Genomic DNA, 72,089 nt, shown 5'->3' with positions numbered 1-72,089 from the left:
TACCGGAATCCGTTTGCAATTTTTTAGGGACACCGCTGTCTTTCAAAACTGAAGCAAAAGCTTCTGTAACATCTTTCCCCGATTTGTTTTTCAGGGCTCGTACATAGGCTTTCTTTGAAAATACATCTATGACGGTTAATAGGTAATTGAAGCTGTCGTTTGATTTTGACAAGGCCTGCATGTCGCATAAGTCAGCTTGAAACTGTTTTAGCGGCCCTGAGACAAAAACCTTATTTCTCGGAAAATGAACTCTTGCAGGTTTGTGAAGTGTATAGGCGTCTTGTTCTGAGAGAAAATCGCGAGCCTTATCCGATGAAACTTTCTCCCCAATATCTTGTTGTAAACCGGTTCTAAACCTTTCCACACCACCGTAACTACCCTGATGTTCTGGTGTAAAATAAACCTTTTTCATTACCTCCTCCATCTCTGATGAATGGTTGGCAAAAATGATGCATATTTGTTTTCATTAGTTCTTTTTATTTCATAAATTGTACACACAATCTAATCATACTGTAAAAACAGCAGTCATCAAATATAATCACACAGTCTAATCATACTGTAAAAAACAGCAGTCGTCAAATATAATGAATAAAATCATACCGTAAAAACAACCGTCAAATATAATGAATAAAATCACACAGTCTAATCAGAACTAAAATCTAATGACGCTACCGTCAGAACTAAAATCTAATCATACTGTCGTCAAATATAATAATAAAGTTGTAGAAGAGACCCTCCGCAGCTCGCTCACTCCATCACCACCCCGGACAGCGCGTCCAGGTCAGCTTTGGACAGGCGATCGTACACCGGAAAAATGTTTTTGTGAATGGGCATCACAGCCCTGAATCCATGCAGCTGCGTCACAGCCATGGTGAACAGAATCTCAGTGTCCAGAGGCTGGAAGCCGTGCAGACTGAGAAAACTTTGAAGAGCCGGAATCAGTTTAGGTGTTAAAACCCTGCGAATAATGTCCGTAAAGTGAAAATCGTAAAATAATTCATTTTCAGCTACGTAAAGACATTCGTGTTGCCGTTGACTGGGGTGATCGATCTTGCATCCGTGGCAGATGGTTGGTAAGTGAGCTTTGATCGCCATGTTGACCAAGTGAAGAAGACCCATTTTCACACGGTCTACTTTGTCTTCTGAAAACACCCAGTCAGGCAGACGGTGAGGCTCCTCATCGGTGCTCTGGATGTCGAGGGGTTGCACATCCTCCTCCTCCTCCTCATGACCTGGCGGCGGCTCAGAGTTTGATGTCACCAAAGGTGGATCAGCCCCATCGACCCAGGGCCTGAATGGTACGTTCTCCGGAACCTCCATGATGGTGGGGAGTCGTGGTAGGTTATCCTCTGGAAAACACGATGGGGCCGATGCGGGCCTCGGACTGCCGTTGTATCTCGGCGGTGGTGGTGATGGTAGCGATCTGGACCTCGGACTGGTGTTGTATCTCGGTGGTGATGAATCCGTTAGTACCCAGCTCGGTGGTGGGCTCCAAAGGTCTTTAAGGGTCGTCTGATTGTAGAACCCCGTCATGCTGATGCTTAGATCGTCTGGATGAAATGGTTTCTAACTGTAAGGTCTTTATAACTAGTGCTGGGTGGGGGGCGTGGTATGATGATGCAACCTCCTCCTCCTCCTAAGGCAGGTCTTAGAACTCCAGCTTTTTTCGCACTGTCAGAATGTCGTTCCAACAGCGGCTGGTACGAAAAAGTGAAGTAATACGATCCTCCACTTCATTTATTTTTTCACACCAGGCTTCGAAAGGTACAACCTGTAGAAGGCAGTAAATTCCACATACAGAATGCACATTCTCCAGCACAAAAAAGAGCTCAAATCCTCTCACACGGACCGAGGCCTTGAACATCCACTCTCCATCAGCATCCTCTTCCCCCTCCCATGAAGCGCTGAATGCTGTCACAGAGTTCTGGATTTCATCCAACGTTGGAAGAGCTTGCGGCCCGCTGCGATTGACAGGCGGACGAGGTCTCTCTTCATCATCTCTGTGCACCTTGCGTGGAACAGCCAGCCTGAGCACAGCCCAGTCGTTGTAGGAGAGAACCGCTGGTGAGTTTGATAAATAGGATTTAAGAGGTTCGCCCTCAGCCACATCTTGGATTAAACACAGTTCCTTAGTGTCGTAGCTGAACCGGTACCCAAAACTACCGCTATAGCCGTAAGGTTCCAACTGCCATATTTGCTCCAAGATCTCTTTACCGCCGAAAGGAGGAACCTGCACTCTGCAAATGTAAAATGTAGATTTGCGGGGCGCTCCAATTCCAGCCGGCATCTGATGTATAGCGATGGATTTTTCACAAAGCATGGTTTTTGACAGCGGCGTATCCACGCTCTCTTCTTTCACTTTTTGAGTTGAAGTTGAAGCGTCGGATGTAGTAGACACTTCTTCAGCGTGGCTTGGTGCTTCATTCAGCTCCTCGTGGTTCATCATTTTTTCTTAGAGCTCGGCTTTTCACCATTCGGACAGATCTGAGCTTTTAAAGAGTTATACACAATAGGATTACACTCAGAAGGGAGGGGGCTGTGAGAACCGATGGGCTAACACAATAAAAAACTTCACATGCCATTACACACATTAGCCTATGACGTGGGGGATCATGGACATCTGGACGCTCAACAATACGCCATTGATGATGCGGCGTGGGGGGTCTAAGCCATCTGGACGATCAACAATACACATGTCCATTTGATTAATGATACGGAAGGGGGGGCAAAGATTGAACAATACACCTGTCCATTTGATTAATGATAGGAAAGGGGGGCAAGGTCAAGGGTCAAATGAACAATAGGACTGAAAGGTCAAAGAACAATAGACCTGTCAAAATGTTTGACGAAAGGTATCTTATAATTCTCTCTCTTGGTGCATATTGTAGGGCTATATCTTTTAGACCGTCTGTCATTTTCCTTTAATTAAATTAAAATCTAGTTTGGTATGATTTTTCTTCTTTTATTGGTAATTAATATAATAGTTGATGAGCTTTTCAGTTTGGTTGTACATGTAATGGAATTTAGTATGTCCTATCCTTATGTGAATTTTCTAATCTTCATTTTGTTACTCTATTTCTAAAAAAGATACATAAATTGAGCTAATTATTCCTGCCTAATAATCCAATAGAAATGTGAAAAGTAAAATATTTGAATATGTAGAGAATGTTAATATGTGTAAATTAGATATATTTCATCACATATCCCATAAAAATAAACATTGTTTCATTTCAAGTATTCACACCAAGAAAAGCAATTTTAGTATATTTAATGTAATGTTCAAATTCAAGATACTATGATCCTGAGGAAGCTTCTTAATGCTTTATTTGTCCATAAAGTTCAATACACCATTCATCTTCAGTAGAATTGGCTGACAATACAATGAAATACAAACATTAACCAGCAGATGTCCTCCCAGAGTTTTGAAGCGTTGAACCTTGAACCTTTTTTCAATACAATTGGATTGTAAAGCTTTGTTGGTTCAAAAGGCTTCACATCATCATCACTAGATTCAACAATAGAGGGCACTATAAATAAGAAATTATACTGCTGAACTGGCTAAATGGATCTGCACGAAACTTAGTGGTTGTCATTATTATAGAGTCGTAAGACTACAATATCAATATGGTAATGATTGATCAAAGTGGGCGTGGTTTATCATTTAAAATTTCAAATTTGAAAAATTTCCTAAAATTCATTGTTTGCATGTAAGAGGCTAAGATTTTCAGGTTGTGTTAACTGGGTAGGCTGGAGCTTATGTCACATTCTGGACAGAGTTGGGATCGATCCTTCAACCTTTTAGAGCCATTCCCCAGCTTGGCCCAGTGGATTCCACACATCCTTGCTTAGGTATGCAAGGAATTGTCATGGTCGGTGGTATATGCCTAACCCACGACATACAGAATCAATCCACAAGTCAGAATTGGAGTCAAATGATTTATTATAAAGGAGAAATTGCAGGAACAAAATGTCAGGCTGGACTGCTGGGATCCGGTGGGGTGGGGGGGGGGGGGGGGGGGGGGGGGGTCTGAAGGACAAAAAAATGTCAGGACTGGTTGCAGAAAAATGGGAATAACGGATCAGTTAAGACTTACGGTCTGAAGGTTCAGTTAGAATGTTCGGGAGAGGTTGGTTGTCTGGTCTGGGGGTGAAGCAGATGGCTTACTGAGTTAGAGGAAGCTGAGAGTCCAGGCGAGGAGGGAGCTGAGCAATTACTGAGCAGGAGATCCAGGAGGAAGGTGGGGAGCCGGCGTGGGGGAGACCATGGGAGGACGCTGAGAGGCGAATGGCAGGTTGACCAGGTAGTTATTGTAACAGGATGTCTGGGTGAAAAGGTAGGAAGACAAGTGGTCAAAAATCATGAAGAGCTCAAAATCCAGATAAAAGTCAAATCACTAGGAGATACAAGTTGTTCAGCTGTTAGTTGAGTACCCAAGTAGAGTTAATAATCCAGCAAAGTAGAGCAGCCTCTCAGGTGCTTAAATATCCCCTGGCAGGTGATGAGTGGATTGCTTGCAGCTGCTAGCAACTTCCCCACAACCGGACACGCCCACCTGCAGAGGAAAGGAAGCTCAAAAGTAAATCAGAGAAAGATGACACCCCCAGACCGTGACAGAAATGGAGTTATCCTAGTGGCTCCAATAAGAGAAAGAAGCAGCATGCTTCACAAAAGCTTTTATTTTCACTTCTGAAAGTGACGTTGTTTTTCGATGTAAACATCAAAAGGAAGCAGAAAGGAAAGACAATGGAAAATGGTTAAGGGGAGGAAAACATAGACCAAAATGGAAAATTGAAAAAAAAACTAAGGCTAAAGCACAGGAGCCCTGACAGGAAAAAGAAAGCAGAGCAAATATTAAAAGCGCTCAAAGGGCGGGAAATACAGGAAAAAAGAGGAGGACTAATAAAAAGAGAAAAAAAACTCATGTCAGAAGAGGGGAGAGTTTCGCAAATCCAGTTAAAGATAAGATTGTCAAAAATTTCGTGTAAGGGGCCCCATGTCTGTGTTCGCCTTGGACCCCAAATTGCTAAATCTGCCACTGATAATCAGATCCATAATCTGTTTTTAGTAATTTCCTCGGTTTTGGGGTTTACTTGGGGGCATCCTGAACACCCACTCAGTCCCTTCTCCTTCTTGTCACAGTCGAAGCGAGGGAGAATAATAACGTCACTTCTGGCAGTGTCAATCGTTGATTTCTCCTCCTCTGCAGCTATGATGGTCTTCACCAAACACGTGATGGCATCAACGTTTGCGTCATCCTGGAGAAAAAGGTTTGTGAAGATGACAACAGAGGATCATTAGGGTTGTAACAAACAACTTTCAGCTACTTCTGAGGATAAAGATGTTAATTAAAGACACAATAAAAAAGTTTATTTCCTGATCAGAAGGATCTTTGTAGATTGTTTAATTTTCCCACAAATTATTACAGTCTAATAAGAGCATTATATATATATATATATATATATATATATATGTGTATATATATATATATATATATATATACCGTATATATATATATTATATATATATATATATTATATATATATATATATATTAGTATATATATATATATATATATATTAGTATATTACAGCAGCTCAAGATTTATTGGGATGTCTATTATGATTTAAATAAACTTATGAAAATCATTTTTCTGGAGAAGTAAAAAAAGAAGGATGTGGAGGACACCCTCCTCTTCATGACAATAAAAGCAAAATTATTTAATTTTGATGGAAAAAATAAAATCAACAGAACTGTTTACATTTGCAAAGACAGCATCCAGTTCTTATTTATGGCAACTTGGGGGCAGGGTTTGACTCCAGGGTGTCACCTAAAAGGGTATCCAGAAGTGCAAAAGATCTTATCTGATCCTATATTCTTTTATTTCATTTGAAAATAGAAAAAGTTAACCCTTTATTGAAAATAATATAAAAAATCCCAAAAACAAAGATGAATGCTATTATTCGTGCTATTTAAGTGGACTTAGAGAAGTTGTCTCCAAGCTTTACTTCCTGGTTGCTCTGTGTCCTGACTCCTCTGGGTTCTGCAGAGGTTGAGCCATGACTGATGGTGTTTCTGTGTGCCTTTTCTATCATGATAAGCCTCTACTGCTCTGATAATAAAGCAGATGTGCTCCAGATGGTTCTGTATGATAAGGTTGGGTGGTACTTCTCTTTGTTCAGAACTGCCTTTTAGATGGGATGCCTGAATCATCACAGAGCCTTCTGTGTGTTGTATAGATGGATGCAGATATTTGCTACTGCACGTACTGGAGAGGTTCGCCGACACGTTTTAGTTTTTTGAGGGTTGGTTCTTTTTTCCCCTGATTTGAATCAAACCTGATCATTAAGTTGAACACTTTTAACCCTCCCACTGTCTTTATGGGTGACCCCGCGAGGAAAGTTGACCATTGAGCAGGATTGGTGGTTTATCCCTTGAGGTCCACGTGGCAGGGGTGAGGTGGTGCTCACTCTTCACCCCTGCCACATGGACCCAAGGGATAAACCATCAACCCTGCTCAATGGTCAACTTTCCTCACGGGGTCACAGTGGGAGGGTTAAGCACAAACAAATGCCCAATTTGCTGTCTGAAAATAAAAGCTGCGTCATACCTTGGCAGAGGTTTCGAAGCAGCCAACAAACCCGTGCTCCTGGTAGAAGCTGTCCAATTTGGGAAGTTTGGGACACAAACCGTGACTACGCTGGTCACATTTGTTGGTCAACAGAACCGCTGGAACTGGCCTTCCATTGCTCAGGGTGACCTGGTGGAACAGCAGACATGCTTGGAGCTGCCACAGGTTGAGTCTAGTCGGCCCCCAAGTGGACACAACAGTCTACTGCAGCAAATTCACTTACCTTTGAATCCAGATCTCCTTTCCACTTGAGGACAGCCTGGAACGTGGACAGCCTCGTCATGTCGAAGACCACCAGAGCTCCCACAGCTTCTCTGTAATACACCCGGGTCATGTTGCCATAACGTTCCTGTCCTGTTGGACAAAAACAAGAAGTGTTTGTGTTTCTGTCGTCCATCCGTCCGACTGTCAGAAAACTGCAGTATTAGTCAGAAATGTGATCAATGCCAACAGAAATTTGGTGCTTTATGAAAAAACAATTTAAACATTTTATAGCTCAAACACAACCCTGAAAAACCACTTGTTTGTTATGCTGAATGGTCTTTAAACACACCTTACACAAGAATTCCATCTGATCACACTTAGCTCGTGGTATACACAAGTGAGAAATGCAGCTGTAACTAAAGTTCAGAGGTTATTGTTTAAAATGTCAAAACTTCTGTCTTTTGTGTTAAGGGCGCTGCAAAGGGGACAATATGATTAAATTAAATCCAATTCAAGTGTATTTATATAGCGCCAAATCATGACAAGAGTCGTCTCAAGGCATTTCACATAATAAACATTCCAATTCAGGTAAGTTCATTAAGCCAATCAGAAATAATGTTTCCTATAAAAGGAACCCAGCAAATTGCATCAAGTCACTGACTAGTGTCAGTGACTTTACAGCAATCCTCATACTAAGCAAGCATAAAGCGACAGTGGAGAGGAAAACTCCCTTTTAACAGGAAGAAACCTCCAGAGAATCCTGGCTCAGTATAAGCAGCCATCCTCCACGACTCACTGGGGATCAAGAAAACAGAGCAGGCGCGCACACACACACACACCCACACACACACACACACACACACACACACACACACACACACACACACACAAAGTAATGTGTCTATAGTTATAATGTAGAGAAGCTAAGACAGGAGAGATATGATCTCTCTTTTTAATTCTCATCAGAACTCTAGCTGCAGCATTTTGGACAAGCTGAAGACTTTTAACGACATTCTGTGGACTTCCTGAGAGTAATGAATTACAGTAATCCAGTCTTGATGTAATAAATGCATGAACTAGTTTTTCAGCATCACTCCTGGAAAGGATGCTTCTAATCTTAGCAATATTCCGACGGTGGAAAAAGGAAATCCTACAAACCTGTTTAACCTGGGATTTGAATGACATGTCCTGGTCAAAGATAACACCAAGGTTCCTTACTTTGTTCTCGGAGATTAATGTAATGCCATTCAGGTCAGGTGATTGGCTACGCAATTTCCTTTTCGGGATTTCTGGTCCAAAGATGAGAACTTCCGTCTTGTCTTGATTTAAAAGCAAAAAGTTTAGAGTCATCCAATTTTTTATGTCCTCAAGACAAGCCTGTAATCTACCCAACCGATTAGGTTCATCAGGGTTAATGGATAAATATAACTGAGTATCTTCAGCATAACAGTGGAAGTTTATCCCATGCTGTCAAAAGCTTGGTTTATGCTTGACACATTCACTTTCCGCTTGGTGATGCGACTGGCGGCTGGAACGCGCTTCACAACTCGCAGCGTTTATGGTTCATGCGGCTTGTCTCTGCGGTGAGCCAATATTCTCCCAAACTGAACGGGGCAGCATGGAGCTCTACGGCATGCATCCAACACTACACCATAGTAGAAGTAGAAATTACTGTTTACAACATGGCATTCCAGCATTTTTAACAGCATCCTTGTCTTTTCCGACAGTGCGAGCTATTTCTCTCCAAGAATTATTAACAACATGTTGATCACGGCGATCTTTGAGAGCTGAATCATACAAATGTCTGTATTTACGACCCTCTGCCATACTAGTTCTTGCCGGTCCGCCATGTTTTTCCACGTCCGACCGTCCACGTGGTTAGAAAATTTCCTAGGTGCGCGTTGCGGAAATTTTGGGCCGTGCAGAGGCGCGTGGAGGGGCGTGGTTGTTAAAATGACGCAAAATGACGCAACTTTTCCACGCGGAGCCGTGCGGACCTCGCGGACGCGTCAAGCATAAACCAACCATAATGATTTTACCAAGTGGGAGCATATATATAGTAAAAAGAATTGGTCCAAGCACTGAACCCTGTGGTGCTCCACAAGTAACCCTGGAGTATGAAGACGATTTGTCATGTACATTTACAAATTGAAATCTGTCAGACAGGTAGGATTTGAATCAGCCTAACACTGTTCCTTTGATCCCTACAACATGTTCAAGTCTTTCTAAAAGAACATTGTGATCAACTGTGTCAAAGGCATCACTGAGATCTAACAAGACTAGAACAGACACAAGATTCTTATCTGAGGCCATGAGAATCTCATTTGTAACTCTCACTAACGCAGTTTCAGTGCTGTGATACTTTCTAAAACCAGACTGAAATTCCTCAAACAGAGCATTAGTGTTTAAATGCTCACATACTTGGATGGCCACTATTTTCTCCAGGACTTTGGATAAAAATGGAAGGTTAGATATTGGTCTATAATTCACTGGGTCATCTGGATCCAGAGAAGGCTTCTTAAGTGAAGGTTTGATTACAGAAACCTTAAAATCCTATGGTACATATCCATTTACTAAGGATAGATTGATTATATCTAGAGTGGGGGCAGTAACCAAAGGAAATGCTTCTTTAAATAATTTGGTTGGGATTGGATCCAAAATGCAAGTTGATGGTTTAGATGAAGCTAATATTTTTGATAAATCTGAAAGCTCAACTGGATCAAAACGGTTCAAGCACAGATGAGGTTCTACAGTCACCTCTGATGCTGCCTCACTTACTGAGGAGGAATAAATCGCATTAGGGAGGATGCTAAAGATTTTGTATCTAATAGAATTCATTTTACTTGTAAAAAATCCCATGAAGTCATTGTTGCTGAGGGCTAAGGGAATAGATGGCTCAGAGCTATGATTCTGTGTAAGTTTAGCAACTGTACTGAAAAGAAATTTAGGATTATGCTTATTCTCCTCAATTAATGCTGAGAAATTAGCAGTTCTAGTTTGTCGAAGCTTATTTTTATAAAGCACAAGACTATTTTTCCAGGATAGGTAGGCCTCCTCATGGTGCGTAGAGCGCCATGTTCTCTCCAATTTCCTAGAGTTTTGTATTAAGGCTCGTAAATGAGAATTAAACCAGGGAGCCAACTTCCTGTCCCTGATTACCTTCTTTTTTAAAGGGGCAACATCATCTAATGCCACACGTAAAGAGGAATTAACATGATAAACTAATGCATCAATTTGTGAGGGGCTAGAACTGAAAATATTGCCCTCTGCTACATGCCTCTGAGATGCTGAGGACAGTAAAGATGGAACAGTTGATTTAAAAGATGCAACTGCGTTGTCAGATAGAGACCGACTATAGTGAAATTTACTTTCATGTCTCGAGAACTCAGTTATAAAAAACTCAAAGGTTATCAGAAATTGGTCCGAGAGGACTGGATTATGTGGAAAGATCGTTATTTCCTCACACTCTATGCCATAAGTCAGCACAAGGTCTAATGTATGATGGCAGGAGTGGGTGGAGCTATGTGTTCTTTGAGTAAAACCAATTGAGTCTAAGATATTACTAAAGGCTACATTGAGGCTATCATTCTCAATGTCCACATGAATATTAAAATCCCCCACTACAATGACCTTATCAGTATTTAGCACCAAATCAGATAAAAAAATCAGAGATCTGATCCAAAAACTCAGAGTAAGGGCCTGGTGAACGATATAAAACTACAAACAAGAGTGGTTTTACAGTTTTGCAATCTAGATTAGGAAAACTAAGAATAAGATGTTTGAACGAACTGTAGCTATTAATTGGTAAGGGACTGATTAATAAGTCCGAATGAAAAATGGTTGCTACTCCTCCTCCTCGCCTTGTACTTCGAGCAATATGATGATTTAAATAATTTGAAGGAGTCGACTCGTTTAAGCTAACACAGTCCTCTTGCTGCAGCCAGGATTCTGTGAGAGAGAGCAAAGAGATCTGATTATCACAAATCAAGTCATTAACTAACAAAGTCTTAGAAAAAATAGATCTAATGTTCAATAACTCACATTTAATTTTTCTAGTTTTCTGCTCAGTTGAATTTGTTCTAATATTTATGAGATTTCCATGATTTGCTTTATTAAGCCTGATATTTAATCTGTGTGATTTTGGCCGTGGGCAGAACACTGTCTCTATGGGGTAGTGGGTGGGTAACAGTACAGAAGCTGCAGAGGGGTGTGTTAAACTACGACTCTGCTTCCTGTTCTGGACCCTGGGTTGTCATGGAGGACTAATAAAACTGGCCATGTTCCTAGAAAGAAGAGCTGCTCCATCCAAAGAGGGATGGATGCCGTCTCTCCGCATCAGACCAGGTTTTCCCCAAAAAGTTTTCCAATTATCAATGTAGCCCACGTTGTTTTCAGGACACCACCTAGACAGCCAGCGGTTTAAGGACAGCATGCGGCTAAACATGTCGTCACTGGTCCGATCAGGCAGGGGGCCAGAGAAAATTTCGAAGTCTCACATTGTTTTGGCAAACTTGCACACCGAAGCAACATTAATTTTAGTGACCTCCGATTGGCGTAACCGGGTGTCGTTACCGCCAGCGTGAATAACAATCTTACTGTATTTACGCTTATCCTTAGCCAGCAGTTTCAGATAAGATTTAATGCCGCCCACTCTGGCCCCAGGTAAACATTTAACTATGGTTGCTGGAGTCTCTAATGCCACGTTTCTGACTATGGAGCTGCCAATGATCAGAGTCGGCTTGTCAGTGGGTGCGTCACTGAGCGGGGAAAATCTATTAGAAATGTGGACGGGTTGGTGGTGGCCCACGGGTTGGGTTCTATGCTTCCTGCGTACCGTCACCCAGCCGGCCTGAGGTCCCGGCTGCTCGGGTTCTGCCGGAGGATCGCTACAGGGTTGTTCTGAGCTAGTTAGCCCCGCGCTAGCTAAGTAGCTACGGCTGTTTACGGGTTTTTCAACAGCGCAGAGCCGGGACTCCAATTCCGACACTCTCGCCTCCAAAGCTACAAAAATGCTACATTTATTACACGTACCATTATTGCTAAAGGAGGCAGAGGAGTAACTAAACATCTGACACAGAGAGCAAGAGATAGGAGACGGAGAAGCAGAGACAGAAGTAGCCATAGCTGTGCTGAGGCTAAGCTAACTGGACGAGCAAACTGTTCAACACCAAATAAACTGCGTGCGAACTCAAATGGTTCCCTAAAAGCTAGGTGGAACAACAGAAAATGTGTGTTTTAGCGTGCTTATGTGCTACAATAACTCAGAGATATCTTAGTACAGAGAAATTAAATCAATTTTAGCGAGCCCCAAACACCAAACAGCTACACGTAGTGCAACACCGAAAACAGGAAACAGGAAACGCCTTACCGCCAGGTGCAGCCAATCAGCCCATGAGACAATTTAACTATTATAAAGGGTAATGCAACCACAAAAATAGCCCACAAACTCACTATACCACTTAATCCTCATACGGGTCATGGAGAGCTGGTGCCTAACTCTGGCAAACAATCCACAAATTAAAGCAAAATAAGAAAAGTTGAATAATGACATGAGCTAGACTATTTAACAAACTGGCTAAAATAAAAATAGAATAGCATGAAGCACAAACAACTTCATCATTTAAAAAATGTCCACAAACAAGAAAAGGACATTTATACAACATTAATAGAAAATGTAGTATAAATAGAGTTTCTGTGCAAATTTAGACCTCAAAACAACTGAAGAAAAAATGACTAAATTAGTCTGAAAATTACCTTTACATTTACATCTTTTTGGGATTTTGCATAAAAATATCTAAATGATAAAGCAAAACAAAACATCTGCCAGCAGTTGGAGACAAAACAAAGACAAGTTACTAACAGATTCTAAAAATACATTTTTCTGCTAAACAAACTAGCATAAAACATTTTTTCATGCCTCTTAACAACAATCTAACATAGTTTAGCTATAAATGTTTTGCTGCAATAAAAGCAAACACAACAACTTGTGGTTCTCTTGCATTTGTCTAAAAACCCCAGCCAATAACATGGCTTTGTCTGAAGCATCTACGGTATTGGTTGTCGTTTTTGCCAAACCGCCGCACTTCCTGGGTCCTCCGCTCATTATGAGCTTTTTTTATTTTATTTTTATTTTTTTGCAGCAGAACACCATTGGTGTGAGATTTTCTCTTGGCTCAACAGTATAAGAGAAGGAGAAACAGCCAACTGCTACCACTTGAACTTTAGGACAAACTACCAGAGTCCAAAAAAGAAAAACACTATTAGAAGTCACAGACAACAAAATATGTTTAGACCTAGGTAATGGCGACTGGTGTTTAGTGCTTTCTTGATTACTGTGGCAATGCTGGTTCCGGTATCTGCCGGACGTGACTCAGGGATGATGGGTTAAGTGTTCTGTGACCGTGTTTGTGTTTAAAAGCTAGATTTCCTTGCAGATTTGCTATTGCAGCTTTAATTTGAATGGTTTGTCAGCTTATAGCCATTTTTGGTTTCCTATGAACAGAAACTTCTGATGATGATATGTTACAACCAGGGTTCGAAATGAACACCCGCCAACACGCCAAATGCCGGTTAAAAATTGTTTTGGCGGGTACTGTTAAAATATTACTAGCCAGTTTGGCCGGTGATCCGGAGGCAACCAAACAATTCATGTCAGAGACACTCTGGGTCGTTTGCCCCCTCCTTCCCTCCTCGAAGACGAATCACGACACTACTGTAAACCGTGTGCTATTTGTGACGTTTTAGAGGCCTATTGGCTGCAGCGCACAGGCACACTACTGTCTGCTGTGCAATTTGGTCCAATCACCAATGAGAGCGCGACACCAGAAACGCCTGAAAACACAAGCAAAAAATACGTGATGAAGAGCAAAGACAAAGAAAAATCAGAGCTGGACGGCGAAGTTGGATAAAATGCTGCGGTGGTTAGGACAGACGTCTGGAGGAGGTGAGAAGAGGAAGAAAGCAGAAGATGAGAGTGTTGACAGAGCGTGCAAAGCGAAGAGAAGAAACTTCAACAGTAAATGGCAGACAGGCCGTGAATGGCTTGTGTTTGACAATGAAAATGCAGTAATGTTTTGTAAAATTTGTCGAGTGTACACGAAAGAAATAAACAAAACTAACAGTTTTGTGGTGGGGACTAATAATTTTAAAATCGAGGCTGTGAAGGACCACGAGAAAGCTCGAAGTCAACAGGAAAGCCTCCAAATGAAGATTGCTAAGGCAGTTCCAGTTGAAGTGTTGCTGGGAAAAGTCTCTCTTCACTCAGAAGTTTGGAGTTGGAAAAGATGCAGCTTCTTTTTAGAAATGCTCATGCCATCGCAAAAAAGGGAAGGCCTTTCACCGACTTCGCATGGATGTGTGAGTAAGTAAATCAATCATTCCATTTACATGTTTCAGAATCAGTGCATTTAAACTGATACAGAGTGATGATGTACACGCCTTTACTGACACAGATGAAATGTGATGCTTGATTTCAAAAAGAAAAAATAAAAGAACTCAGTAACTGAACTCTGCACTAACTTTGGCTTTATTCACATGATTAATTTAGGGTGGACAGAAAGAAAGGCTTGAAGATAGGAGAGACATATACAAATGACCACCAAGCAAAAGAATTCATACACTACATAGCAGAGGATGAGAGGAGAAAAATGAAGACAAGATTATTAGATGGCAAGTTCATGTCAGTCATGTCAGATGGATCCCTGGACAGTGCAGTGATGGAAGAAGAAATTGTTTATGTCAGGAGTGCCAGTGAAGGAAAAGTTAAAGTTGACTTTGTTGGGGTTAAATCAGTCTCAAAGCCAGATGCTGCAAATATAGCTGAAGCTGTGTGCGGTATGTTGGACAGTGAAGTCAGCACTGATTGGAAGAAGAAGCTGGTTGCCATCACTACTGATGGAGCATCTGTAATGACAGGAGTAAACAATGGTGTTGTTACAAAACTGCGTGGAGACAGATGTTACGGGCCACTGCATGGCCCATAAGCTTGAACTCTCCTTTTCGGATGGAATAAGGAAGAATGTGATGGTCAGGAAAGTTGAGGACCTGTTGAGTGGACTCTACACCTTATATCATAAGAGTGGCGTAAACAGGGCCAGCCTAAAGGATCACTTCAGGGAGCTCCACCTGAAGCCTTTGATGCCAACCAGAATAGGTGGAACCCGGTGGCTCCCACATTTCTTCAATGCACTTGATCATTTTCTCAGGGGATATGTTGGCTTTGTCCACCACTTAGAGGAAAAGGTGTGTTAATTTACATTCTAGTAAAACTAGTGTAGATAGATACAATGTTCTCTAAATCTGATACTCACTATCATCAGTTTTAATGCGGTCTGTGGCTGTGATATAATTTAGTTTGTTTGTCTGTAGTCCCAAAATACCACGAACACCAATGCAGTTCTGAGGGCAAAGGCCAAGGGGTTCCGCAACATAGCCAAGGATGGTGGGGTGCTCAGGTTATGCTGCCTTCTCCATGACACCATCTATCAACTGAGCAGCCTCTCCAAGTCACTGCAGAGGTCCGTGTCAGCCCTGGCTGAAGCTCAGAGTCTCAAGCTGTCATTCAAAAGTACAAGTCAAGGTATGTAACCTACATTGTATTCTTTGATTTTAGGTTATGTTGCTTTCAAATAAATACTGTAGATACGTGGATGGATGAAATGACACCCATCAATCTATCTGCACAAATGTAGACCTGGGCCTAAGCTGAGATCAGTGCTGGACACAGACACATGTGGCAAGGTGAAGAAACGAGGGCCCGGGCGGGATTCGATCCCCAGACTCCCGGGTGAGAGTCATACGCTCTAACCAGTCAGCCAAAGGGACATCCCCTTGGCCAAATAGCCAGGGCGCATGATCAATCGGGACATTGTGACAGGACACTCACACTGTCACACACATATGAGGGAGTCCTTCTGAAGCCTTCTGATGCTGGCCAGCACAACAAGGCAAAGAACGAGTTGATCGATTCTCTGTGTCAATGCATCACTGCGAGATTTAGTGATGTGAACAGTGGTGTCCTGCATGCTATGCGACTGACCAGTTTCCAGTGCTGGCCAGAGGCAGACACGAGTTTCGGTTAGTGATGGACACATCTTGCCAATGCATTTTATGATTTACGACAACTTCTGAACTTTGTAGTAATGTTTTCCCTTGTTCTCAGATTTTGGTGATGAGGAGATAAACAAGCTGACAAGTCACTTCTGACCTCTTCTGCTGTCTGCTGGAGTGGATGTGGACTTGATCCCTGATCAATGGACAATTGTTAAGGCTGAACTGTACACAGCAGGATTTAGCCAAGGTATTTAGAGAATGATGTTAGAGAAAAAAATTAACATTGATGTTCCTAAATGGCAAAGTTTTTAACAAGTCCTTGAAAAGCTAAATGTCTAATAGTGTAAGATTTTAATTTGTTAAAAGCGCATTACAAATCTAATTATGTCTTTAAAATAATATATAAAGTTGCATTTTAAACTATTGCTTGCTAGACTGTAATTTTGTCTGACCCTTCTGCAGGAACTTTTGAGAAAACCTGGCCTACTGTGAACAGAATGCTGCACCATCGGTGTCCTGACGTCCTTTACCTCTTTGATGCTCTCCTCACCATCCCTGCAAGTACAGCTGACTGTGAAAGAGGGTTCAGTGTCATGAAGCAGGTAAAGAGTGACTGGCGTTCACGCCCAAAGTCTCCTAACGATCTTCGTCCTGTAGCGCTAACCTCCTTGGTGATGAAGGCCATGGAGAAGATCATAAAAGAGCACATTGTAAGAGCAACTGAGCCCCTGATGGATCCACTCCAGTTTGCTTATCGTACACGCAGAGGCGCCGATGATGCAAAAATCTTCATCCTGGACTCCATCCACAAACATCTGGAGCTCCCTGACTCCTCCGCCAGGCTTCTGTTTGTTGACTTTTCATCAGCATTCAACACTCTGCAGCCTCACATCCTGGCTACTAAACTTTCCTCCCAATTTCATTTAGATGACCAGTTAACCCTGTGGATACTGGACTTTTTAACCAACAGGACTCAGAAAGTTTGGGTCAACAACTGTCTCCCCGGTCTCCACTGGCTCCCCCCAGGGCTGTGTACTCTCCCCCCGCTCTACATCTACACCGACGACTGCAGATCCACACATCCCAACTGTCACCTGGTGAAATACGCTGATGATACAGTCCTCCTATCACTGTTGTCAGGCTCCTCACAACACCACAGACCTGCTCTTCAGGAGCTTGTAGAGTGGTGTGACAGCTCCAAACTTGAACTGAATGTGAGCAAAACCAAAGACATGGTCCTGAAATGATCTGCTAACACAGAGGAGATTCTCAGGAAGTGCCACCAACGGTTATATCTCCTTAGGAAGCTCAACTCCTTTGGAGTCAGCTCCTCAGTCATGATGACTTTTTACTGTGCCTTCCTGGAAAGCATCATGACCTTCTCCATCACTTGCTGGTTCTACTCTCTTAGCCTCCAGAACAGGAACAGACTGCAACACACTACATCAGTGTGTTCCAAAATCGTGGGCCTGCCTGTCAGAACTCTTGCTCAGGTTTTCTATCAACAAGCCCTGAGACAGGCAGCCCAAATCCTCCACAACCCCTCTCACATTCTTCACCCTGCATTTCAATGGCTCCCCTCTGGGCGACGCCTACGCTGCATTTCCTGCAAGACTGAGAGGAGGAGCCACCTTTGTCCCCAAAGCCATTCTGCTCTTTAACTCCAGCAGATAAGACCATCCCCTGATAAACCCTCTCCTTGGGCTCTCCATATATTTAACTTTTATACAGATGACACTTTAGTCACTTTATTCACTTACTCAGTGATTTTTACATATTTTACTGTTTTATCCATCTTCTTGCTGCTTTATTACTTCCTTATTGCCTATTTATTCAATGTCCGTATGTCCAACATTATGCTGCTCTGCTGTTATTTTTATTTTTTTTAATTGCCCCTCGGGGATAAATAAAGTTTTTCTGATTCTGATTCTGAAAGGTGAGACCCTCTCTGACCTCCTGAAAACCCAGTTGTGCTCATCTGACATTAAAGACTTTGATCCAACCAAAGCCATTGACATCTGGCATGCTGACAGTTTGCGCAGACGCAGGCCTGAATTTGTGCGCAAAAATGCAACAAAAGAAACTGATGCTTACTCAGATTCAGAAAAAGAAACACGTTCAGAGAGCTCTGAGGATGAGGATGTTTGATTCAGAGGGAAGAGATACAGTGAGAAAAAAATAAATCAATGTTGCACTTTTTATATGTTCTTGTGTGTATTGCAGTATGTGTGCGTTTTTCACAACAGCAGTGTTAATAAAATGACAAAATCTTCATTCAGTGGCATTCATAATCTCTTTTTTGACTGCAGAAAAAAATGGCTAGTGGGAATCCAAGGTGATGATCATAAAGGTTAATTTTGAACCCTGTTTTTTACAATGAAAGAAAGTTTATATTTTGGATTTGTACTTCCAAGTTCTCACTTGGTGTCGTTCTTGTCCTGACCAGCAGGTGGCGGTAACACGTTCATTGTTCTCCGAGCGCCAACCAAAACCAAGACGAAGAAGAAGTAAAGGACTGTTGGCAAGGTTAGCTTGTTGTATGAGGTGAATGTTGAGTCTCTGGGTTAAACCATCGACATATATACGGCTTAAACATGTATTCAGGAGAGTCTCTGATGGAGTTTGTCAACAAGCAAGTAGCTACTGCTAGAAAACTCATCACGAAGGTTGAAGAAGCCTTGGCCCAGTTCGAGGAAGGGCTCGGTAGTCAGCGTAGACTGTCGGATATGAGCTGGGAACCACAGAGCACACACAGAGCAGGTAAGAAACACCAGCGGGACTCGTGCAGAGACGGACTGGGACAATAATTTAGCCTGGGGCCCTGTCCTGTTATTATTTAAGGTGTGTAGAAAGCTGCTTTCTTGTGTAGATCATCTCCAGCAAGCGGACCTCCGTTTTCTGACTGCCTTCTAGCTAGCCGTCTTTCGATTTTTACGGGCGCAACTACAAGAGAATTTACGGTGTCCTCGTTATAGAGTGCCTTTCAAAATAAAAGCGCTCAAAACACATTTCAAAGTTTGTGTAAAATTGTGTCTACGATAAAACTGCGTTTTATGATTTTATCTATTTAAAAATACTTTTAATTAAAATAATGAACACGAAATAAACATATTTGTGTAAAATTGTGTGCAAGATAAAACTGTGTTTTTATGATTTTATCTATTTAAAAATACTTTAAATTAAAAGAATAAACACATTTGTCTACTTTGCAATTCTTATCCCGCCCCTCCCTTTCATCCTGATCTGATGTGGCATTTCAAAAGAAAGTGAAAATATTGACAATTATCACTAAATTCAATGGTTTCATTCTCAAAACGGTCTAAATGAAGTGCAAATTTAACTATAAAGACAATTTTCACCATATTCAATGGTTTCTTTCTCAAAAACTGTCTGATTCCACATCAGTCTTAAAGTACACACTGACTGCTAAATCCTCCCCGACTTTCATTAGGATCTGATGTGACATTTCAAAATAAAGTGCAATAAAATATGACTTTAGAGACAATTTTCACTATATTCAATTTAATAATTTCTCAAAAGCTGTCTGATTCCACAACATCATTCCACCTCAGTATTAGAACACACATCGAGGACTAGATCAGAAATTTTGTGAGGATGTAGTCGTCTATGTGTACTTTAAGGCAGATGTGGAATGATGTTGCGGAATCAAACTGTTTTTGAGAAATCAGCCGTGGAATATAGTGAAAATTGTCATTACTGACTAGTTTCATTGCACTTTATTTTGAAATGCCACATCAGATCTTCATGAAATTTGGGGAGGATGTAGTGCTCGATGTGTACTCTTAAGATTGAAGTCGATTGATGTTGCGGAATGAAACAGTTTTTGAGAAATTACCATGGAATTAGTAAAAATAGTCCTTAATGACTTGATTGCACTTTATTTTGAAATGCCACATCAATCAATCAAAGCTTTATTTATAAAGCACCTGTCGGGAAGCCCAAGGCGTTGAACGTGGTACATGAGAAATGTGAAACATGATGAATAAATCAAAAATAAAAGCAATTCAAATAGTGCAAAAAAGGTAAAACATTAAAGTAGAAGACAAATGGGTAAAACAAGGGATAAAGAGACCAATGAAAACAGGGAAATAAAATCAACATAAAAGAGGGCCTAATTCAAACACGTTCAGGGAATGCCAAGCGGAGGAGGTGGGGTTTTAGGCGACTCTTAAAAGACTGGCAGAGATGGGGACAGCCTAATTGAGCGTGGCAACTGGTTCCAGAGTGACGGTGTTAGGACAGAGAAAGCCCGGTCCTCGCGAGTACAACACCTAGAACGAGGGACAGCGAGCAGGCCTTGGTCAGCGGAGCGCAGAGCGTGTGATGGGGAATGTCTGTTCAGGAGTGTGGCTAGATAGGGGGGAGCACCACCCTGGAAGAAATTGTAAACAAAGAGGAGGAGTTTAAAGTGTGAACAATAACAGACTGGAAGCCAGTGCAGGGAGGCCAGAACCAGACTGATGTGGTCCCGTTTCCTGGTCCCAGTCAGGAACCTGGCTGTGCTGTTCTGCACAACCTGTAGACGATGCAGTGATGACTGACACAACCCTGCATATAGAGAGTTGCAGTAATCAATCCTAGAAATTACAAAAGCATGGAGTCCGGCTCCAGGTGGGCTCTTGACAGCATAGGCTTGATTTTTTCAAGGCGTCTCAGATGAAAGAAACTGGACCGGATCACAGAGTTGATGTGAGCATCAAATTTAATAAGTCCAGCGTCAATTTTCACCCCCAGACTGGTGACAACTGGTTTTGAGTAGGGAGAAAGAGGGCCAAGATCAACATAACGACCCACTGCCCTGCTATTGGGGTGAAAAACAATGAGCTGTGTCTTTCCCTCATTCAGATGCAGATAGTTGGCCATTAGTCAAGACTTTACCTCGTTAAGACACAACACAAAGGACTGGATAGAGAGACCTTTCTCCTGACACAGTGGAGAGTAAATCTGGCAATCGTCAGCATTGAGATGGAACGCTAGGCCATGTTTACGAAAGATTGACCCTAGAGAAAGCAGATAAATTGCAAACAAAAGAGGACCAAGGATCAATCCCTAAGGAAACCGCCAGCGGTGCCCCTCCCAAGAAGAAAAAACATCACCCAGTTTAAAGGTTGGTTTATGCTTGACGCGTCCGCGCGGCGAAATTGCGTCATTTTAACAACCACGCCCCTCCACAGCGCCTCCGCACGGCCCAAAATTTCCGCAACGCGCACCTAGGAAATTTTCTAACTGCACGGACGGTCGGACGCGGAAAAACATGGCGGACCGGCAAGAACTAGTATGGCAGAGGTTCGTAAATACAGACATTTGTATGATTCAGCTCTCAAAGATCACCATGATCAACATGTTGTTAATAATTCTTGGAGAGAAATAGCTCGCACTGTCGGAAAAGACAAGGATGCTGTTAAAAATGCTGGAATGCCATGTTGTAAACAGTAATTTCTACTTCTACTATGGTGTAGTGTTGGATGCATGCCGTAGAGCTCCATGCTGCCCCGTTCAGCAGAGGTGGAAAGTAATGAATTACATTTACTCACGTTACTGTAATGGAGTAGCTTTTTTGTAAATTTATACTTTTTAAGTCGTTTTTAAAATCTGTACTTTTACTTTTACTTGAGTAAGTTTTTAAAAAAGAATTGTAATTCGCTACATTTTAAATCATATCCGTTACTGAGTAAAAATAAATTGTAGGCTTAATAAATTAAAAATATTACGTGTAGCAGCGTCGGAACAGAAAGAGACACCTGCATGAGCGCCACGTCTAAACCGGGGGGGGGGGGGGGGCTACACGCTTTATGATGAGGACAAACAGCCATTTTTACCGCAGTTTTGCTCAAAAACATCAGTTCAGTCCCTGTGATCCACTCGCTGTTTACCTCCTCTCTCCCTCCTCTCCTGTCGGTAGGAACCCGCACCTTCGCGCACCGGTGTGACGTCATCAGAATTCTGCTCGGTTCGGCAACCAGACTCGGTTCCGTGTTTGAAATGTGTTTCCTTACCGCGCACGGAAGCGGCAAAATTACGTTAAGCACTCCTAAGAAGCCGATTATCAGCGCTCTGCTCCTAAAACAGAAGACGTGCAGGCCTCTGTGAGTTAATCCTGATACTGTTCAGGTGTAAACATTGTGCTCCATCCCTGTGTTTGAACTCAGAAGTTGCTTCTTGATGCGACAGATATGTGATGATTTAGCTTGTTTCTTTTTATTTTACTCCAGAATAAGAGATTAAATTATTACCAAAGCAGTTCAGTGTAGTTAAATTAGTCATTCAAATGATTCTAACATGCTGCTGCTGCTGCTGTGTGTGTGTGTGTGTGTGTGGGGGGGGGGGGGGGGGGGACTGCATAAGGCAGCATGGCTTCATCAAATCCATGCATCCTATATCTTGGCTGAAGTAATGGCTCAGGAAAATAACTTGTATTTAATAAACAATGATGTCTCTGCAGTGTTTATGATAATGTTTTATCTTATATTGGACCTATCTTTGGTCTGGGAGGTGTAACTTATCGTGATACAAGCCTTTTAAAACATGTTAAAGTGTTACAAGAGGAGATAAATGCATGAATTTGAAGTTCATGTTTGGAGACCAACCTTCACAGTTTGGAGGCTCACGATGGTGAGGAGACACCATAAGTTCTAGTAACACCTGGGCTCCCACGGCCTGTTCTGACAGGATGTACGTTACGGGACCCTTAAGGATTCCAGTTGGATGATTGGAATATTGGGATGAACAAACTGGTTTCAGTGGTGAAGGGTTAAAGGTAGTTGCTCGGCATTAAAATTGTAGAAATGCAAAAAAACTACACTTTATTATCTATATAAACATGTACTGGGTCCAGTTTTTTATTTTATTAAGGACTTTTGTCATAAATCATTACAGAAAATCCAAATCCTCTCCTCCAGACAGTGAAGAACTGTGTTTCGCATACGTAGCTCCAGCACGTAAAACAAGCTAGCTGCTGATGCTAATATTGTGAATCACTGTTATTTGTTTACTTTCATGCTCCTAATTATTACGTAAAATTACGTTTACAGCTGCAGCAAAAGGTCTGAGCCATGTGTCTGTGTCCTACACGCATTTTTAAATAACAGGTCTGATCTAAAATAATAACTTACATCTATAAATCCATCTAGAACCGCACCGCTACTTCTGGACTCCAGACGAGTCCCGTTAGCATGACTGCAGCAAAACTAACCGTGTTCGCTCCGGTAAGGAAAGAACAAGTCCTTTGGGAAAGCTACGATGCACCCACGCACTCACGCACGCACACACACACACGCACACACACACACACACGCACGCACACACACACACAGATATAATCTAAAAGATGATCTCTATATTTCAACATTAGAACCTCCATGACATCCTGGATTAGTGCAAACAACGAGTTGAGCTAAGGAGTTACTCCAGCATCAGGAAGATTTATTCTGGTAAATTGTTTGTCAAATATTTTCCAGAGTTATGTCAATAAATACACACAGCAGTAAAACTGTAGATTACTGAACTATATTGGGACACATGATGGAGCTAAAACCAGCTGAAAACTTGTCAGCTTAGAGCTTCCAGTGGAGCACAGAAATGAAATATTTAAGAAAAGTAAATAAACTGTACCGATTTTGGTTCTGAAGATGAACAGAATCCTATGTCCAAATCAGGTCACAGGTCTTCTGAGTCAAACGGTCTAAAACATGTCTGCACCTCTGGTAGTGATATCCAGCTGGCGGGGTCGGAGTTCGGTTGAACTTCTCCAGTAATCTAACATCCGTTCTCGTCGCCGTATCCCAGAGAAAAAACAAATCTGATGGACTAGTAGAGGCTTCAGAAGCTACATCTGATTGATGACACATTGTTCTCTGCTATAACGCTAACGCAGAAACAGCGGAGCCAGGCGTTGTTTACTACAGCTGTTTCAGCAGAGCTCCATGTGAAACGTCAACTGCTGCCCAGGGCTTAGACCGGAAGTTAGTTTCTGGTTTTCCTGCGTCAGTCACAAACTTCAGATTTTCTTACAATTCCAGCCGTCAAAATCCAAAAACCTTTTTCATCTGAGATTTTAATACACATTTACACATGCTGTTCAAACAAATTTTGCCTCTGGCTGATATCTTTAAATGAGTGAGTGAACCCACTACCAAAGATGAACTCTGCTAACTTTAAAAATCAGCTGCTCTAAATAAGCATTCAGGGAAAACTCATGGGCTTGTGACTATAACCTAATTTATGTTACTAGTTTGCAGTGTAACTGCCTTTGTACTTCAATATGCATATTTGTTCATTTAATTAAAAAAACTGCCACTTTGACATTTATACCCCATTGTCTTTTTTTTAACTATTCAGAAGAGCCCGTCCTTGCACAGTCAAAAAAGTAACTAAGTAACTTTTACTCTGACTACATTTGAAATAAGCTACTTTTTACTTTTACTTGAGTACATTTTGAGGCAGGTAATTTTACTTGTAATTGAGTAAAATTTCATGAAAGTAATTATACTTGTACTTAAGTACAACATTTTAGTACTCTTTCCACCTCTGCCGTTCAGTTTGGGAGAATATTGGCTCACCGCAGAGACAAGCCGCATGAACCATAAATGCTGCAAGTTGTGAAGCGCATTCCATCCGCGAGCCGCATCACCAAGCGTAAAGTGAATGCATCAAGCATAAACCAAGCTTTACACTAGAACTCCCAGTGACTTGTCATTTGACGGGGTCCCCCATCTCTACCAGAGAGTTGTCATTTGACTGGGCTGTTGTTATCTAGGATTCTTAATCACTTGTGGATGGTTTCCTTTGTTCTGTAAATTAGGGGTGCACCGATGGATCGGCATTTGATCGTAATCGGCCGATAGCGCCCCTATCGGTTTTGATCGGAATTTTCAAAATAGATCAAAGCAGACCGATCAGGTAGGATTGTCACGGTAACCAGTGTAGCTGTAAACCCCGGTAAAAAAAAAAAAGTTGACAATAATAATAACCGTCTTGTTTAAAAAAAACTATATTATCTTGGTGGGTTCACCGTGGCTGCGGTGTAGGCGCAGTGACTCTTTCCAGCCACCGTATCATCCGCTGAAGTTGCAGGACCGGCGGCACATGCACGCTTTGCTGTTTACAACCAAAACTTTCTTGAAGCTAAAGCTGAAATAATGGCCAAAGGAGCGCTCAGGAGGACATTTTTTATCCCTCAAAGAAGACAAAGTCGGAATTACGGTTATCTTTTAGATATTTGAAGAATGCCGAGGGAGTTTATAGAAGACGGACGGCTATCCTGTTTGCAGCACATGCAGAAAAAGTGTCTGTGAAAGGCAGCAACGCTTCAAATCTCATGACACATCTGCGTGACCATCACCCACAACTCTACAGTCAACACAAGGCAAGCTAACGTTAGCATTTTAGCTCAAATGCGTGATCCGAGGATTTGGGTTGAGGACGAATGCAACGAGTCGCTATATAAAGCAGCCGCAGCGCCGCTACCTGCATATAAACCGTGTCGCGGACACCCCCATGTTGAGATGACGCTATGCATCACGGGGCTCCCAGGGGCAGATAAGAGTTGGTCTCTCTCTGAGATTAATTATGAATTTAACAATGATTACTGCCTGATGACATTTTCCCCACATCTGCAAAGCTCACTGGAAGGACACAAACCAAGGACAATATTTTCCTGATATAGGGTTTATTACTCAAGTAAGGGTAAAAAAAAGTATCTGGTTAGAAGGCTACTTGAGTACTGAGTGTCATCTGAACTAATATTTTTAAAATGATGACATCAAACAGACTGAAAATAAGAAGTTATGGGCAAATATTGGCATTTTAAAGACTAAAGGGGAAAAATGTAAACAAATAAACAACATAATTACAAAATAACACATTTTAGGCAAAATGTAGTCACAAACTGAGGACAATATTTCCTGACATACAGGGTTTATTTAATTGTGTGAAAATGTAGCACGTTTAAAAAAATATACCGCGATAATACCGAAAACCGTGGTAATTTTGGTCACAATAACCGTGAGGTTAAATTTTCACACCGTGACAACCCTAATACAGACCATTTTAGATTAGGTTGCATTTCCTTTATTCCCAGATTATGTAGTTTGTAGCACTCATTATAATGTAGAAAATTTCTGGCCAATCCAGTGATCGGTATCGGTGATCAGCATTCTTTGACATCGGTATCGGTGATCGGCAACAAAAAACCTGATCGGTGCATCCCTACTGTAAATGTGGCAGTTACATGTGAATCGGTGGTGTAGTGACAATTCATTCAAAGATTCCAACATTTAAGGTTCCAAAATGTTGCCTGTCTGTGTCTCCAGTCATCCTTTCTTCTTTAGAGGAGTTCTGCTCTCTGACGTGGAACACAACTCATCATCTGAAGACAAATCAAAACTCTCCTGCAAGAGAATGGATTCTTCCTCCCCCAACTGAATCACAAGAACCCATATTTTGCAGCAGAGCAAAAGCCTCGGCAGCAATGTAGCCTTTAAGCATCTTTGTGTCATGTTTATCAAACCAAAGGTTCTTGCAGTAAACTGTCCTTCTTATTCCCAAGTTTATATTGTCATCACAGTTCACAATCCCGCCCACCGTCCAACACGCCACACCCAAGTCTATAGGGCTGCATGATGGCGCAGTGGTTAGCACTGTTGCCTCGCAGCACGAAGGTCGCAGGTTCGAAATTCTGCGGCCTTTCTGCGCGGAGTTGCGTGTTCTCCCCATGCATGCGTGGGTTTCCTCCGGGTACTCCGGTTTCCCCCACAGTTCACAACATGCCCTATAGGTTATAAATTGTAAGTCTGCTAAATAAATAAACATAAGTCTATGTATGCATATGACTTGTTTTCTACACCTGAAAAGTAGCTTTATCATAGGTGTTAGGAGCCACCTTTTCAAATGCAACTATAGCAAGTTCGTCTGCTAAAAGTCACCTATTCACAATTAGCTGAACAGTTCAAGTCGGCCTTGCAGTTATCCTGCCTGTGAGGCTTTAATGGCAGGCCTCCGTTGTTGTTGGTTGGTTGTGATTTCTGACCAGAATGCACTTCCTACTCTGTTTGTGTAACCACACATAAAAGGCATAACAGACAATAATGGCAACAATGAAAACAAACAACATAAGTACACCAACAAAACCATACATTACAGTTAGAAAAAGACTTGTACACCCCAAAGACAAGATATCAGCAGAACACAAATGTGGAATCGTATATAAAATCCCCCGCAAACTATGCAATAAAACATACATTGGTGATGCCGGACGGCAACTCAACACACAAAAAGGAAAGGAAGTGATGCCACTAACAGTGGCAAAACTCTAAAGAAGGCTGCAGTGATTGTCGAAACATCAGTAAAAACAAGGTAAAAATAACACTTTTTCTGTGTTAAAATAATAACCATAATGCAGTGCAAACATGAAGATTACTGAAAGTGAAAAGCTAGGAGAACATAAGGATAAACTATCAAACAAGAAAAGGATCTTACAAAGTCAATCAAAGAGCAGAGGGGATAACCACAATTGGAAAAAAAACTGAGGAAAAATTAGAACAGGAGAAGAGACTCTAAACAAAAAAAAACTAAGAAAAATGCAGTGCTCAAAGGCACAAAAACGGAAGCTAAATAAAACATGAAAATAGAAAAATTACACACAAAATAAGAAAGTGAAAACTGATGAGAAGTAAAAACTGAAATAATCAGAGGCTAGGGCTGGGAATCACTGGACTGACACTAACAAGGGTGTGTGTATGAAAGCTGAAAGATAATAGAGGGACAGAAAACGCAAAGAGGCATAGGAAAAGGGGAGAGACAAGGGTTGACATAGGACAGAGGACATGAACAATTCCACATTTTTCAGGATCCCATGCTAACCTTGTTTATTATTATTATAATTTTTTATTTCATTTTTATTCTCATTTTTTAAAATCTTAATTCTTCATTTTATCTTCAATTTTTTATTATATTTTTTACCTCTTTTATATTTTAATTGTTCTTTTGAAGCGACTCATGCTGTTTTTATTAAGCGCTACATAAAAAATCCTTTCTTGTCATTTGTGTGCTTCTGTGAAGTCTTTGGATGGACAAGTTCAGTTAACCAGATTCAAGACAGGAGAGAGACAAGTAGAGCCACTGGGCCAGCCTGAAAGACTGACAACCCCCAACACCCAAGCACATTCCATTGGCCATCATCTGTGGCTGGCTGCATTTACAAACGAAAGGCAGCTAACGATCAGTGATTTAGTCATTGTTATCAAACCAAGGAGTTATTTGACAAAGCTCTGGTAGAGCTGGGGCAATCTGAAAACGCTGGGAGTTCTAGTGTTAACACAGAATGTTCTGTTGTGGAGATACAATCTAAACCACTCCAGAGCAGACCCTTTGATCCCAACCCATCGTTCCAAGCAATCAAGTAGAATCGCGTGGTCAACTGTGTCAAAAGCTGTGTCAGATCTAACAACAGAAGCACCACAGAGAATTTCACTCGCATGTACTGTACCAGTGTACCTACACACATGACATGACAATAAAAGTGATTTGATTTGAGATGTACCCTGATCTAGTGATGGATAGATATCATTTAAGACCCTCAGTAGAGCCAACTCAGTACTACGGCCAGACTTGAACCCTGATTGGAAAACAAACAGATCAGAGTCAGCTAAATGTGAGACCAGCTGCTGATAAACGACTTTCTCAAGCAGTTTCAATGTAAAAGGCAGGGTAGAGATAGGCTTGTAATTTTCGATCACAGAGACATCAGCACCAGGTTTCTTCAGGGTTGGCTGAACAACTGCTGCTTTCAAAGCAGCTGGGACCACACCTGTGCTGAGGCTCCCATTGATAATCTGACCAAGTGATGGGCCAAAACACGGAAAGGCAGCCTTCCAGAGACAAGGCGGCAGGACCTAAAGTGGAGAGCCAGATGGCTTCTGCCTCGCAACAAGCTTACTCAGCTCAGAATAAGAAATGGTATTGAGGGCGCTCAGGGTGGGTAGTGATGGAGGAACTGGAACAGGGTCAATAGTTACCAGAAATAGCTGCTTTAATGCTTAGGCATACTTTATGAACAAAGAATTTGTGAAAATCTTCAGTTTCCAGCAGCTGTAGTGGACATGAAGCTGGGCTCTTGATACACCAGAACAGAGTTGAGTGTTTTGTAGAGAATCTTGGGATTCTTAGAGTTTGTTTTGATGATGTCTGCAAAATAGGCAGTTCTGGCAGCCCTCACTGCATCCAGATAAGCAACAGAGATGCTCTGAACAACTCACGCGAGACCTGTAGGCCATCCTTTTTCCACTTTCTCTCAGAGGATCTACATGCCCGCCTACAAGCCCGTGTGACATCAGAGAGCCAAGGCTCCCTCCTAGGCCAATACTTGCAAAACTTGAGAGGTGCAACCACATCCAGGACCTGATTACAAAGTAAATGAAAGTGGTGTGAGTAACCCCCAAATTCCACTACCTCCGCTCCGCTGCGGTCCGCCCCCGCCTTCCGCAGCCGCTCGCTTCCGATCTCAATTTTTACTGGTATGCGCTCTACAACGGCTCCGCTCCGGTGCGGAGACCTGAGGTGGGCAAACAAGCATGCGCGGGATTTTCAAGATCTTGCGATACAGTCCGAGCAATAAACGCGGAAGTTAGATCCAAACTTTTTTTTTTTAATAAACTTTATTTAACAAACAATGAGTATACAACATAGAAACGAATGAAGTATACAAAACAACTGAATATGAACACACAAAGCCAGGGGTAAAAGAAAAAAGTAACAATTATAAGAATACACGCAAAAATTCACATATATATATTGTTTTGAGAGCCTTTTTGTTGGTGGATTCTGATATTGATTTTATGTACAATTCCACATCCTTAAAAAATGACAGAAATATGGTGTTTTGTTGGTAAACTTACATTTGTGAATAAAGAATTTAGCTAAGAGTATTAACAGATTTATCATAAAAAAACATTTATCATTCTTCATGGGGAACTTAAAGAAACAGAATAAAACATTTTCCCATCGTAAAGAAAACTCCCTTAAAATATGGACAGTAACAAACCTGCTAAATTCCTTCCAGAATCTTTGTGTAAAAGAACAGCACCAAAAAAGATGCGTCACAGTTTCTGGATGATCCCCACAGAAAGTACAATTAGTATTTATGTCCCTTTTAAATTTTACCATGTAATGACTGGCTGGATAACATTTATGTAGAAGTTTAAATGAGACTTCTTTCACCTTATTTACAATCAAATATTTCTGGGGGATCATCCAGACTGTCTTCCACTTGATATCTGGAACATATCGGTTCCAATGAGATATTATATACGGGAGAGAGACGATATCTTCCTGGAATAAACTACGTATTCTCTTATTGCTGTTACCAAGTTCTAGAGAAAAGCAGATTTTTCCTATTGGTGACTCAACTGGATCAGGGAGTGTGACTGAGGTAGATATTGAGCTGTCAGTGTTTTTATATAACATTAAAATCCCTGAGGGTATGGCACCAAGCACCATTGAGAATTCCTGAACACTGACTGGGAAATTATATAGGGCAATAAAGTCGTTGTAAGTAAGTAGTTGTCCCTCTTTATTAACCAGCTGAGCCACCAATAGGATCCCATTCTGGACCCAAGTTTCCAGGAAAAGTGATTTATTTTTAAATAAAATATCTCTGTTGTTCCAGATAAGATATTTGTGAGGTGAGAAATTGTGTTTATAAATGAGGGTCCACGCTAAGAGGACTTGCTTATGGAAGGATGAAAGTTTTATAGGGAGTTTCTCAACATTGTAATTACTATTTAAAATAAAATTAAAGCCACCAAAACGAGAGAAAATATGATATGGTATAAGGTTCCAGATAGAGGTAGGGTTTTTAAGAAAATGTTTAGCCCAATTAATTTTGAAAGTGTTATTTAAAGTAGAAAAGTCTAGGACGTTAAGCCCACCTGATTCGTACTTATTCATCACAACAGTTTTTCTAATATAATGTGTACGGTTTTTCCATATAAAATTAAAGAGCATACGGTCAATATCTTTACCAATTTCCTTATCCAGATGTAAAGAGAGAGCAGCATATGTTAATCGGGATAACCCTTCAGCTTTAGTAATTAACACTCTACCTTTCAAAGACAAGTCCCTCTGCAGCCACTGGTTAAACTTTTTTAGGGTTTTCTGTATAATTGGAGTGAAGTTTAAAGAGCATCTTGACTTTTGATCTTTGGATATTAACAGTCCCAGGTATGTGACTTCCTGTCTAACAGAAATATTACAGACAGTATTTGCAGGGCAGTCTTTAATTGCTAGCAACTCACACTTTTTTAGATTTAGGCATAAACCAGAGGCCTCAGAGAAGTCACTAATCACACTAAGAGCTAGAGGGATTTGGTTTGCATTTTTTAAGAAGAGTGTGGTGTCATCAGCTAACTGGCTAATCACGAGCTCCTTATCAGCTATGGTGATTCCTTGTACAACACTGTTTGAAATATTAGTTGCAAGAATTTGTGTACAAAGTAAAAATAAATATGGTGAAATAGGACATCCTTGGCGAATACCACGTTTCAGGTCAAATCTCGGGGTGGAGCCATTAATCATTTTAATAGAACTATTGCCATTTGTATATAAGGTTTTGACAGCTTTACAGAAAAACCTGCCGAAGCCAAATTTTTCCAAAGAGTGGAAAATAAATTGATGTTCAATTGTATCAAAAGCCTTATAAAAATCCAGGAAGAGAATGAAGCTATTGTCAGATACCAAATCAGAGTAATCAAGTAAATCCAATACCAGTCTAATGTTATTAGAAATGTGTCTATTTCTCATAAAGCCTGATTGTGTCTCATCAATAATTGTGTCCAAGACCTCTTTAATCCTGTTAGCAAGTATTAAAGCTATAATCTTATAGTCATTATTGAGCAGGGAGATGGGTCTCCAATTATCAATAAAAAGTAAGTCTTTGTTTGGTTTTGGAATAAGTGTTATGAGACCTTGAGTAAGAGTAGGAGGGAGGGTGTTATTCTCTATACTTTCTGTAAAAACCTGCAGTAAAAACGGGGCCAGGAGATTAGAAAAAGATTTATAAAACTCTGTAGTCAAACCATCTGTGCCGGGAGATTTATTGGCCTTAAGTGCAGAAATGGAAGTACAGACTTCTTCCACAGTCAGAGGGCTGTCACAATAAATTCTGTCTTCCACAACAATCGTTTTTAGGTTTTTAATATTATTGAGAAATCCTGTTGAGACAACCTCATTATATTTTGATTTGTATAGTTTAGTATAGAATTCGGCACAGAAATATGAAATTTCTATAGGATTGTCAGAGACAATGCCATTAATATTTAGTTGATGAATAGAGTTCATTTTTGATCTGTATTTTTCAAGCCTGAAAAAGTAAGCAGAATTTTGTTCTCCCTCCTCCAGCCACCTCTTCCTGGATCTTACAAAAGCACCCTCAGCCTTGCGCCGATATAAACCGTCCAATTTATTTTGAAGTTCTAGTAAACTTAACTTATCTTCCTCTGAGATTTCTTCTGGGGACTTCTGGTAATAAGAGGCAATTCTGCTTATTACGTCTTGTTCTTCAACTTTCCTTAATTTAGCAATGTGACTCCCGTATCTTCTCAAGAATTTGCATGCTTCAAATTTAAAAAGTTCCCAGTTTCTACAAAAGGATTTCTCTCTGTTAGCTTTATTCCAATAATAACCGATTAATTTATGAATCTGCATGTTAACCATTTTATCTTTTAGCAAAGAGTTATTTAACTTCAAATAAGAGAAATTATGAGGTATATTATCCAGTGTAATTATTTGGATGTTAATGTGAATTGCTCTATGATCAGTGAGGGGGGTGGCATGTATATTAACGGTAATATTATCTTTATCAATGCAGTCAGAAACAAGCCAGAAGTCAATACGTGATTGCCTGGATCCTGTCTTATTGCTCCAAGTAAAGAGTCTATCATCTGGACATTTTTTTCTCCAAATATCCACAACATTAAATTTTCCCATAAATTTTTTTAAGTTTGCACTATATGAGGATTGCTGCCCTGGAGGCCATCTATCAACCGTATTGTCTAAAGCGATGTTAAAGTCTCCACCAATTAATAGGACTGAATTTGGGTATTTGAAGAGCCAGAAATTAATTCTTTCTTCTAAGGAGTCGAGTAATTTATCATTTTCTGTTTTATTATTGTACCCAAATATATTTACTGCAATGAAAGTACTGTTATTGTGTCTGATTATTGAGCAGAGGTAGTGTCCTAAGGTGTCACAGTCAGAGTGTAATACATCCCCAGAAAAATTATTTTTAAACGTGGCAACTCCAGCAGAACGCTCAGAGCCATGGGACAACCATATGTCATTACCCCATTGCGATTTCCAAAAGTTTATATCAGCAGGTGTGGAATGACACTCTTGGAAAAAGCAAAAATCTGTTTTAAATTGTTTGGCAAACAAAAATAAAGCTTTGCGTTTACATGTTTGTCTTAAACCCCTGGTATTAAGAGAAACAAATGAAAAAGACAAAAGTTATTAGAAAAGAGATTAATAGAGAAAGTAGGTTCTAAACGTCTACAGCTAAGAATAGATCTATAGAATAAGGGGACCGGGTGCTGCACAATTTAAGTAATAGAACAGTAAAAACCCTGAGTAACTAAGCTTATAAAAATATAGAATTTAACTATCTGCTATGGTTTAAATATAGCTTTTATAAGCAAACACACTCTTCAACACAAAATAAAACTTTAACCTGAGGGTGAAAATATAAAGTTCTCCATGTAAACAAACTTGCAGAAATGTTAGGTTGGAGACTGAATAAGCCTCTCTATGAAGGAGGGAAAACTTCTGATCCACTGATGAATCCTCGACCTCCCACGAAATAAGCTGGCTTACCCTCCTTACGGGCTTTGTCTATCATCGACCACAGTTTGTCACGACGTTCTTTGTCCTCCCTGGACAGATCTTCAGCGAACCTCAAATGATTGTTCTGCAGGTAGGAGGAAGTTTTGGCTGCTTTCCATACAGCATCTCTGTAGATTCGGGAGGTGAACTGCACGATGATGCCTCTAGGGCTGGTGCTACCTTGTCGCTTGGCTCCGAGTCGGTGTACGGTGTCGATGACGTCAGGCAGCCTATGATTTTGTGTTGGCAGAACAGACTTGCATATCTCAATCACCTTTTCCCTTACGTCTTCTTTCTCAGCCTCCTTGACTCCATGTAGTCTGAGATTCCACCTCCTGGAATATCTTTCCAATTCAGATATTCTCTGTTGACAGTTGTCCACTCGACCTTCCTCTTTAGTTACTTTTTTCTCCAGGTCGCAAACTTTCCCCTTCATATCTTTCATTTCCGCACACACAAACTCAATCGTCTTTTTGAGACCATCAATCTGGAGCGTATTCTCTCTCACCATGCTCTCAATGTTATCAGACCTGGTGTTTATTAGTGCCGACAGACGAGAAATTATCTGATTTGCATCATCTGGATCAGAGCTGCTGCGTTCATACATCACCTTCTTCGGAGCTGGCGATTTAAGAGGTGTAACAGGGAGAGGTGGAAAGTCATCCATGTCTTCTTTGGTTAGCGTGAGTGCTACTGCGGTAGCTGCGTAGTCATGAAAGCTATCCATTAGCACGTTGCTGGGCGTAGCACTCTTCTCATTAGCATCCTCAGGCGCTATCTTAGACTTGGAACTTTCCAGTCCCCTTTTTGCTCCTTTCTGGTTCGGCATTCTTGCCCTATAAGTACTGTATCTTCTCTTGTTTGGTGAAATGTTAGTGTTGGCAGCATAAAGTTGAGGTTTTACCGTTGTTCACAAACTTTCTGTGCAGAACTCGGTAGAAAGCGTCTGCTCACTCCGCCATCTTGGCCGCCCCCATCAGTTAGATCCAAACACCTGTTGTGTTGGAGAAGCATCGGCATGAACTGTTTAATCTGCCCATCATTTGTGTAGAGATCAGCAGTGTTTGGATCAACAAAGTGTGACTACTTTGATAGTGGAAACTGTATTTATGGCTAACTTTTGTGCATTTAAACTTCAGCCGCCACTGATAGTTGTTAAAAGTTGTTAAACCTGTGCATATGAAACAAAAAACGCCTTTTGTTTATCGATTTATTGTGAAAAACGGAAGTTGTGCTTGCTCCTTTTCCTGTTGGGCGATGGTGATTTCTGTCCATTGACTGCGGAGGTGCTCCGGCGTCCGGCGAAAATAGGATCGATTCTATTTTTGCCGGACGCCGGAACAGAGGACGGCGCACGGCGCCGCACTGCCGGAGCACGGCCGCAGTAGTGGAATTGCTCTGACTGACTACAACGGGACCGATTTTGCTCCGGCGTTCGTGTCGGAGCGGAGCGGAGCGGAGGTAGTGGAATTTGGGGGTAATGATCAAAGTTAGATGGATCTGGGTTAAAGGTCTCTAACCTCACAGACAAACAGTCCACAATTTTTGCAACAGTTTCTGCATCCAGGGCTCTGAACCTAGTAGCTGGAGCTTCACACACAGGGACAGGGCATGGCAAAGTAACATCACAGAGTATTGGAGAGTGGTCAGAGAACACAGGAGGCAAAGTCACAAGGTTCATGACAGAGAGACCAAATGAGAGAACCGGGTCCAGGGTGTGACCCCTGGCATGAGTTGGGGACGATAACCATTCAGTTAAATTGAATGAATCTAGCAAATTTAAAAAACCTTTAGCAAGCACATTGTCAGGACATGGATATGGATGTTATAATCACCAAAAAATAGGACATAGTCATATTTTAGGATACAGTCAGCCACAAGATCATAGAAATCATTAAGGAAGTTAGAGCCAGTCTTTGGAGGGTGATAAATCAGTACGATGAGCAGGCGGGGGGAGATGCATAGTTCAGATAGGCACAGTTCAAAGGAAGAAAATGACATGGTGGGTGTAAGCTGTTTACAGGGAAAGCTGGATTTAAAAACAACAACCAGCCCACCACCTCTGCCCCGCGATCTAGGGATATTAAAACAGAAGCAGCCAGGTGGTACCAGCTCCAGCAGGGCGCTTGAGTCACCAAACGGGATCCAGGACTCACAGATGCACAGAAAACTCAAATCATGTTTAATAAAAAATCCTGAAGAATAAAAGTTGTGTTCTACACAGACCTGGTATTGACCAGACCAAACCGGGTCTGCGGCGGGGCCGCAGCACCGGGATCGCACACCGGGATCGCGCACTGGGATCGCGCACGGGCACCGTCTCCTCCAACTCTGAGCCCCTAACTGAGCGTAAATTCTCACTGTAAACCCCACTCTGGCGAGGTCCTCGAGCCGATTGGCCGTGGCGCAGTGCCAGCTCACCCTCATAGCCGGCCAAGTTCACAAGGCAGGGTGCAGAGTAAACCATCAGACGTCTCGGAACCACCGGGTCATAAGCTGGGCCGAATCCGACCAGCCGCTTCTTCAGGGATCCAGGAAGTCCAGCCCGACGTCTCACACACCGGCTACCTTGCTGTCCCCGTCTTCTACGATGCTTCCTTCCCAAGCTGGGGCAGACAGAGGGCCAACACATCACGGCTTGGGGGGAGAGAGAGCACAGGGAAAGTCCAAACAACAATGCTATCCGTGAGGTTCCCAGCGTGCAGCGACCGCTATATCAACAGGAGTACGAAGCCTCAGCAGCGCAGCTCGATCAAAAGGCACCAGAGAAGCCACACCATTCAAAAAAACATCAGAGACAACAAAAATACATTAAAACCAATAAAACCCAAGGTTCCGTTGCGTAAAGAGGACAAGCAGCTCGCTGCGTGCCATGCACCCGCGCGAGCGCCATCTGAACTCAACATCAGATCTTTATGAAATTTGGGAAGGATGTATTACTCGATGTGTACTCTAAGACTGAAGTAGATTGATGTTACGGAATTAAACAGTTTTTGAGAAATTAACCATTAAATATAGTGAAATTTGTTTTTAAAGCCAACTTAGATTGCACCTTTTTTAAAATGCCACATCAGATCCTTATGAAAGTTTGTGAGGATGTACTAGTCGATGCGTACATTAAGTATTTTTTAAATCATGGGTGGGGAACCATGGTCCATCAAGGGCCACTATCCAGGATATTTTAGTTTCAACCCTGCTTCAACAAACCTGATTTCAATCAGCAGGTGATTAACAGGCTTCTACAGAGCCTGATGAGCTGCTGAACAGGTGAATCAACACCTGAATCAGAAGTGTTGGAGCCAAGACATACAGGATGCCGGCCCTCGAGGACCAGGGTTCCCCACGCCTGGTTTAAATAGACAGAATCATTACACACAATTGTGCACACACACACACACACACACACACACACACACACACACACACACACACACACACACACACACACACACACAAAATACCATACCACTTTATTTGTATAGCGCTTTTAACACAGCAATACAGCCGACCATAGCGCTGCACATAAAAACAAATAAATAAAAACACAAGCTAAATTAGTCGTGTATATCATAGAAGTAAAAAAGATGAAAGAGTTAAAAGAACATCAAACTAAAACCAGAATATAAAAACACAAATTTAAAATCGAACAAACAAGGTGGAAAAACTAAGGATGAGTTCATGCTTTATGGTTCGGGAGTTGAAGGCCAGGGAGAAGTAGTGGGTTTTTAGGCGTGATTTAAATCGGCAACAGAGGGTGCTTGCCTAACCTGATGAGGCAATGAGTTCCACAATTTTGGGGCACAGACAGAAAAAGCCCTTTCCCAGTGGGTCTTCAAACGTGCCTCAGGGACAGTTAGGAGGAGCTGATCTTCAGACCTAAGAGCATGAGTAGGGTGATAGTAGTTAGAATAACATTTAAATCTAGTTCATTCTTTTCATCAAAAGTATTTTTAAATGGATAAATCATTGTAAAGCTGTTTTATCTTAGACACAATTTTACACAAACTTTTAATTGTGTTCATCCGCATGCTCAGACACACATCTTAAAAGTGCTCCTTTATTTTGAAAGGCACTCAAAAATGAGGGCACCGTAATTTCTCTTGTAGTTGTGCCCATAAAAATCGAAGGAGGGCTGGCTTGACGCTTGTTTCCGAACAGTCATGTCTGCGCTTAAACATTTTTAAAGAGAAGATCTGGACTTCTCCACAGCACAGCCAATGGTTGAAAGTACCAAAGAGGCTCTGAAAGAAATAATAGTCTATCTTAGCTCTGCTGAAAGGGAATTATTTAGCTCTCGTGATGGATACTTAGCATGCGCGAGGAAAACAGGCGCTGAAGTCGCAGAAGGAACACGCTGGAGTTATGGAAAGTGGTTAAAAACTGTCAAGATTGATGGAGTAATATTCTGGATAAAACTTTTCGAATCACTTTTATTCAGGGTATCCGCGGGTCCTTAAAAAGTCTTAAAAAGTCTTAAATTTGCTTTTCCAAATTTAAGGCCTTAAAAATCCTTAAAAATGACAAATAATCCTTAAATACAGTTTCCAAAGGTCTTAAATTTTCAAAGACCCAATAAACAAGATTATTTTGTTCCTATAAAATTTTCGTGAATTTCTAGTTAGTCTTCAGCATTTTTTGTGTGTGATGTTGGTGTAAGCGGAACCGTGCACGTTCAGTTGGTTGTGAAAGGGGGCTATTTTTAGATGAGCACATTAGCTGGTTAAACTAGTGGGAGCTTGCGCCATGGGGAAGTGCAACTTTAATGGTAACTGGATGGTTAATCCCACATTCGCGACGTGGTTAGCACCGGTTCCAGGCAATAGCTGGAAATTATAGCTTAAATTAAATTAAAAAAATAGCTTAAATTTGGTCAAAGTGGCCTTAAAAAAGGTCTTAAATTTGGCTCCCTTAAACCTGCAGATACCCTGTTTATTGGAAGGACTTCTGGCTGATTATTTGGAGCTTACGGATGACGTTATGTCATTAAAAAGGTCAAGGACAAGGAACGCGAACAAGAAAACAACGCTGGAGCAAGGTGTGGCTGACGAGCAACAGGTGACAGGAGTTAAAATGGCAGGCATGGATGATCAGCAACAGGATTTACCGACGACGATTTTCATGATAATAGGAGAGGAAATAAGAGGAGTAATAGAGACCTTGCAGCCACAACTGGACGATTTAAAGCAAGAGATATCGCAGGCTGGCAAAAAAAAAGGAAGATGTGGAAGAATCGTTGTGTGAAATGGACAGTCGGATTACAATATTGGAGAAAGAAACGGACACCTTCGTAAGGTTAATAGTGAGTTAATAAAGAAGGTTGATCATCTTGAAAGTTACTCTAGGATGTGTAACATCCGCGTTTATGGGCTGCCGAAAGATGTAGAAAAGGGACAACCATCAAAATACATGGCTTCTCTCCTGTGCGAGATGTTTAAAAGTAAACTAACTTCGGAACCTGAGGTTGAAGTGGCTCATCAGATTGGATTAGCTGGGAAGACTGGAGACAGAGCCATGATTGTGAGACTACAACGATATAAAATGAAGGAAGAGATCATGGAAATTATGAAGAAGGAACGCATCTTTGAAATTCGCGGGATGAAGCTGCGAATTACTGCAGACCCGACGGAGATGATGGCGAAAAAGAGGGCAAGCTTCCGTGATGTGAGAGAGAAACTGTGGAAGGCGGGGGTAAAAAATGGGATCATTCATCCTGCAACATTAATTATAAGATTTAAAGAAGAAACCAAGAGGTTCGTAGTAGGGCTGCAACTAACGATTATTTTCATAATCGATTAATCTGTCGATTATTTTTTCGATTAATCGGTTTGTTATTGTTTAGCTATTTAACCTATACAAGTGATGGATGCATTTCAGTTAAGAAAAAAAACATAAGAGAATTGTGCTGTTGACTGCAATCTATTTTATTGCACATGAACACAGTCAGCAGTATAAAATGAGCTAAACAGTGCAAAATATCAGTCCAGAATAATTTTTTAGCATTAGCTGGAAGCCTGCTCCTTCCACCATGGATAGTGGCCTCATGTCTTTTACCAGCATGTTTAGAATAGAGTTTGTAAGTGGTATGAATTGCTGGGGGGTGAGTGTCTCTTTCCCCATGTAGTTGTCCATCGTTGCTTGTTTTTTTTCTGCATAAGAAACACAAATAGACTGAAATAAGTACACATATAAAATAAAGCAGCACACACACTACAACACTAAATCAATATTATATTATTTGAATTAATTAACAATATACAGTGATCATTTATTTTGAGGGTTACGTTCTACAAAATAGCCCGCAACAGGAGATATTCAGAAAAAAAGTCTAATTTTTTTACTATTAAAAAGCTCTAAGTAAGAAGCTCATGAGGTTTTTACTTTGAGTCGGGAGTGTTTAAATTAGCTAGAAAAATGTGAAAAATGATTATTTTGTGTAATACTGTTTAAGAAACATGATAAAAATGTGTTGTGAGGCGTTTTACAGCGTTAGATAGTAAAACAGCCTTTTAATAGTAAAAAAATGACTTTTTCTGAATTTCTCCTGTATTTAAAAATTGAAAGCGTACAACTATGCCGCGTTATATTCACCTGGACACAGCTCGTCTGTATATTTTTCACCGCGGAGTTGTCCTTTTTTGAATGAGGAACATAGTTATGGGTTTGTGCCGTTTTTCTCTTAACTAGAACATTCTTATAAACAGACGTGCTAAATTTGGCAAGCGCATGATTCACAACACGGAGGAGATTCACGATTGCATCTAGTCAATCAGAAGTAGAACACCGTAGACTGACGCGGCAAAAAAACATGTTTAACATCCACTATAACGAACTCAGCTAAAACACTAAGTCCAGCTTGTTTATTTTCTGTTACTTACCGGGCTGGCTCTTCCAAATGACGGCTCACTTGACCGCGGTGCTCTTCCTCAGCCCCCACGTTTTCGTCTCAAATGTTCACTTAGGGACGTCGTGCTTCCGTGCCATGCTAGATGGTTTTTGCATATTTTGCCTTTTCAATGCATCTAGTGAAGTGCTCCCATACTCGTGAGGTTTTTGTCCGGGGTTTCTCTAAAATTTTGTCGCTTCTATTTTTCTTCCGTATTTCCTCTTGTTCTGCCATCTCTCACAGCAAGATGAGCGTCAGTAACGTGATACGTCATGAAAACCGAGGGCACTCATTGGCTCATTTCTTCTTCTACGGCTCCACTGGTAGATCAGTGGCTCATTACTGCCACACACTGGCGGCAAATTTAACAGCTTGTAACCGATGTCAGATTGTGGTAAAAATAGACTTTATGCGGTAAAATATGATTATTAAACAACTAATCGATGACTAAAAAAGTTGTTAACTATTTTAATAATCGATTATAATCGATTAAATCGATTAGTTGTTTCAGCTCTAGTTCGTAGATCACCTCCAAGCTGAAGATTACTGGAAAAAAGTGATAGAGCCAAGCTTGAGTACTAGAGAAAGTTATATTAAGACCACAGGATCTAATTTAGGTTAAACTACAGCTGGCGTGGTGAGACACTTCTAATTTAGATATGGTTAAAGGGGGAAATGTGTGTGATGTGATGGGGGTTTTCTTGTGGTTGAATGTCTAATGTTATGTGTTGCACAAATATATATTATTATATGACAATGGCAAAGGTTTGTGTATTGAGATGGAAAGTATTGAAACTGCATAATGACAAATGTTCTTGAATTACCTAAAAAGGATTGAGGATGGCTCATTTGAACATATGTAGTTTAAGAAATAAGATACAGGGTGTAGCAGAAATCAAATTCAATTCAATTCAAAAATACTTTATTAATCCCAGAGGGAAATTGACATCCAGATGGGATTTACATAAAATGGCGATTACTGAAACACATTTTGATGAGTCAATTAGTAATAATTTGCTTAGTATAGAGGAGTATAATATATATAGATCTGACAGGAATACAAAAGGAGGAGGAGTGGCATTTTATGTTTGAGATCACATACCAGTAAAGGTTAGAGGGGATTTAAGAAATGGGGAATTAGAAGTAATCTGGTTACAGGTGCATTTACCTCATTTAAAGCTGCTGTTAGTTGGGTGCTGTTACCGCCCACCTAATGCAGAAGTGAAATATGTTAATTTAATATGTGAAATGATTGACAGAGTGTGTGATGTGGATAATGAAATTTATTTACTTGGAGATTTTAATATTGACTGGAATAAAACATCATGTGCCATCAGAAGTATATTGTTAGCTAGTACACAAACATTTAATTTGAAGCAGATGATCAGGAGCCCAACTAGGATAAAGTTACAGGGCCGTTGGATCAGTATCAGCCACTTGTATTGATTTAAATTTTACAAACGCACTAGCGAAGTGTTCAAAAGCAATAACAGTACCGGTAGGCTGTAGTGATCACAATTTAGTAGCAATAGGCCAAAAGACAAAAATGCCAAAATCTGGTCAGAAGATCATTTCAGTGTTTCCCCTAGGAATTTTTCCAGCTGTGTGTGTGGGGGGTGGGGGTGCTTGGGGAGAAATTATGGCACGTCCCTAAATAAAGTAAAATTTTCCAGTGTAGATTGGAGACAACCCATAGAAGCACTGATTTGATCTCATTTCAGAGAAAAATAACACAGGTTAGATGCACATAATAAATAAAATTACTAACAAACTCAGGAATCTTTCTTTGCTTCACTGTTCTGGTGCTGAGTATATCACTAATGCGGATCAAAGGAGATACACAAATGAATGCACCTCTTATTTATTATTTGGAAACTACATTTACTGCAGCTGGCAGAGGCAGAGATTTTTTCTATTGATACACGGAATTTACAGAATCATTTTAAATTTTAATAGGGGAAGACTGCAGGAGGGAGCGGTAAAATACAGGGGGTCCCCAGCAAAAACAAGAAACTATGAGTCTGATGAAACCCGCTGGATTTCCATCAGGCAGTCACGGGGCAGCTCCAACGACCCAGTGGCTGTGCTGGGTCAGTTTTCGAGCCCAGTCCAGTACCAGCTCGGCCGTGAACGAGCCGAGGCAACGTCGTGCTCTGCTTAAGAAGAGGTGTTACTTTCCTGCTTCAGAAGAAGCGTCCAACGTGTTTTTACGCTTTCTCCGAGACATGTCACGTCGCTAAGTTGTTAGCGCCGTGCGCTAACACGTCAATAGTGCAGCGTAGTGGAGGTTTTAAGGGTTCAGATGAAAACACCCGACCTCTCACGCTGCTCACACATCGATCTTAAGTTGTCGCTGTTGCGCTCACGCCGTAATACAGTATTAGTTGCGGTTAAAGTCAGACGTGAAAAAATAAATAAATTTTACATGAATAAGTGATGCTTAGCCTGGTGGGGGGAGGAAAATCTGGCCTAATAAGCACTGGAGGAAACCCTGTCAAGATCGTCAACACTCGTTTATCTTAATGCTATTGAAACATGTAAACCAAAAAGCATTATATCCACTGCTACCTTTCTAATTTTAAACTCAGTAACTTATGCTGTAACTGCACCTTGCTCTGCCTGCTCCTTTCTTCTTGCTGTCCGTCAGCTGTGATCACAAGCGACAACATAGTAGTTCCCGCTGCTTCTTCGGGAAACAGCGCAAAAAAAATAAAATAAATAAAACTTGGGATCTTGTAGGCGTGGCGGGCCGCCACGGCTACGCCTATGTAAGGGAAACCCTGCCTTCTCTCTTAATGTCATTTTTTCTCAAAGTTCTTCATCCAACCAGGGAGCCTTAGAGTTCCTCACAGTTAATTTTCTTATTGGTGCATGTCTCTCAATGACATAGAAAACTCAGAGCCTCATTAGGATCAATTTCTTTCAAAATTCTCGACCAATCAATGCAGCTTACATCCATGTAATACTTATTCCATTCCAAGTTCTTTAAGATCCACTTGAAAATGCAGGGTTTCCCTTACATAGGCGCAGCCGTGGCGGCCCGCCACGGCTGAAATCCCACCGCCACGCCTACAACATCCCAAGTTTTATTGATGTTTTATTTTTATTTTTTTTGCGCCGTTTCCCGAAGAAGCAGCGGGAACTACTGTGTTGTTGCTTGTGATCACAGCCGGCAGGTAGCAAGGAGGAGGAGGCAGGGCAGGGTGGTTACAGCTATGAGCGTACGGATAAAGCATTTTTGATGCGAGCAAGAAACGAGTGTAAAACTCGTAAATTTCTGTAATCGTGCTGAATGAAATCCTCATTGGATAACTGACTGTCTTCACGCTCTGTGATTGGCCAGTCAGATAGAGCGCCCGCCCCTCTCTACACACAAAACTGCAGCCGGGAGCTCCGTCAGGCCCAGGCATCAACGCACACACACAGACAGACAGTAAGCCGGGCGTACACTGTGCGACTTTTTCACTTTTTTGAGCAGATTTTCCACTCGTGCGAGAATCCACAAGATCGGGGCGAGTTTTGCGCTGAGCGTCGTGTAGTGTACAGGGGGTTACGAGAGGTGATTAACACCACGTGACCAGCTACCGATCAGCAATCGTGAGCTCGCACGGACTTCTGGATTGTTTGATATTTAGCTCGTTCCTCATGAGGGTTGAAGCAGCGCAGCAAGCGGCTGCGACCCAAAAAGTATCAGAACCGCTCACGGCGCATGCGCAATCCTGCATCAACTCCGCTCACTAGGGCTGTCGCGGTTGAGGAATTCCCTCTGCGGTGATTCAGGGTGGCTTAATATTGCGGTATGCGATATTATTGCAGTTCTATCTAAACCTAATGTTTACACATTTAAAAAAGGTTAAAAATTGCCGTGCCTTCTTTTATAACGCTTTACTGAATGCAGATCAAAGGGCAGTAACAACACAGATCGCAGTAACGTTTGTTTGTCCGACAGTTGGAGTCCGACTGAACTTAAAAACAACAAAATTCAGGAGAAGGTTAAACTTTTAAATGCAAATTTGGCTGCAGCATTTAACAAATAAGAAACAAGTCCCCATTTTGTTTAGTTGTTTAAAATCAAGCATAAAAAATTACATGTACCGGGCGCGCGCACGCCGGGGGGCGGGCGCACTATCATTTCACTTTCACACACACGAATGACGGTGATTTATAGCTCGGTCACGTCCTTGTTACCCACAAGGAAAACCAGCATGTTAACCATATACAGTTTGAGAGAGGATCTGAGAGGGGTGGCAACATTTCCAGCAACACTGAAAACCCTCTCGGATGGTGTGCTCGTTGCACTTACCCCAAATTCCACTACCTCCGCTCCGGTCCGGCCCCGCTCGCTTCCGAACTCAAATTGCGTGCGACTCTGGCGAGTAAAGGGAATCTCTCCCGGTTGTTGCTCCGCCATGTCAGGGGGGTTCTTTAGGGTGGATGCATTCCTCCTGCAGGTAGCGAGTGAGCTCCAGCTCGGCTCAAACTCTCTTCGGGACGGTTGCAGAAGCAGTGCTTGTCCGGGACTTCAGCAGGTCTCCGAGCGTTTATTATTTATTTATTTTTTGCCGCTGGTGGCAGCTCTGTCTCGGCCAAGGACTCTGGCTGCGCAGCAGCTGACGTACTGAAAACCAAAGTGCTCCCAAAGGAGCGAAGTAACGTTTCGTTTTGATACAAGTGCAGCCATCCTTCTTGTTCTAAAATAAAATGTTTTATTTTATTTTAATTACCTTAAAAGACTCAAAGTCTCTTTTTACACTTTATATTTATTTAATCAGGATCGTTGTCAAGTCGACGCCAGAAACAATGAAACACAACTTGAATATCAGATGAACAACAAGGCTTTATTCAACCGGCATTCATACAAGTTATCAATCATGAACGAAACATTTCTCTTACCGTTGCTTATGGGTGGAGAGCTGAACACCCCAGTTAGAAAACGTAATCCATGAACCTCGTCAAATAGAATCCTTCAAACAGCTCTAACAGCTCTGAGCTCTGCTCTGCTCCTTATACATTCCCTGATGTGCGTGCAAAGCTGCACACCTCCACCAAGATTACCTTGATTACATCCTCATGATCACATTATGTTCGGCTCTACCATGATTATCCTCATGATAAGTGTGATTGACAAACAGTAGTGATCAATAACTTGTATAAAGCAATTATACAACAGATGACAAGTTCATTTTTATTACATTCCACTCTTGAACTTTTCATCTAATTTATGTAACATCATGGATCCATCACCATTTCCCCATCAAAACCAACGTCATTTATAACATACCTTGTAGTTCCACTTTAATTTTCATCGTAGTCTTTGCATTATTACCCAATTTATTTCTCTTCTTAATCGAATAACATACACAATGTTAGAATGCTGATTATAATTAATGCTGCAATCATAGGTGGAATTAGCACTTTATTAGCGGTACTCGACATGCCTGTAAATATATCCCACCAATGATGAGCGGAAGCCTGTTCAATCAATGTAGCAACATGTTTTATTTCCCCTTGTGCCACAAGAGTAGACACCATGAGCCTGGAAAGGTTGGACCTATGAGAGTCAATCAATTTTGCCACTTCAGTGGAACCATCCAATGCGCATTTGAATTGTTCCAGTGAGAGTGTCCAAGGGGAGTGTAAAACCTCCCATTGTATCTTAGTCAGCCGACTAGATACAGTGTTAATTACTCAACCAATAGGTCACGTTATTCCATTCCCACATATGTATACCCTTGAGACAACCTGAAAAGGGAACTGAAGGTACCTGTGGGGAATTGGTCATTGTAGCCACGCATAAGGTGTTAGGACCCACCTGCCAAAACTGTTCCTCTGGGGGTGTGACCGTCCAATCACAGAGTACGACCCTTGAATCAGTGAAACATGGATTGCTATGTCCTTTTACCAATGGGCAGGCTAAACCCTTATCAGTCTCATCACAGTGTTTTACTTCATATGTTCGATTTGTTTTAACATCCCACCACTCTCCACTAACATGGAGATACCAAAACCCTTTAGTGGTTATCACCGGCAGTATCTGATATCTACACACAGTCATTACTGATGTCATATTATACTGATCCCAGTATCCAGTACACATAGATTTATTACAAATCGTCATTTCTGCATGTAGCTGTAGCCATAATGAACTACTGATGTTCCATAATGTTCGCCATGCATGATAGTTATTACTCATTACCTGTATTTGAAACCTATTTCTCTGTGTCTCAGCATGAATAGTCTGCAAGGAACAGACTGTCCAATTACCTATGTGTGACAAATTATGCAATGCATCATAAGTTTCATTCCAAAGCTTTAGATTCCATTTAAATACACTTTTCCACACATCACTTCCTTCTAACTGACTAGATACAGTCGAAGGCATCCATCTTGCAGTCTTGGTGACAGCTTGTGCGGTGTATTCTCCAGTGTTGGACAGCATAGTTCGTGTCACCTCATTGTCTGCTGTGTTAGCCAGACCATACAAAGTTCCAGTTCCTCCTAGCACGGTGTCATACCATGCTCGCCTCCTCCTGTTACAAGGCGGAATAGGAGGGAATTTCACAGTCCATCGCACATATTCGGCTACCCTTATTTGTCCCATTTGTTGACAAGTGTGAACCAGGGGAGCTACAGCTGTCTGCGTAGCTCTAGCTGTGTCGGGCAGCACCCAGAATATGTACAAATAGGCGTATCCTCCTGTGATTACAGTTCCATTCCTGATCCGGAAATCGCGATCAACCTTCATACTCCAATTTGTGCCATTTTGTATGCAAGTACCATTCCCCTGATGGTATGCACAGATGCGCGCTGCAGAATTAAAGGTTACTGTTGATCCTTGAACCAACACCCCCGGGCTGATCACCCTTCCTCGGAATTTAAGACATCCTCTGCACCGGTACATCTTACCGGTAGATGTTAGGTTTCCCAAGTAGCAAGCGTCATTTGCTCTGCATGTGAATGTGCCTTGAGTGCGGTTGGACATACTGCTAACCAATTCCAGATGGCCCATGACCCCTTCTTCCAACACTTGTCCTTCCGTGAGCCCCCAACAGAAATGTGCCCTCAGTGCGATGACAGCGAGGACATGGAGGACAATGACCAAACATCCGACACCACCAGGTCCGCGGAGCCCATCCATCGCCTCGACAAGGGTTCAATCCTTTTGTAGGGGAAGGGGACCCAGTCAACCACCGTCACTCAGACACCCGCCTATGGGATACATACAAAACTGCAGATAGAATGACAAGCATTAATTTTCTCTCCTGTAACATTTGTTTATCGGAATATTAATCCATTTTTCCTCTCCGGGGAACAATACACTTACCACAGCATCTTTTCCCTGTGCAATAATCTCTCCAGCTCTGGGAGGACCATTGAGCTGCTCCACCCACACTTTTGCCCCCGCAGTAAAGTCTGATGATCCAAACCCAGTTTCACCCCTCTGAGTGATAGTGGTAGGTTTAGTAATCTCTTCAACTTTGGACATTACACACCGTTTGATTACTAACTGAGCTATCTTGTCTCCTTTTTCCAGTACCAACGGTTCTTTACCTGTATGCTGACACACCACACCTATTTCCCCTTGATAGTCTGAGTCTATTACCCCAGCTAAAATGGTTAGACCCCTCAAAGCTAAACCACTTCTTGGACACACATGAGCATAAGTTCCTGGTGGACATTGAATTCCCAATCCTGTTTTTACCACTGTCACTTTATTGGTTACTAAAGTGATGCTTTCCAAGATTGTAAGATCTAATCCCACAGAGCCCGCAGTTGCTCTAACAGGGAGTTCTGCCTCAGAAGTTAGTTTCCACATTCGTATAGGAGGGTCAGTAGAAGTTGTTTCCCTTCCTGCCCTGGCAACCATTAGCATCAGTGGAGTAACTCCATCCCCCACGGGTCTGTTATTTAACTGATGTACTGCCCTAGTCAGATTTTCTCTCCATTTGTCCAAAGAATTAGTAACCGATAGTTTCCTTAGTTTCTCTTTCAGTAACCCATTCATTCTCTCAATGAGTCCACTAGCTTTCGGGTGATATGCTACATGATAGATCCATTCTACCGCGTTGTTCTCTGCCCATTCTTTGATCTTATTTCCAGTGAAATGGGTACCATTATCAGTCTGAACCTGCAAAGGTAGTCCATAATAGGTCTCTATTAATGACAGACATTTCAATGTAGCCTCCTGATTGGCGTTATGACACGTATGCACCACCAGTACCCCTGACACCGTATCCACGGCTGTGCATGCATACTTACAGTTTTTACTTTTTGGCAATGGTCCAATGAAATCAATCTGCCAACACTGTCCCGCTTGTTTACCTCGATGTATCTGTCCCTGTATATGTCGAGGGATTCTCTTTTTCTGATGTTGACAAGGTTCACAATCTTCTATGGCAGTTTTAATATCATCAATGATGAGATCTATTCCTCTGTCCCTCGCCCATTTCAATGTTCCCTGCACACCCCAATGTCCAGCAGTAACGTGAGCCCATTTGGCTAATCCAGGACTTGATTGTCTTACAGCCTGAATTTTCACTATCTTATCTACAGTCTGATTATGCAGGGATTCAGGATCATTGTTATTAGTATGAGCATCCACATGTAATACTGACACAGGAATATTTTGGCATTTCTCCCAAATGTCCTTCCATAGGTCAGCTCCCCAAACCTCTTTTGAATGTATCTTCCATTGTGTAGCATGCCAAGTTGGCATCCAAGTTAACATTCCTTGGGCTACTGACCAGGAGTCAGTATAAATACTTACTCCCTGCACCCCAGCCGCCATTATTACCATGTGTACTGCTTTCAACTCCGCCCATTGACTACTCTTTCCTGTCCCTGTGAGTTCCATAACTTGTTGTGTACCAGGGTTAAATGCCCCAGCCTTCCATTTCCTGGTTCCTGCCACATATTGACAGGAACCATCAGTGAACCAGGCTCGCTCCTGCTGCTCTGGGGTGAGTTCGCTCCATCTTACCCCCAGTTTCACAGGAGAATCCTGGATTGGTTTTACCTCAAAAGGCACTTCATCCATTTCTGGAACGTCTGCCACTTGCTCGTGGAGCATTGATACTCCTTTTTCTACAATGTTTCCCTTTATTTTATCAGGATTGCCATGAATTACCGAGGCCTCCGCCCCAGTGTCAACCAATGCCATTACTGTCTGTACTGATTTTTTCCAATAAATCTGTAATTCCACATGTGGTCTGATATCATTTATTGACCATCCTGAGGCACTGGCAACAACCTGAGCTTGACCTTCATCCTATTCATCATCATGTTCCCTTCGGTGCTGTTTTTTCTTTCTACGCTTCACTGCCGCCACCTGATAACACTCATCTGAACTCTCCTCCTCTGAAGATTCCTTGGGAGGGGCGGAAGGTTCAGCAGGCTTCGACGCCACCTCCCTGATCACATTCTGCAACATTCCAACCAATTCTGACACAGACATCCTGTCGTCCTTTTCAGGACAATGTCTGAACTGACAATGGACCTTCAGTCCCATTTGGCTGCATTTCTCCATCAATGCATTAGTGGGCAATCCATCAATCTCCTCAAACGGCACTCCCGCTTGTCGCAGTGCCCTCCACAGATCTGTTCTAGAGGGGCCCATTGCCCCCCCTTTACGACCCCTTGAATGTGGATCAATCCTGGGTTTATTTTCAGTTCTAGCTCCCTCTCTCCTCGTCTCAGACCAATCACCCAGCGTGGTGAGTTCGCCAAGACGATCTTTTATCGCGGCAAAAGTCTGGTCTGCCGCGCCAAACAACAAGCTGGTCACCATGGGTTTATAATGTGGTGGGGCATGTCTGATGAGGTGATCTCTAGTTGCCTTAGAGATGTTACAGTCCACCACTCCAGCTCCCCCGTTTCGAGCCACTTGCTCTCTAATAGTGAGTCTGGTGAGCCGCTGAATGGCATCTCTCACTGTCTGCCATTGCCCTTTAATCTCAGACCAGTCCGCCGTGGTAGGATAGATTACATGACATGCCAGAGCATATGCATCCCCCACATTGAAATCTTCATCAGCTGGCAATGCCCGGACTGTAGCCCGGTATTCAGCATTTATCTGTGCATCAGTACTTAATCCTGAAAATCTCATGGCATCACCGGCATCTATGGCTATATCACACGCGCCATCCTCCATAAGGCGATTAAGCCAGGAGTCAGTTGGTTCGCCTGGGCGCTGTTTCAGCTTCCCATTCATGTGATTTAACTCATCTTGTGAATAATCCTCTAGCGTTGTTAGCAGCCTAGGGGCGGGTTGTGGCTGCTGTTGTAACATCCTTCTTATATTACCCGCCTCATCGAGTTCCGGCCGTCCCTGATCATCCACCATATCTACCAGTATTGGTGGAATAATTTGCTGTTCTCGCCGACGCCTAGTAATAGGTCTTTGTTCTGACATCTTTATCCCCTGTAATGATGGATACAAGGGCTGAGGTGGTGGGTCAGGTTTAATCGCCCACTCCTCCTCCTCATCATCCCCCCAAAGATCCCCGTTCCATTTCTCTGGGTTCCAATCTTCACCAACATTCTTTACAAACGCCCGGATCTGAGCAGGACCTGCTCTACGAGGTCGCTTCTTTTCCTTCCTTTGCGCTCGAGACACAAAAGTCAGCGTTTTATCCAAAACATTCTGAGCATGCTTTAGCTCTTTCCCCATCACACACACTCTCTGCTCAAACTCTGAGCATGATTTTTCAACTTCTTCAGCATGGATTTTCTCCTGCGCCGCTCGCTCTCTACAACTGCTCAATTCTAACTCCTGTTTTTTCCATGCTTCTGCAAAAAGCCACATCATATCTCTCACTCCTGCCAGCGGCGCTTTTTCTTTAACTTCTATCCGCGTCAAACGGTCCAGCACCACGGCGGGGCTGACCACTCCATTTAACTCTCCCCACGGCCCAGGGCGTCCACCGCGCTGCCTTAACATATCACCAATGGTTCGGAACTCCTCCGTTTCCCAGCCGGGAATCGGCACGGGAATCGGCGTTCCCTCCCCAGAAGCACTCAGCTCCTTTTTACTTCTCCAAAAACACTTCATTGTTGCTGGAATAGCTTGACTGATCCTGTTCGTGACGCCAAAAATGTTCTAAAATAAAATGTTTTATTTTATTTTAATTACCTTAAAAGACTCAAAGTCTCTTTTTACACTTTATATTTATTTAATCAGGATCGTTGTCAAGTCGACGCCAGAAACAATGAAACACAACTTGAATATCAGATGAACAACAAGGCTTTATTCAACCGGCATTCATACAAGTTATCAATCATGAACGAAACATTTCTCTTACCGTTGCTTATGGGTGGAGAGCTGAACACCCCAGTTAGAAAACGTAATCCATGAACCTCGTCAAATAGAATCCTTCAAACAGCTCTAACAGCTCTGAGCTCTGCTCTGCTCCTTATACATTCCCTGATGTGCGTGCAAAGCTGCACACCTCCACCAAGATTACCTTGATTACATCCTCATGATCACATTATGTTCGGCTCTACCATGATTATCCTCATGATAAGTGTGATTGACAAACAGTAGTGATCAATAACTTGTATAAAGCAATTATACAACAGATGACAAGTTCATTTTTATTACACTTCTCAACATGCATCATTGAGTTGAACCAAGTTCAGTAATCGCGGTGGCCCATGATGCAGCGCGGTGGGCTTCTCCATATCGCGATATTTCATTTTTGCGGTTACCGCGACAGCCCTACCGCTCACCCGCTATTTCCCTAATAACACACGCTGTTCGTTTTTATTTCTACACGTTTTTTTACTCACAATGATTGTCAAGAAAGCGTGTTTGTCGTGTTCAGTCAAATTAAACTGATCACAAAACACAGATTTACTTTCTTTATTTCGTTTCCTCATCTAACCCCCATAAATCCCTGTGTGTCCTCCTGCAGCACTCCCGAAGGACACCAGGCAAAACAAGACAAAAAAGTCTGACGTGTTGTGTAAAAACTGCTATTTTTAGCATATTTTTAGGTCCGACGTGTTGCTACCAGACGTACAGTGAGCACATGACTCGTGAGATCTACCCTGCGCTGAAGTCGTACAGTTTGAGCTGAAGCTGAGTTACGAGTGAAAAAGTCGCACAGTGTCCGCCCAGCTTATTATAATGTTCACTGTAATGCATCTTGATGTTCTTAACAAATAAATTAAATAAAAAATATTGGTCAATAATGCCAAATATGTAAATGTGTGTTTCAGTCATTTTTATACTGGCTTAAAAATACTTCATTAAGTCTACTAAGCAGGGGTGTAGAACGTTTTTAATAGGGCCAGCCCTGTAATGATCTTGGACCAAAATAAAGGGGGCAGAAAGTCAAATAAAGGCGGGCAAAAGAAGAAGTTTTTCCAGACGCCAAGAAAAATTAAATGCCAAATCCACCCTGCAAAGTGTGTCACTGAGAGTTTAAAACAGAAATTATTCTTGTGCAAATATTGGTGTACTCACCTTTAATACTAGTTATTACAATGCAGCAGTCGCTGGATTGGTGCAGTTCAAAGTGGAGTGCATCAGATAAAACAATATTAACATAAAGGTGAGATGTGTCATATCCCCCCCCCCCCCCGGCCAACACCACCTCCACCACAGCTGGGAAAATTCCTAGGGGAAACACTGAATACACTTTCGGTATTAAAATCTCTTAAATTAAATATTACTCTTTTGTTTAAATATAGACCAAGCCAGTTGGTGTATGAACTTCTATCGATTATATAAATATCTGTGGATATATATATATATGATATAAGTTTCATTGCCAATTTGTTTGATCTTTCTCAGAATTTAACAAAGCTGAATAGCAACAACGTTAAATTCTAGTTATGTAGATTAACAATGCTACATATATAAATTATTCTATTTTGCACACGCATTCTTTAATCCCTAAACCTTGGTTTATGCTTGACGCATCCGCCAAGTTCGCACGGCTCCGCGTGGCAAAATTGCATCATTTTAACGACCACGGCCCCTCCACCGTGCCTCCGCACGGCCCAAACTTTCCGCACCGCGCACATAGGAAATTTTCTAACCACGCAGACGGTCGGACACGGAAAAACATGGCGGACTGGCAAGAACTAGTATGGCAGAGGTTCGTAAATACAGACATTTGTATGATTCAGCTCTCAAAGATCACTGTGATCAACATGTTAATAATTCTTGGAGAGAAATAGCTCGCACTGTCGGAAAAGACGAGGACGCTGTTAAAAAATGCTGGAATGCCATGTTGTAAACAACAGTAATTTTTACTTCTACTATGGTGTAGTGTTGGATGCATGCCTTAGAGCTCCATGCTGCCCCGTTCAGTTTGGGAGAATATTGGCTCACCGCAGAGACAAGCCGCATGAACCATAAACGCTGCAAGTTGTGAAGCGCGTTCCATCCGGGAGCCGCATCACCAAGCGGAAAGTAAGTGCGTCAAGCATAAACCAAGCTTTAGTCATCTAAAGTTGATTTTCCCTTTTACCTGTAGATTTGATTAATTTGCAGTTATCATTATATGACTTCAACAGTATTTTCATGAAGGATGTGTATGCAGCGTTTCATTTTAAACTGTCATTATGGTTAGTATACATGCACACAAATATAGACTATATATGTCTCGTATTTACATAGTTTTAATGCATATCCAAAAAATTAATTCTTAAAGGGGCATTATGGAAGTTTGACAGCCAAAACATGTATAGAAATAATAAATTTCTTCTTAATACATTCTCCTGCAATGCCCTGGTCCTGTAGAATGAGCCCTGGCATTTTTACTGTGATTGCCTGTTTTTCTGTAAAATCACAGAAAAAGAGAGCTGCTCGGGTCGAGCAGGCTGCTTCATGCACGTTCACGTTCAGGCATAGCCCTCTGAACCGCTCTTAAGAGGTACAGATACAAATGACGTCACTGGCACAATTTCTCGCTTGGTAAGACGTCGGACTTTCGTGCTGAAGACCCGGGTTCGATTCTGGATGTGAACATCGTTTATTTAGAGTTTATTTTTTACATTAATGGTATATTTTTTTACAGTAAGATGCCCAAAGTTTTATTTGAGACTCGCCGAACGGCATTGAATTCACAGATAAAAAAGATGTGGGTTCAACTTTCATTTTGGAACAATTTTTCAAGAGCATGCAGGAGGACTGACCCATCTTAAACCTTTGTCGGCTGTGCTGAAGAGAAACGTACAGAATCAAATTATTTAATTAATTAGCTGCGCGTTCTCCTGTCCTCTGGGGGACACACACACACACACACGGAGCTGACTGTCTCAGCTGTTATTTTCGTTAAGGAGTGTGCACGTACAGCATGCCTGCCTCGTGCACGAGCCTACTATTGAAGCTGCCGTTACGCTTTTGGCCTGAGGGGGCAATCGCGAGCATAAAAATTCAAAACTCCGTAAAGTCCCTTTAAGGTACGTTGTTTAAACATTTTTTATCCTTCAGAAGGTGTGGTAGCTTTTATTTTGCCGTGGCGGCGCACCAGTCTTCAACTGTCCAATTTTGGTTAGCTTGTGCAAATTGTAGCGTCTTTTTCCTATTTGCTGTGGAGATGAGTGGTACCCGGTGGGGTCTTCCTCTGTTCTAGCCCACCCGCCTCACGGTTGTGCGTGTTGCGACTTCACAAATGCTTTGCTGCATTCCTCGGTTGTAACTAGTGGTTATTTCAAATTTGTTCTTCTATCAGTTTGAATCAGTCAGCCCATTCTCCCCTGACCTCTAGCATCAACAAGGCATTTTCGCCCACAGGACTGCCGCATACTGGATGTTTTCCCTTTTCGCACCATTCTTTGTAAACCCTTTGTAAACGTGGAAATCCTAGTAACTAAGCAGATTGTGAAATACTCAGACCGGCCCGTCTGGCACCAACAACCATGCATGCCACTAGGGCTGCTCGATTATGGCAAAAATAATAATCACAATTATTGTGAGTGAAATTGAGATCTCGATTATTTCAGACGATTTTTCAATTTATGTTGATTTTATTTGTTTTTATTCTGTCATAAAATTGCTCGGGGCACAATCAGGACAAAAATTAATAAGAAACAAGATGATCACTAAAATAACTCCTGATTCCCAGTATAAAAAGACCAGTATGCTTATAGCTCATAGTTTATGACCCAAAGGCTATAGACCTTGGTTTAACTCATTTAAGTCTAACCAGTACAGACCCAAATACCAATATCTTGCAAATACTGACAGCAAGAATTATATATTGGCATTTATAACAAATAAATGCAAATAAATTGATGTTCACAAAATTTTGCATAATATGTATTTAGTCGTGTCAAGGTGCTGTAATAATAATAATAATACATTTTATTTAAAAGCGCCTTTCAGAACACCCAAGGTCACTTGACAGAAAATACTTAAGAAAATACATTAAAACAACAATAAAAGGCAACGAAGAAAAAACAAAGAGAGAAACAGTTCAATAAAATCAGAGGTCATAGGCAGATTTAAACATACTGTGTGTTTTGAGTTTGGTTTTGAAAAGGGTAAAACTGTCGATGTTCCTGATGTCGGGGGGAGTGAGTTCCAGAGATGAGGAGCAGAGCGGCTGAAAGCCTGAACAGCATGTTCAGTGTAAACCATAGGCATACAGCTTGGAGGAAGTTGGCTGATAACTGAGCATGCGCTGACGGCCGATCACCGGACACAGCAGCGTTTGAAGTTGACAGCTCGTTAGCAAACATCCACAAACAATTTAGATGCATTTTTGCCTAATTTAACTACTGACAACGGAAAAATAATCTGGTAAGTATAACTCACTCAATCTGGAGATAAGTGAAGGAAATTTAGAAAGTTTGTTAAATTATACTGACAAAGTTTTTTGAAGTTTTCGTTATGGGTCCGAAGAAATCAGCAGCTGAGGCTGAAACACCTGGGATCAAGAGGAGCCGTCCTCAGGACTCGCCTGAGGCCTCATCTCCCCGGAAGGACGTATTGGAATTATTAGATTCTATTGATAAACGGCTTCTGGGGTTTGAGGGGCGACTTCATCTGCTCGAGGTTCTTCACCAGGAGTTTCAGAACCTCCGAACATCTCTGGAATTCAGTCAGGAGCAGGTCGAGCGGCTCGCTGCTGAGAGCGCGTCTCTGTGGGAGTCCGTTTCTTCCCTGGAAGAGGGAATGACGCGGATCGCCCAGGACAACAAGATTCTAAAGGAGACGGTTTTGGACCTTCAGGCCCGCAGCATGAGGGATAATCTGGTGTTCGCAGGCCTGCCGGAGCAGACGGGAGGGGCGGAGAACTGCGATCTTTGAATATTTTAACCAGAAGATCAGAACTTTTTATTGCAGTGATTACTGGACACTTTCTATTAACTCAGAGAAAAGAGAGTCAGGTTTATAATAGTTAAGAAGTTTATTTCTACACAATTTAAACAAGGTCTAACTGTAAACACTCTGTGTACTGATGAAACTAGGTGGAATTAATCAATTAATCTAGGTGGAGTTAATTAATTTCCCTCTGGGATTAATAAAGTATTTTTGAATTGAATTGAATAGAATTGAGTTGAATGAGACGTGAGATGAATAGTGTATGTGTTGTTGTTATCAGAACTCTCGTATCTGGAGAAGCAATTAGTTCTGAGTGGCAGCGAATGTTTTGCTCTAAACTACGGTTGGTGATTTATAAAACATGTTAAACGCCATCTGTTGGTCTACGTACCCACAGGGGAAGCCTCCGTTCAGATCCAGAATGTCGAGGTCCGTGGACCTTCCTTGGTACCGAAGCCGGTAGAGACAGCAGCAGTGTCGACCAGACTAGTCTTGGAATGCTTCCAGGTCACGACAGGTTATTATTGACGTCAGCGAGACCCTGAAGGGGTCGTGAGGTTCAGCTTTTATTGTGAAGGAACCACTGTGGTCAGGTGTAACGTGCAACAGATTTTATCCAGCTTGTCAAGGTTCTTATGGTTGTAAAGGTTCCGGATGGCCTGTCAGAAACTTCTCTAGAACGCTTTGAACTGAAGTAAAGGTGACGTGGGAATAGTTTTTATAATTGTCATATTTTGGTTTACTGGCGAATCAGAATTTGACATGCAAAAGAGGGCTTATACAGACACCACAGAAAACCAACCCTTACATCAGAAACGTAGGTTCTGATTGTATCAGACAAAAGGAAATGTGTAATGTGACTTAACATAACTCTGTGTCAACGTGTCTAGTGCAGCTGTCCAAAATTATAATTACTACTGATCACAGGATTATAATATCAAGTAATACATTGTCATTTCACAAAATGATTGAACATCTGATTCACATTATAATTGGCAATAACAAACATTGTTTGATTATATATTTATCAAAAGAGTTCTCCGTCTTGTCTTGAACTGTAAGGAGGTGAAGCAGTTTAGATGAACAGAGGGCATGAAAGGCCTTGGGCCAATATCTCATGTAGATTAGGCCTCCCGACGGAGACATCACATCTCCGCTCGAGCAGACGCAGCAGAGCATGACCTTTTAGGTCAAAAACAGGACATTTCGTGACGCTACAATATATATATATATATATATATATATATATATATATATATATATATATATATATATATATATATATATACAGGGGTGGACCGTTAAAGCGCCCGAGCGCCAATGGCGCTAAATTTTCTCGTCGGGCGGTAAATACTTGACGACTTACCGCCCGGGTGGCGCCCAAGCTTTATTTGTCATTTACACACCGGCTTTCGCCTATGGCCCCGCCCTGTAGGAAGCCGCAGTTTTCGTTTCGCGCGCGTGAACCTGCGCGCCTCTAGCCACCTACTGCACTTGTACGATCCGTGCACGTACTGCACGATTAGTTATAGTCACGTGAACTATAAGTTCACTATTAAAGACGGAAGTGGAACCACGCTAGAAACACACAAGCACGCAGGAAGATCGCACCACCACAGGGATGGGATTTCTTGATGAAATCTCCGGCAAAACGCTTTAAAACTGGTTAAGAGAAGCGAGACAGTTCGAAACGGTATGAAGCAGAGACGCGTGTGCGTAGGTAAAATGATTCTTGGCGGTTTAAAGAAGATGGGAGGCGCAGAGAATGGCCGTGTTCGAGTTGAGCAGCGCCTCGCCTGGAAAACAGACGAGAGCAGACGGAAGCAGCAGGGGGAGTGGCTGAAAGCCGGCGTTTCGCCGGGGACACACCGGCAGCGGAAGCGCCCGAAGCGAATCGCTCACGAAGTCCGGCCGCTCCTCAGTTCAGATCAGACGCGCCCCATTCGAGGCGCGCCTCGGCTCCGCTGTGGTTTTTCTTTTAACTACCTGGTGTCCTCAATTTCCTCAGCTCTTTTCCTCTACGTGTGTGTGTGTGAGTGTGTGTGTGTGTGTGTGTGTGTGTGTGTGTGTGTGTGTGTGTGTGTGTGTGTGTGTGTGTGTGTGTGTGTGTGTGTGTGTGTGTGAGGAGAGGAGAGGAGAGGAGAGGAGAGGAGAGAGACTATGGTGTGAAACAGTTGTTTCTGCCAGTTGAATCTCTTGGACTTCCCTGTATGTGTAGCTCGGGGGTGACTATGGATGAAGATATTACGTTAGCGTTCACACTTGTTCAATTTTCAATTTTAATTCTGGTGCCTGTTAGCAGCTGAAACACATCCTCACGTGCTTGTGGATGTCATATATTGTATATGAAAACATGACTGTAATAATAAGTAAAGGTTAGCAGCTGTAGGTTTAGTGTGCTCATAGGAAACGTGACAAAAGAAAACAAAACACATTTCTCTATGGCCTATATTGTTGTCATCATCAACGTTACATGATTTACAGAATACATGTGACCAACTAACATTTCATGTTCTACCACCGGATGTTTGGATCAAAATATGAACCAATCAGATCTTAGATCAGGTGAGAGCCAGGTGTTTCCCGTCATCCCCTAGGTTTTGCAGCCGGTGGAGAGCAACTGCAGCGGCTTGGCTCCAAAATCTGCGGCCGCCTTGATCTCACGAGGTTATCGTTGCCTACGTATGCATGACGTCAGAGCAAGTCGGCGTCAATTCCGACACAAATCTAACCGGCATGCACCGCTCGCCGATCACCGCTGGTCTAATCTGCGCAGAACTAGCTCATCTCGAACACAGTCAATGGCTCGAATACAGCAAAGCGGAGTTGGTGATGTACTGAGTTGTATGCCGGAAGTATGCGATGCCAAAATCGTGTTTTGTTGAGGGAACAAACAAATTCAAACTTGAATACGTTATTATGTTTGTGAATGTGTACAAAATAAAGGTTTATTACATTTAAAACGGTTCAGTTGTTATTTTGACTCATTTTGGCAGCTGACCAGCGGGGCCGGTAGATTCTTGGCAGGGCCGGTAAATATTCAGAGTTACCGGCCCGGCTGGCCGGTTGGTTTTGAAGTTAATGTCCACCCCTGATATATATATATATACACTTGTGGTATATATACTGTTGGGGTTATTGGGAAGCGAATAATTAGTAAGCTTTTACTTACTTTTGGATTCTTCAATAAATTCTGTAAATATGGGAATATTTACCGAGTTATTAATTAATTAAGATACTCTTTAGGTATCTCCGGGGCACCATCCCCTTTAACCGGGGAAAAATTGAATCCAAACTCTTACCAGTCTACCTGAAACTCGTGGAATCAGGAGCAGAGATTTTCACGCCGACACAAAGAAGTTTACTGGAGACAAAATCTGAATTTTATAACATTTAATTAACAAGGAGATTAATAATGCAAAACAATTTGATATAATTGGAGATGTGTGTGTGTGAAATGGAGGGTGTATGAATGAATGCTTGTTCTCCCAAGAGCAGGTGCGCGTGTGTGTGTGATTTTCTGAGCAGAACCTTTCTCTCTGTGATTCAAGGCTAACTCTCTCCCACACTGATAACCGATGGGGAGGTGTGTGTGTGTGTGTCTGGGAGCTGTCTCCTTTCTCTCTCTCTCACAGTAAAACTTAAACACTTCAAAAGTTCAAACCATCATGAAGCGTCACCAGAGGTTAATCATAAATTAATATCCTTTAAGTTAAACAGCTTGGCCACAGCTGACAACTAAAGATAATTAACTATGATCAATTAACACAATGACCCGACGTGCGTGGTTTGGTTACGGAAAAGAGGAAAACACGTCTGATAATTTGAAACGGTCTCACGCTGCGACCGTTTATTTTGGTCTAGAAGAGACGAGAAAAGATAAAAGTTTAAATGAGATAAAACTTGCAGGAGCAAACAGCTGTTCTGAATCAAAGCAAGGCGCCCCTTGTGTTCGCTGATCAGATGTGATTTTACGCTTCTCCTCCACAGTTTTCTCCAACTGGCTGGACACAAAGAGAGCAAAGTTTCTTTTGTGCTGAGTTTGATAACTTACAGCGTCTCCGTGTGGTTTGATGGCTTATGGAGTTGCTTTCCAGCGGTTCTGTGTCCTCGCACATCAGCTGGAGTTGAACAAAAGAGAGCAGATTTGCTGGGTTTCCAAACCCAGCTTTTCAGCGGTTCAGTGTTTGATCCGCTCACGTTGATCGGAGCGTTCAACGAGCGTGTCCTTCACAGCCATCCAAACCGGTACAAAAGAACGCTAAGTTTTGTTTTTAGCTGAAATTTATAACTTTGAGCTGGTTGTTGTGTTGTTCGTGCTCCGCCTTGGCGGTGACATCATCACATTGCTTCCGTGTGCCGAGCATCATGGGAAAGGAAGTGTCTCTGGCGCTGATGTTGGAATATTTGCTTTTTAAGAGCAATTTAACACAGTCTTTGGAGAAAATCACTGCACAGTAATTTCCTCATGAGGGCAGACCCTCAACAATACCTTCTCATTCAATATGTTTTCTTTATTTTCATGACCAACAAGTGCTAAACACCTCTGGGAACTTCTTCAAGACAGTTGGAAAACCATTTCAGGTGACTCCCTCTTAAAGATCATCAAGAGAATGCCAAGAGTTTGCAAAGCAGTAATCAGAGCAAAGGGTGACTATTTTGAAGAAAATAGAATATATAACATGTTTTCAGTTATTTCACCGTTTTGGTTAAGTACATAACTCCACATGTATTCATTCATAATTTTAATGCCTTCAGTTAGAATCGCCCAATGTAAATGGTCATGAAAATAAAAACATGTTGAATGAGAAGCTTTGTCCAAACACGAGATTTTTTTAATTCACATTATTCTACATTTTGTTTTGTCTTTTATCCTGTCCAGAACTTCCACAGCATCATGTCTGGGAAAACAAGATGGCTCTGACTGACCAGCAGCTCTCTAAACAGAAATGGACCTCCAATTTGGACCAGAAGGAACCAGAACCTCCACTGATGAAAGAGGAACAACAAGAACTCCTTATCCATCAGCATGAAGCGCAGTTTCTTCTGAAGCAGGAAGTTGTTACCTTCATGGAGCCCTCTCCTTCTGAAGAAACAGACTGTCATGAACCAGAACCAAACAAGAACCAACCCTTGTGTCAGAGTACTACAGAAGCTGAGAACCAAGATCAGGGTGGATGCAGGAAAGAAAACTCAGAATCAAACAGCAATGAAGGACTGACACGTAATAAAATATGCCAATCCAAAGATCACAGAGACAGTGTAGATGATAAAAAACAAAAAAGGCACAAGAGGGCTCACACAGGTGAGAAGCCATATCCATGTAAAACTTGTGGTAAATGTTTTAGTGTCAGTAGTACCTTGACTACACACATGAGAACTCACACAGGTGAGAAGCCATATCCATGTAAAACTTGTGGTAAATGTTTTAGTGACAGTAGAACCTTGACTACACACATGAGAACTCACACAGGTGAGAAGCCATATCCATGTAAAACTTGTGGTAAATGTTTTGGTGTCAGTAGTTCCTTGACTAAACACATGAGAACTCACACAGGTGAGAAGCCATATCCAAGTAAAACCTCTGGTAAATGTTTTAGTGGCAGTGGTCACTTGACTAAACACGTGAGAACTCACACAGGTGAGAAGCCATATCCATGTAAAACTTGTGGTAAATGTTTTAGTGACAGTGGTCACTTGACTAAACACATGAGAACTCACACAGGTGAGAAGCCATATCCATGTAAAACTTGTGGTAAATGTTTTAGTGACAGTGGTCACTTGACTAAACACATGAGAACTCACACAGGTGAGAAGCCATATCCATGTAAAACTTGTGGTAAATGTTTTAGTGACAGTGGTCACTTGACTAGACACATGAGAACTCACACAGGTGAGAAGCCATATCCATGTAAAACTTGTGGTAAATGTTTTAGTGACAGTGGTCACTTGACTACACACATGAGAACTCACACAGGTGAGAAGCCATATCCATGTAAAACTTGTGGTAAATGTTTTAGTGTCAGTGGTCACTTGACTATACACATGAGAACTCACACAGGTGAGAAGCCATATCCATGTAAAACTTGTGGTAAATGTTTTAGTGACAGTGGTCACTTGACTAAACACATGAGAACTCACACAGGTGAGAAGCCATATCCATGTAAAACTTGTGGTAAATGTTTTAGTGTCAGTGATAGCTTGACTATACACATGAGATCTCACACAGGTGAGAAGCCATATCCATGTAAAACTTGTGGTAAATGTTTTAGTGAGAGTGGTCCCTTGACTACACACATGAGAACTCACACAGGTGAGAAGCCATATCCATGTAAAACTTGTGGTAAATGTTTTAGTGACAGTGGTCCCTTGACTAAACACATGAGAACTCACACAGGTGAGAAGCCATATCCATGTAAAACTTGTGGTAAATGTTTTAGTGACAGTGGTCCCTTGACTAAACACATGAGAACTCACACAGGTGAGAAGCCATATCCATGTAAAACTTGTGGTAAATGTTTTAGTGTCAGTGGTCCCTTGACTATACACATGAGAACCCACACAGGTGAGAAGCCATATCCATGTAAAACTTGTGGTAAATGTTTTAGTGTCAGTGGTAACTTGACTACACACATGAGAACTCACACAGGTGAGAAGCCATATCCATGTAAAACTTGTGGTAAATGTTTTAGTGTCAGTGGTAACTTGACTAAACACATGAGAACTCACACAGGTGAGAAGCCATATCCATGTAAAACTTGTGGTAAATGTTGTAGTGTCAGTGGTCACTTGACTAAACACATGAGAACTCACACAGGTGAGAAGCCATATCCATGTAAAACTTGTGGTAAATGTTTTAGTGACAGTGGTCACTTGACTAAACACATGAGAACTCACACAGGTGAGAAGCCATATCCATGTAAAACTTGTGGTAAATGTTTTAGTGACAGTGGTCACTTGACTACACACATGAGATCTCACACAGGTGAGAAGCCATATCCATGTAAAACTTGTGGTAAATGTTTTAGTGACAGTGGTCACTTGACTAGACACATGAGAACTCACACAGGTGAGAAGCCATATCCATGTAAAACTTGTGGTAAATGTTTTAGTGACAGTGGTCACTTGACTACACACATGAGAACTCACACAGGTGAGAAGCCATATCCATGTAAAACTTGTGGTAAATGTTTTAGTGTCAGTGGTAACTTGACTACACACATGAGATCTCACACAGGTGAGAAGCCATATCCATGTAAAACTTGTGGTAAATGTTTTAGTGACAGTGGTCACTTGACTAAACACATGAGAACTCACACAGGTGAGAAGCCATATCCATGTAAAACTTGTGGTAAATGTTTTAGTGACAGTGGTTCCTTGACTACACACATGAGAACTCACACAGGTGAGAAGCCATTTCAATGTAAATGTTGTAGTAAATTTTTCTCACAGAGTACTGCTTTGACTACACACATGAGAACTCACACAGGTGAGAAGCCATATTCATGTAAAACTTGTGGTAAATGTTTTAGTGACAGTAGTTCCTTGACTACACACATGAGAACTCACATTATATCATTGAATTGCTAAAGCCTCATACTCCAACCCGAGCCCTCAGGTCCACAAACTAGAACCTTCTAGAAGTTCCAAAGACCAATTATAGAAGTCCAGGTGATGGCTCCTTCCAGACTGTTGCACCCTGACATTGGAGTGGTCCTCCTTTTAGCCTTACTAGTCTTGACAGTCTGGACACTTTAAAAAAAACAGCTGAAGACCCTTTCATTTAAAGCTGCAATATCTAAATATAGTATTTTCTTATTTTTAACTCAAATTTGTAATCATCTTTCATTTGATAATGGTATTTTATAAATATGTGACTTAGATTTTTATTTCTGTTTTAAGATCACTATGATTTTATGACTTAATGATTTGTTTTGATCTATGTGACACACCATGTGATTTTCTGTCTGTAATGAGTGCTATATTAATAAAATATACATACATGTGAAAAGCCATATCTAGGATGCTCTGATCAAGTTTTATGCTTCCAATCACAAATTCCAGGAGTGTTGATTACTGATACCGATCACACAGCTTGGCCAAAAATTTCCTGTGAAGTTATGAGTTCTACAGATATGATCTGGGCATAAAGGAACAATAACATCCACTAAAATGGCCTACAGGTGCTGGCCAGTAAATTAGAATATCATCAAAAGGTTGAAAATATTTCAGTAATTCCATTCAAAACGTGATACTTGTACATTATATTCATGCAATGCACACAGACCAATGTATTTCCGATGTTTATTACGTTTAATTTTGATATTTATAGGTGACAACCAATGAAAACATCAAATCTGGTATCTCAGAAAATTAGAATATTCTAAAGGCCAATGAAAAAATGTTTGTTTCTCTAATGTTGGCCAACTGAAAAGAATGAACATGAAAAGAATGTGCATGTATAGCACTCAATACTTAGTCGGGGCTCCTTTTGCCTCAATAACTGCAGTAATGCGGCGTGGCATGGACTCGATCAGTCTGTGGCACTGCTCAGGTGTTATGAGAGCCCAGGTTGCTCTGATAGTCGTCTTCAGCTCTTCTGCATTGTTGGGTCTAGCGTATTGCATCCTCCGCTTCACAATACCCCATAGATTTTCTATGGGGTTAAGGTCAGGCGAGTTTGCTGGCCAATCAAGGACAGGGATACCATGGTCCTTGAACCAGGTGCTGGTGGTTTTGGCACTGTGTGCAGGTGCCAAGTCCTGTTGAAAGGTGAAGTCTGCATCCCCATAAAGTTGGTCAGCAGCAGGAAGCATGAAGTGCTCTAAAACTTCCTGGTAGACGGCTGCATTGACCCTGGACCTCAGGAAACAGAGTGGGCCAACACCGGCAGATGACATGGCACCCCACACCATCACTGACGGTGGAAACTTTACACTGGACCTCATGCAACGTGGATTCTGTGCTTCTCCGCTCTTCCTCCAGACTCTGGGTCCTTGATTTCCAAAGGAAATGCAGAACTTGCTTTCATCAGAAAACATAACTTTGGACCACTCAGCATCAGTCCAGTCCTTTTTGTCCTTGGCCCAGGCGAGACGCTTCTTGCGCTGTTTCATGTTCAAGAGTGGCTTGACACACGGAATGCAACACCTGAATCCCATGTCTTACATGAGTCTCCTCGTGGTGGTTCTTGAAGCGCTGACTCCAGCTGCAGTCCACTCTTTGTGGATCTCCCCCACATTTTTGAATGGGTTTGTCGTCACAATTCTCTGCAGGGTGCGGTTATCCCTAGAGCTTGTACACTTTTTTCTACCACATTTTTTCCGTCCCTTCGCCTGTCTGTTAATGTGCTTGGACACAGAGCTCTGCGAACAGCCAGCTTCTTTAGCAATCACCTTTTGTGTCTTGCCCTCCTTGTGCAAGGTGTCAATGATTGTCTTTTGGACAGCTGTTAAGTCAGAAGTCTTCCCCATGATTGTGGTGCCTTCAAAACAAGACTGAGGGACCTTTTAAAGGCCTTTGCAGGTGTTTTGAGTAAATCAGCTGATTAGAGTGGCAGCAGGTGTCTTCTATATTCAGCCTTTTCAGAATATTCTAATTTTTTGAGATACCAAATTTGGAGTTTTCATTAGTTGTCACTTATGAATATCAAATTTAAATGTAATGAACATTGGAAATACATTGGTCTGTGTGCATTGCATGAATATAATGTACAAGTTTCACGTTTTGAATGGAATTACTGAAATATTTTCAACCTTTTGATGATATTCTAATTTACTGGCCAGCACCTGTATATTAATTAGAAAGAAAAGGAAACAATTTTTATATAGCTCCTCTCAAGATAAAAATCAGAGGCGCTTCACAAGAACAAAACATTTTAAATATAAAAAAGATTTTGAAAAAATTCTAAAAATTGTGATTAAAAATGTAAGGAAAGGTAATGCGAAAACGAAGAGGAAAGAGAGAAATCAGTGGATCCTGGGAAAGGCAAAATGGGTAGAAAGAGCAGAATAAGGAGGGTGATGATGGTCACATCAAAGCCAGCTTGAACAGGTGAGATTCCGCTGCTTTTTAAAGGAGACCACTTAGTCCAATGATCTCAGGCTCAGGGGGAGAGAGTTCCAGGGACCTGCTGGGGATGTAGGGACTGCGAAGATCACAAATGTATGATGGAGCTTGTCCATGTAAAGCCCTAAAAACCAGAACCAGAATATTAAATTGAATTTGACTGGCAGCCAGACATGTTAGACAAAAACATATTTTTAAACATTTTTAAGAGATAAAAAGACTTGCAGCACAATAATTGTGTTTGTTTCTGTATGTTCCCCGAATAAGTCAAGAAACTAAAGTCTTCTGATTAAACATTCAAAGGCCAATCAGACTGATATTTCATATTTACATGGAATTATCACATCTTTTTGATCAGTTCATATATATGTAGCCAATCCTTAATGCAACAGTGTTGTAAACTTCTACCTTCTACTACCTTCTCAGATGTACCTAGGTTTGGTGCAGGTTGTGTTTTTTGTTTCTCCCAAGCCCCCACAATGCGGTCAAAAACTGAAGCAAACCCGGAAGTGAATTACATTGCAGTTCCACCCTCATCTGCTGGGGGCTGGTGTCAGAAGCGAGCAAATCCTCATTGACTCCTATGTTAAACATACCAATTTCACAGCGGAAATAAACATGTTTACAGCCTGGTACCAAAACATGTTTTTGGTTTAAATGATCTAGTTTACACTCATGACAACTCTGAGGGGGGTGAATTTTTTTCTCACTCTTCTGTTTAAATGTATTAAATGCCTAAAATTCTGTATAATTAATGAGCATCAGACCCACGTGACCACAGAGCTAGCTCCATGGAAAGGCCTCTGTAGAGCCTCGGTTTCGCCTGAAAACTTTTCCGCGATTTTTAGTCTCTGAAATCAGACCAGTAGTTGTAGCGTTTGTGCAATCTTTTTGGATATTATTTGTGTAATTGTTGGACAAAATGACTTGCTGTGGTATTAATTGCACTAATAGAGCGTCCAAGGAGTCTCCACTTCATTTTTTCCGGTAAGTAAAATTATATTTATGTATTTTAGGTCACTGCCACTCTTGCACTAGCTGAGCTTATCAAAGAACTACCTTTTTTACATGTACAGTTTAACCATGAAATTTAGATGTAATATACGGTAAAATAATTAATAGGGTAAATGTCGATGGGTAAAACCATGGTAAAACCCAGTGCATTTAACATAAAAATGGGTTGAAATATGACGGAGCTCTCGGAGGGACACTTCTGTGTTCCATTCTTCCACCCAGTTCTCCCCAGCGGTCAGCCCAGCCAGTGGCGGAGCTTGATATGTGCAACATGTGCGGCCGAACAGGGCGGCAGTCTGGAGGGGGCGGCATTTAATTTCTTTTATTTTTTTAAATTATTTTTTAAATTTTATTTATTTTTTCTTCCATCAACCAATACATCAACAAAACATAGAAATCACATGTTCTTCATAATAATAATAGTGATGAGTGGTGATGATAATAATAATATTTCTGTAATAAAAGCACAACAAAGTCATTGTTTGCGTTTATATTGGGATTTTATGGCGCCCCCTTGTGTCCGCCGCGCCTCTGTAGTGCGCTCTATAGCGCCCTTCATCAGGTGGGGGGCGGAGGGATCTCGGAGAGTGATGATGGAGGGATACAGGTACCGTTTCATATATCACCACTCACAAACATAATGGAGAAGAAGCGGTCGAAGCCATCTGGTGCCCAATTTCGGAAAAAAAGAAAAGAAGAGGAGGAGAAACGAGGAAAAGATGCAGGTATGCGTCTCTTTATTATTTAGTTGGTATTTTTCCCGCCTGTCCCCCAACTTATTGATTAACTAACCTCTCTAATCTGAACGTTTTGCATGGTGCTATGATGATCCCTTCAAATGTCTTTTGCTAGCTTCTTACGTTGCATGTATTTAGAATTACTTCCAACCGCTAGCTTTTTCTTTGTCAAATGAGCTTTTATGAAAAGCTAAGAGTGGAAAACCGAAAGGCTGATAACCAAACGCTATCAAATTAAAATGAGTCTTTGAGAATTTTGCTGAAATACATTGACGGCGGGCGGCAGGTCTCGCGCCGGCGCCATTCGCCTTTCTATTTGGACTCGGGAAATGAGCTACGTATTATTTACCCCACGAAAAACGGAGCGGCAGCTGGCCGCTGGAGGTGCCCTGCTAATAAGATCCCGTTTATACTGTAAACTGCCATAAAATATAAACTATAATAGCCAGAGCGGTCTTTTTTTAGCTGAAAGTTCAGACTGTCTCGCCTTTCAGCACCGTACAAGTCGATGATGTCATCGTGTTGCGTTAAGTGTGCTGCACACTGCGGCTATGTTAACTCACAGTGACCTTGAAGCAGTGTGGGAGAGTTGAAGAATTTAACCAGTTAAAATGGATTCATGGATATTTAATCAATAGTTGTGGCTCCTCTGGTCATTTAGTTCTTTGTGTGCCGGAGACATTTGCTGAATAAGGAAATAAAAACTTAAAATGACAAAAAATTAGGGAAAACACTTGTTTTGTATTTTATCAATTATTAATGAATAATAGATTGTTGGTGTTTTAACTTTTGGTAAAGGAAAACACACAATTTCCAGGCAGCCCCAGTCTGGAGAAGTGATGGTGACATCAGCCGTTAAAAATAAATAATACTCTTAGGTTTTTATGAATAATTTGTACTTTTACTTGAGTATTTCTCTAACACCAGTACTTTTACTTGTAAATGAGTAATATTTTAGCAATGTAACAGTACTTGTACTTGAGTACAGATTTTCAGAATTCTTTCCACCACTGCTGAAAACTGTAAATGCTCATTGTAACATGTTAATTAAAATGCTTAAGCAACAGACGTGACATGAAGATTGTATTGTTTGTTTTATGCAACATCAGGAGCCCTACACAGATATTTTGGGATGACATCAGCTGCCACTGAGGAACAGCCATCTACCTCCACTGCTCATACCAGTAGGCCAGGATTTGAACTCGAGGAGGGACAGTCTGCTGGCACCACATCTCCCCAGGAAGATACTTTAGGTGTGTCCAGCAAACATTTAGCTATAGACATTTAAATAGTATTTTCACAGAATATGGGAATTGTTCCATATAGCAATGTGGTGAGTTATGCTTCCATTTTCTGTCCATAGAGAGACCTACCAGTATATGTGAACTTGATGAGGGACAGCCAGCTGCCACATCTCCCCAACAAGATATGTCAGGTAAGTTTTGCACAAGTGTGTGTGTGTGTGTGTGTGTGTGTGTGTGTGTGTGTGTGTGTGTGTGTGTGTGTGTGTGTGTGTCCTGCAAACATTAGAGAAATTTGAATGTCACATATTGTATTTTAATAGAATATGTGAAATGGTCCACATAGCAATGTGTTGAGTTACGCTTCTGTTTTCTGTCAATAGAGAAGCCTGAACGATCAACCAATGAGTCCCATTGAAGGTGATGATGAGCCTCTTTCTTCAGACCCAGCCAAGTGGCCATCACCAATTACCGACAGCATACGCACAGAGCTAGTTCGAGGAGGACCTACCAAGGTGCCAACTACTTTCATATTTCCCAGGAATGAAGGCGATGGCAGGTGTTGTCATCATCACTATTTCAGTAGAACTTTGACAAGTGGTGAGAAGGTGGCCAGGAGCTGGATGTTGTATTCAGTTAGCAAACGTTGTTACATATAATACACTCCACGCAATTTGAAACAAAGTTGTAGGTGTAATTTTTTTTTCGAGTGTGTGTGTGTGTGTGGGGGGGGGGGGGGGGCGTCGCGGGGGATCTCGCACAGGGCGCCATTTAGGCCAGCTCCGCCTCTGAGCCCAGCGCATCTCTGACCGCTGTAGCGGAATATAGTTTTTATATTCTTACACTTTTATTAAGGTCCAGAGATTAAACTTTGGGCCGGGCCCTTATAATCAGAAGAGGTTGGTTTCACCACAGGAAATTTTATTCAAACACTTTGTATTGACTTAGAGACAAGAAAAGAGATAGATGGGACATTTAAGAAAATTTATTTTATAATTATTCGAAACAATCTCCAGGACTAATTCTCTAATGATGGGTGCAGATGAATGTGATTTTGAAGTGTTTGTGTGTGTGTGTGTGTGTCAGTTCAGAATCTCCATCTGGTGAGGCGAGTCTGAGTGTAAGATGTTGTTTTGTCTAGCTGACCACGAGGTATTTCAGAAGTAAGACATGAAACGCCATCTGTGCCGGTCCACGTACCGTTTCGGAGACTCCCGTGTTAGATCGGGAATGCCAGGTCCTCGGACCCTCCTTTGGTGCTGGAACTGACGGCACAGAGTCTGCAGCACGACAAACCAGTCTACGGATCGACTCCCGGTAGCAACGGCAGATGTCCGCGTCACGTAGAGAGTTCAGCTTTTATTCTGAACGAACCGTCGTCTTGTTGATAAGACAGAATTTTCCAGGTTGACAGTTGTCAGCTTAAAGTATAAAATACAGCTGGCCAGTCTGTACTTTACTTAGCGATGATGGATTTGAGAGCTGGTCGAGTACTTGGTTGGAACAGCGTTGAACCAAGTTGAACTACGTTGAAGAGCTTAGTTGGAACTGAAGACAGATTAACTAAACACCACAGAACTCTGCCCCGCATCAGAAAGGAAGTTCTGATTGGATGAGTGAACAATGTATCATGTGTTTACCTTATGTGGATCAGGATGTCTAGTGCACAGTCCTGTTATTCATTAAACACATAAACCATAACATTGTGATTTCACAGATCGTTCACCTGATTATTATTGACCAACAGTTGTTTGGATTAGCTTTATTAAAAATAAAGTTCTTTGATTAACCAATAAAAAGCGTTCTTCGTCCTTCTTCTGTCTTCTTTGCTGTAATGTAAACATCAGAAGCAAGCGCACGACCTTGGCAATTTATGCACACTGTCACTGTGTCAAAGGGCAGCTGTTAAGGGCAGAAATGGCATATTCATAACGCTACACCGCTTCGGCGCCTGGCTGCTGTGTGGGCTGACTGCTTGTGGAGCGGACTCGGAGAGAGACCTGACCGCAGACATACTGCAGCTTGGAGAGTTGGTTGATGGTGCTTGAAGTTAGTCTCCAGAAGTCTGTATGCCATCAGATAAACTCGCTC

At 41.7% G+C, this 72,089-nt stretch overlaps 1 protein-coding gene and 1 long non-coding RNA gene across 2 annotated transcripts; one reads left to right on the top strand and one right to left on the bottom strand.

The window, feature by feature from the left end:
• The first annotated feature begins 18,359 nt into the window (after positions 1-18,359).
• LOC139065834 (zinc finger protein 420-like) lies at positions 18,360-64,756 on the top strand. The gene is made up of 2 exons (XM_070547926.1): positions 18,360-18,644; positions 61,821-64,756. The coding sequence occupies exons 1-2, from the start codon at positions 18,479-18,481 to the stop codon at positions 64,526-64,528; spliced, it is 2,874 nt and encodes a 957-aa protein (XP_070404027.1). The 5' UTR covers positions 18,360-18,478; the 3' UTR covers positions 64,529-64,756.
• Positions 39,680-40,879, bottom strand: LOC129155658 (uncharacterized). Its single transcript, XR_008560147.2, has 2 exons — positions 40,652-40,879; positions 39,680-39,922 (listed from the first exon to the last, which is right to left on the bottom strand). It is a non-coding gene; the product is annotated as an uncharacterized lncRNA (long non-coding RNA).
• Positions 64,757-72,089: the final 7,333 nt, after the last annotated feature.

This window comes from Nothobranchius furzeri, chromosome 2 (assembly GCF_043380555.1).
Source record: "Nothobranchius furzeri strain GRZ-AD chromosome 2, NfurGRZ-RIMD1, whole genome shotgun sequence".
Classification (NCBI taxonomy): Eukaryota; Metazoa; Chordata; class Actinopteri; order Cyprinodontiformes; family Nothobranchiidae; genus Nothobranchius; species Nothobranchius furzeri.
Note: the sequence above shows the minus strand (reverse complement) of the source record. Positions and strands in the feature narration are given on the sequence as shown.

Excerpts from the sequence above, each read along its gene's own strand:
- LOC139065834 (XM_070547926.1), top strand. The coding sequence starts at position 18,479 with ATGTATTCAGGAGAGTCTCTGATGGAGTTTGTCAACAAGCAAGTAGCT. Across the intron at positions 18,645-61,820 it reads ACAGAGCACACACAGAGCAG|AACTTCCACAGCATCATGTC; the intron begins GTAAGAAACACC and ends TATCCTGTCCAG.